Raw genomic sequence first — 70864 nt, forward strand, 5'->3', positions numbered from 1 at the left:
CTCAGGGATCGGATTATACGAATTCTTGTTTCTCGAAATCTTGGGCAGAATCATGCCCAAAAAAACCTGCGTGACAGAAAAAGAATAACAGAATTAAATATTTGATTCGAAAAAAATAAAAAACAAAATCTAAAGTTGACTGAAATTGTGATTACAAAAATAATAAAAAGAGTTGAAGGAAAAGAAATTCTTATTGGTAGATTCCAGCCTTCAGTTGTCTCATTCCGCCTTGGGTTCGATCCTCGGCTTTTAAATGATCCTTCTCAACTCAAGTAAGCCAGTTATAGTGAAAGAGGACGCCTACGACCACCAGGTCCAAAGATTAGACTTACGATTTTTAAGGAACCTGACTCTAGCGAGTAATCTATGCTAGATCAACGCTTCTCAATGGCGAATCCCATGCCATTTCGTCTCTTTGGCTCGCCAACCTCTAACGCAGTAAGTTAACGAACCGACTATGCAATCTTTCCAAAACATACAAAGCGGCCGCCTTTGCATATGCTGAAAAGCTTACTTCTTAAGGGTCATGGACAGAAGCATCAGCCTATAGTGCGGAGAAACGACGAATACTTGGCGAGAAGGCTAAGTACAGATTCTAGGCCTCAAGAACCCCTTTTTGGGGAATATTGACAACTTTCGGCTAAATAGGTTTTAGTGACTCATGATAATGGTGGAAAAGAAAATAAATATAAAAATGAAAAAAGGAATTTTATTGAAAGAAAATATGAAAAAACAAAAGCCTAGACTTTCAGGGGGAGAGTGTTTGCAGAAAAAGATAACACCAAATAGAGTCACTTCACCCCTTATTTATAGTGTTAAGGAGATAGTTTAATTTAACTTAAATTCTAAAAAGATAAATACATTTAATTAAAGATAAATAAAGATAATTAAAATAAAATCCTAAAATTAAATAATCCTAATAATTATCTTAATATTAATGATCCTAATATAAATAAAATAGAGTGTTATAAAATAAAATCTCTTCTTTTTGCGTTTTTAGTCCTTGTATCTTTCATACTCGCACTTTTGGTACAATCTTTTTCCTGTGTCGCATATCAGCCTATTGTGTCTCTAAATTCGCACTTTTGTCCCTTAATTTTACTTTTGCCTCCAAACCAGTCCCTAATCGATAAAAAGACATAAATAACTCAAATTAGTAGGATCAAGCTCAGAATAAATACATGATTAATATATAAAAATACGTTATTCTAGAGCATTATCACTTATAAAATACCAAAAATATGAGATCTATTTTCTACATTAGTAGGATCAATAAATATCCTTTTCACTCTGATGTTGTTGAAGTTAAAGTGATTCCCATTTTATCTGATACATGTTCACTTTGATGTTACTTGATTCTGTCATAATCCTCTTTTACCTATTATCAGTTCACTCTTGATTCTGTCATGGTCTCAGTGCCAGAAGTTGCTTTGATCATAAATCCTTGAAACGTTCTTATTAATTTCCCCAGTTTAAAGTTCAAATTTAATTGATGAGTTTCACCTCGGCAGATAGCAACGAGTTACTATTACGAATAACATGATTCATGTCTATTATTATTTTGGTGTTTGTCAATCACAAAGGTTGCCCTGATATCCACCTTCTAAACATTGCAAAATATTCTGCAGGCTTCTTGTCAGGAGCCGTATGCCCTCCTCCCTACAAATTCAACCAGACTATTTAGAGCGTATAAATAAATAAAGATGATGAAAAAACAACAAAGCTGTCCATTAATTTCCATTCAAGGACTATGAACGAAGAAACATAAGCAGAAGAACAACTTCCGTGCCTTGACAGTAGCAAATGTCATCCTGTTAGAATAAGTCCTTGTATATCTACACATTTTGGCCATCCCAAGAACCTCAATCAGCTTCTTCTTTACATCCAAATTTCAAATTAATTAATTAATTAAAATAATTCAGACTGACCCTGCAATTTGGCCTTGCACCTTCCATGGTCGCCAGTCATCAATAATTGGATAGTTCAAAAATCTTATCCATGCTTGAGTTGCCAAGTATGGCACCACCGTGTCATGGTCGCCACTGCATAGAGATGAAAAACACAACTATACTTCAACTTTAACAAATATAATTATCTATAATAAAAATATGAATTTGGGTAAACTTTTGAACTGACCTATATAGCTTTTGTTTTATAAGTTTTATCGTATTTGTAAGTAAAAATTTTAATTTGGGTTCTATCCAATGCTAGTAGAGTAAAAATTTTCACAAGCGGATCTAAAATGATATCAAATATCTTTTTAGTTATTTAATTATTATTTTATTATACCCTAATAACAAATGACATCATTCTAGACCCGCTTGTAGAGTTTTTTTTTTTACTTTAATAAGAAATAGTCCTTTTAATTTTAATAAAATATTTTTAATTAAATTTTCTTCTTAATAAAATTTATCTTACTTATACATAATAATTTTGATTCAATTAAAAGACTTTCATTAAATGAAAAATAAATTAAAAAATTATTTATATTATTATGTTTCTATTAACCAAAAACTAAAAGGAAAAAAAATATATTGTTTTAGTTTTAAAATAGAAAACTATATATTTCAACTTTGATTCTCGTTCTAAATTAATCTTCACACTTTATAACATTTTAATTATATTATTAAAATATCAATTTTATATTAATAAGGTCCTTCTACTACTAAAATTATTAATTTAACCATTAAATGAGAGTCAAGATCTTATATAATATAAATTAAAATGAAAAACTTAAAAGAAAATTGTAAAAATAGATATTGTAAAAATATTGATTTTAAAGTTTCGAACCTTTTATCAAAATAATACTCAAACTTTCATTATGTTAATTCTTTTGACCCAATCGTTAGTTCTATTAAAAAAAAACCATTATCCAATCAAAGTTCTCTTTCCGCGCTAATTCCATCCTTGCTTTAGCTTCCCACAAGAACAAGTAATTAGCTCCAAAGTGATTATCTCATAATATTGAAAGAAATGAAAAACTCTCCCTTGATATCTAAGGGAAAGATTAATTTTGAAACATATCATAATTTGATTGAGTAAGAAACTTTTTTAAATGGAATCAAACAATTGGAGCAAAAATAATAATGGAACCAAAATTTAAGTACCACTTACTATAAAATTGAAGGGCTAATTTTTCATTTAAGCCCATTGAAACACTCATTTGGCATGAGTTCAAATCGTGTTAACTCCATCTCTTATCGTCAATATTGTATAAATAATAATATTTGAATTGTTATATAAATTAATATATTTTAATTATATTTAATCATATAAATAATAATATATTATTTAAAAAATAAAATCACAAACTAGTAAAATTAAATACCCACCTGTATATTAAAGCGCGGTAGCCTTTGGCGCTGAGGATGGCATGATATGGAAAGCTAGTTGGAACATCAGAGTCATAAGGGAATTCAAGATTGCACCGCAGCCATTTTGCTATGCTTCCCTAAATCAAATCACAACAGTTGCTTCTTTTAATTGTACAAAAACACGCAACTGCTTAGAAGTATTGTTGAGACATATCAATTGAACCAACGACGTAATACCTTCCTAATATGGAGAGTGTTTCGGACATCAGCATCGATAGCCCAATAAAGACAAAGGTATAATTCGTAAGTCTGCGGGCAAAGAAGTTAAAAATCAATCAAATTTAAGTGCAGGAATGGAGAGCCTAAAATAGTGGGCATTTTCAAAAAACATGTGTTGTAGTTCATCTTTAAAGAGTTGGTGTCCATCAAGATAAAGCCTTCGACTGGTTTTTCTTTATTTTACGACATTCCAACCACAATTAGGTCTTAAAATATGAACTTTGTTGATTCCCGATGTAGACTGAAAATTGCAAGATTATCAAACAAATTCCTTTTAAATTTATTAAGGAAAGACACTTTTATGTATATACTTCATCCAAGTATCGAACATCTGCCAAACACGCTTTGTTATCGGGATCTATATTTTGATATTCTCCCTTACAATTTTTTTTCTAATGACTGGAAAAAAATAAAGTCAATAACTTAATGCTTGGTAACAATCTTGTTTTCTTGGGCGGTGGAAAAATGTGGATTAGATAAAGATAATTTCACCTCATAAAGTTCGTCAGAAATTATTCCCATTCTATGAACATATGAAATCATGAAGTTTTCTTCAAGATTACGTCTTGTTATGGGATTTCTCAGCATGTATCCCTAAAAAGCAATTAGGAAATTAATATTGTCAAGTGAATTCCAACAATATAAGCCTGTTCATGTTAAATATCAGTACTATCTACGAGAAGACATTATTTCAATGCTAGTATATAGACACTGTGCAACCTCAACTCATGAACCGAATGTATCAAATTGGATAAATGAACAGACACATAAAATTTCATAAAATATTTATATACTTTTTTAAATATGAATTAGTGTGGATTGCAATGTAAATCTTTTTTTTTTCTTGGTTCAAGGGATAAACTTAGGAAAAATAGTAATAAAACCCTTTTACGAAAAGACAAAAAATATTAGTAAAAGAGTTTAATTAATATAATTTGAAATCAGTTTTTTTATGGAAAGACTGAATTGATTTTTTCTCCAAATTTCGGTGATTACATTCTCATCTATCCTTCCAATTAAAGATATTAATATCCAAGGATTCTTAATTGTTATTTGTTTCCTCAAGACTTAATAGCCAATAAATTTATCTTAAAATAGTTTAGAAAATGGGAATGCGTTTAATCTACAAATTTTAAGCATCAATGATCGCATTTATTTTCAAAAACGAAAGAAGCAGAGTATCGCAGCAGATATCAAACCTGTAGATGGATTATGGGTTTGATACCTTCGTTTCGTGCATGATGAAGGGGGAAAATGAAAGTGCTAACTTCATCTCTACAAGATGTTAAGGTCAGGGTTTTACCATTTGAGATCTCTTGAGCAAGGACTGGGACTGGAATCCCAGAATACGAGTCCCCACTAACATAGACTGGAATCGAAATGAAGTCTGGATGAGCCATCAGCCACTGTATTCAAATTTGAAACCTTCTGTTTCAGATAAATGATTACATTTACATACACATGTAACACTGATTATCTACTTTAAATTAAAGGTCGCTGAACTGAAGAAAGCTGACCTTACGAAGAAATTGATGGAGATGGTGAACTTGTTTCAAGTCACTGGTTTGTGCAGCACGATTGTTTCTAGCATAGGAGAAACCTGTGCCTACTGGTGAATCTATAAATATGATGTTTGACACCTGAAAATATATCATCATTGTTCAAGCTTCGTTATTAGTAATCTTAAAACAAAAACCACAACAAAAATGATCTGGTTGAGTGGATGATATGATTTGATCACCTTTGTCCATGCGTATGGGTTGTATACCAACGTAGGCAAGCTTCCATTGTACACGTCGACCTTGAATTTCAATGGACCTGCAACGCTCATTTCAATTTGATGATCCTATTTGGATATCAACTTATCCTACAAATAATCAAGAACCATAGATATATTTTGAGAGTGTCACATATTTTGATGGTGTCTATTTTTATTTCTTCTTCTTTTTTTCCTTTTTTTTTTTTTTGGACATGACACTTGAAATATTTTGACAGTGTCACATATCTTACTATTCCGATCTTTATTAGACTTAGATCCGACACTTGAACATTGGTTGTGGTTCATAGTTAGATGGATAGTCAAATAAAATTCCATTAATTCTTGGGGTTCTTAATATGAAGCATCAGCTGATTAGAGACACAACCTTCTTGTTTAAGCAAGTAACATGTGATTAAGTAATGTAAATTACCAATTTCGAGAGCAAGAGCAGAGAAGGCGGAGCATCCAGGGCCACCAGTCAACCAAAGCAGAAGAGGGTCGTCTTTAGGTTTCCCCTCCGACTTTACTAAGTAGTAAAAGAATTGAGCTTCTTCTGAATCACCCACACCAACATACCTGACAGAAAGCAACATATACACCCATCAAACAACTATATATCTCCACAACCAAAGAGAGTGTAAAATTTCGTTAGGTTACCCGGTTTCAAGTTCAAAAGGAAGAGGTCCTTCAAATCCTGGAAGAAACTTGACAGCAGAACCATGAGCCAAAGCGAGCTGAGAAAGATAGAAGAAAAACAATAGGAGGGCCATCTTATGATGTGTTAATGCTGCCACTAACAACTTAGCTCTTCAACCATGGTATCTTATATTAGTTTCACATTCAGAACGTACGTGGGATGGGCTCTTTTGAATCGTCACAAAACGAGAGTGGCTACACGTTTTGTTTGTGTTTGTATTTTATTTATGTGAATAAAGTCAGTGGCTATGGTTTATTGGTTTGGCTTTCGTCCAACATCTTCAATGGACATTCTGACAAAATTGAAGTGAAACACTCGGGCGGTCATTCGGCTCTTTAAGGTTAGAAACTGTTGGGCGATCATTGTCTATCGCCAATGTTCATATTTTGTATATGTATTTGTATTTTAATGAAATCTAGAATTCAATCCATAGTTGAATTTAAATGTGTTTGTTTTTTCCATTTAAGATTTTAATCCAGTCTTTGAACCTATCCAATCATTTTAACTTGACAATAACTTTAATGTAAGCTTAATAAGATAGTAAATTTTTTTTTTATAGAAAATGTACCAATAGTGTCCATGATTGTATTAAAATTTTTAAATGAAAAAATAATAGTATTAATTTTTTAATCTTTTAAATAGATAAATTCAATTTCAAATTTTATCATTGCACAAAAAATTAGTGACATATTTTAACTCTTTTTGGGTTTAATTTGAAACCTTATTAAATTGTTTTATTTTATATTATATTATTTTTAGGGTAAATTATGCTCAAGGTTATTAAATTATTAGTAAGTTTATGTTTTGGTTGCTCAATTTAAAAATTACAAAATTGTCATTGAACTTATAAAAAGTTTTCATTTAAGTTACTGAACCATTTGAAAGTTTTTATTTAAGTCATTAGGATGTTAAGTTTTTTATTTTAAAAAGTCTGGCTAGTGAGCTCTAAACGAGCATTTGATGTTCTATACGGAGGATCAATATACATAGACAAGTAGAAGAGCATACTTTAATTCAAGTTTATCTAATGATCAATTTCAGAGATCAAAGAAGAAAATTGTTTGGATTCTAATTCACAGATTCGTAATATTCAAAGTTGTATCATGAAAAAGAATTAAATTGTAGAAGAAAAGGGGAAGAGAGCTTACGATCGGTAAAAAGGTGTTGGGAACAAAGAATACCATACAACAACAATTTTAACAACTCAATGACTTAAATAAAAACTTTCGAATAGAATGACTATTTTGTAACTTTTTAAAATTTAGTGAACAAAATATAAACTTACTAATAATTCGAATCTAATTAAATCCGACGTTAATTAAAATAATCAATTAAACTTTTCTATTAGTGATTTTGGTCATTGATCACATTGACCATTAAAATAAATTGATAGATCAACCATATTATGATATATGGCGACTTCGGTTTAATTTAATATTTTCCCATAAAATTTATTTAAAAATCATAAATAATTATAAAAAATATAAATACTATTAAATATTTAAAAATATAAAATTGATATGAAATTATAAAAATAAATAAAATATAATTTTTTATAAAATAATAAAACATATTTAAAATATTTAAACCTTTATAAAATGTATTAAAATCTATAAAAATCATAAAAATTATAAAAAAGAACTTATTAAAGTTGATATAAGCTTATAAAAATTATAAAAAAAAATTATAAAAACTTGAAGTGGATTGAATCAGTTGGTTGGATCAATTAGACCGAAATCGACAAGGATATTGATTCGAAGAAAGTCATTAGACCAATTGACTTGGAACCAAATGGTTGAACCAATTTTTTTTAAAATTTTTTTAAAATTTTTATTTTTTGATTTATTATGTTTTATTTAATTGAACTGGACGGATCAGTCGAACTGGTAAACCGATGGCCTATTCTATTTGACCATTAATCCAGTTCTGAAAATCTTAATTAGAATATTTCATTATGGCATATGCTAATAGTTGGATAATAAAATTTTGGTTTGATAAAATATCAAAAAAAATTTGATTCAATTGTCCGGTTTCCTAGTCAACCGGTCTAATATGGCTTTCTCTGAATCAATACTCTTGTCAATTTCGAGCTAACCAGTTCATTTCAAGTTTTTATGTTTTTTATATATTTTTACAAGTTTATATCAATTTTAATATTTTATAATGTTACAATTTTTTAAGAATTACAATATGTTTTTTTAAATTTTAAATAAGTTTTATGAATTTTATATTTTTATAATTTCTTAGAATTTTTAAAATTTTATGTTTTTAAATACTTTTATATTTTTAAAATTTTTGATGATATTTTTATTTTTAAATATTTTTATGAAAAACATTAGATTAAATCAAAAAGCGCTACGTGTTATCATCTAATTGGTCCATCAAATTATTGTAATGGTCAACATGATTAATGACAAAAATTATTAACGAAAGGGCATAACTGATTATTTTAATTAATAAGAAGAGCTTAATTGGGGTCTTAATTGTTTTTTTGCATTTTCTTAAAAGGTTTTTTGACATATAAGTCAAATTAATTTAATTTTAAATTTGAATAACTTTATATTAAGGTACCTCACTTCAGGTTGAATAGTTTGGATAATTATGGATTTTAATTTATCATTTATAAAAAATATCTCGTACATAAACTAGATTTTAAATTGTTATTCAAAAATGAAATTATTTCACAAGCAGATAGTAAATTGTAAGTTTAAATCGTGTGGGATACAAAATTTCTGGTTATGCAAAATTTTCAAATCTAAATCACAACTGATAAAAGTTTAGACGTCTCATCTGCTCTAAAAATTGTCGGTAGGAACTGATTTTATGTTCATGGAGTAACCATACATACGGTTTAATGGTCAAAATCCAAGAGTCCTACATTCCAAATCAACATAGTGAAACGAGTGAGGCAGACAGAGGAGTGCTCTGTTAATGAAGAACAATCAACCCACCTGTGTTCAACTACAAACAACAGAAACACATACAATGTGCAAGATTTTGGTTAAGGTTCAATGTTTATGAATAAATATGAAATATTAGAACATCTTAATCGCCTCTTCATATCGGGATCATCATTTCTTTCATCCCTTCTTTCAGTTTATAGGAATTAACATTTTAACACTGGGTTCGGTTATACTAATTTTCTCCTCTCTTTCCTGCTAAAACTTACAGGCGAGCAAGGCTGAGGGAGAAGTGCTGGTTTTTGAACATTAGACCTTTTTAACCTTTTGTTAGATAGATAACAAGTGACAAATGGAATTTCTCAACTCTGATCAACTGCCATTCTATCTTCAGAAGGTGTTGAAGGTTCAGCCACGCATTCCTTTTCAGTTGCTGCGGCCTCTTCACTCTTCTCAGGCTCTGCTATCTCAACCTTCAATTTCTGCCATAAAAATATTCAAATAGATTCATCTCAATCATCATTAACAAAACAACACGTAGCTCGTCACCTATACAAGTTATGGAGTTGATACAGAAGAGTTTCCTTCAATATGAATTGTTGTACATTCACCACATATAAAACATTGTTGGAACACCACTCACCTTAACGGGCATTGATGATCCCTTCGACATTTGTGCAAACATGTTTGTAAAGAGTTTAGCATCCCTCTTGTTGCTTTCAACTTGGAGTTGTCTCAGGGTCTTCTGAAGTAGCTTCACCTCCCTTGCAAATGTAAGGAACATGATTATTGACAACTTGGCCATTACAAAGAACTTGCAGATTGAATAAGTTCCGTCTTTACCTGTTTTGGGGGTCAGCCTCAAGAGCTTTCTTGATGTCCATTTCAGCTGATATTAGATCTGAAGTTTTCATATAGGCTTGTGCCCGCCTATATAGAGCTTTCACATTGTAGGACTCGAAATCTAGTACCTAGAGAAAGATCAAGCTTTAGAATGAAGTAAGACGCATGTTTTCCAGCTAATCAACCAGAGCAAAATTTATATGTGATCTTCAGTGCTAGATATAGTACTTAAAAATGCCAGCCTTTGTCTTTAAATTTTGAAACTAATGCATATACCTTCAAGAAGCTAGTGATGACATGAGATATGCCCTCATTGAGAGCTCTTTCACTATTACGTATGCCAAACAATAAACGGCACAAAAGTGAATATATAATAGTGAAACAAAAGTAAATTCCCAATTTCAATGGAAACAGAGGTTGAACATAAAAGAGGTTTAATTTTGCAAGTTCATCCAGTCATGCACTAATGGCCAATTTCCAAGACATCATTATTACCATACTAACTGGGGGAATCATCTACCATTTCCATCATACAGATTTGTGTTGGTAGCTTGGCAACTCACCTTGGAACATAACTGGATCGCCCCCCAGAAATCACTTAGTTTGAGGCTACATGCTGCACCATTCAACCAGCAAGAAATCCTCAATGCTTTTATTTGCTTTTGCTCATCATCCTGAAAGAGTCCATCTTCACTGACATAATCCACAGCCTAATGGTACAAAACAGATAGCAGAAATTAATTATTTCAAATATACAATCTAGGCTTTGTATTTTAATCAGACAAAATCAATGCTTTGTGATTACCTTATCATACTTTTTTCCTGCTCGTTGATAGTTCCCATCTTTAAAGAGAATATTCCCTTCTTCTTTCTTTTTCCCAGCAGCCTCAATTTTCTCTTGATTATTCAGTTCCCACGGGGCTTTTTCCTATTAAATTCATTAAGCAGATATAAAACACAGCAAATAATAACATGACCATCTAACCTCAGGAACAGACTGACTGGAAAAGAAGAGGGGGGGGGGATGGGGGATGAGGAAAGAATCCCAAATAGACCAGGATGGTAGATAAAGATTTAGAAGAGAATTTGGACCCAACATACCAGAACTAGAGATCAATGCCTAAGGAAATACCTACTACAAATTAGTAAGGGACTAAAGGAGCTGTCATGTTTAACAAGTCTATAGGGCTACAGTTGTCACCTTAACAAAATCCAACATTTCAACTTCATAGACTAGGTTTGAAGAAGGTGGGACTACAGCAAGATCACGCTCTGCTACAACACTACCAAAACCATACTCAGGACAAATTGTCAACAATGCTTGTTCCCCCTTCTTCATCGTTGCTGCTGCTCGGTCCAAACCCGGAATCACTTGTTCTATTTGTCAAATCGGTAAATAGTTAGATATGGTCCAAAGCTTTTACTGATCATCTAGCAAAATTGCAATATAAGGGTACACCAACCTTCATCTGTTATAAATTCCAATGGCTGCCCTCCATCAACTCCTTTTCTCTCAAATACAGTACCATCTTCTAACCAAGCAATATAGCTAACTGCAAATAAGGAGTAAAGCGTTTATAGAAGAAGCACTGGTAAAGATATTTAGAGCATAGGAATTATGCAAGGCCATGGGATCATCATATAATATATTGGTCGAGTCACCTCAATGAAACAATCCATAATCCCCAACATTTCCCAAACCAGTTGGAAACAAATTTTTCATGTCCAATTTCTTTATTGCTAAAAGAGCAAGCATAAACATACACCTAAACCTTAAATACCATAATTTTTTAAGCAAATTTACTGTTGACATATCTTACACCTTTAAGATATAATCCAGTACTAATCCCATTCCAAACCTAAATGGAAAGTGGAACAGTATCCACTACCTCTGAATCTAGCTTGATTTGGAAGAACACAGATAAGATATCATAATGGGTGAATATACTCACTAGTTACTGCAGCACCTTCATTTGCTACAAGAGCACCTTCTCCCTCTTTCAGAATTTTTTTGAATACCTTAGAATCTCCTGTAACATCAATAACAGGCTTGAAAGAGACCAATTCCAGTTCAACGTTCAAAACTGAATTTGGTGGGATACTTGGGAACCCATCAGTAGCCTCCTTCCCCTTATCTCCAAAAGCATCTGGCATTGAACTCAATAGACTGTAAAACTTGCAATATTGGTCTCTTGGAATAAAAGTCAATCAAGATTTGAATTGCAGTAATCCAATTATCATATGACAACATACACTTAGGTTGAACAATTAGCTTGACCTTCTCTCCCCTTTTCATTGTTATAATTGCTTTTGTCAATGCTGGAAAAAGATGACCTGCAAAAAAAGAAAACATGTTGAGAACTTCTGTTTATAAAAAGTTTAATATCTCTTCCCAACTACCATAAAATTTCAACATTCAATTAAAGTTACCATCTTTCACATAAAACTCATATCCTTCTTCAGGGGTTTTTGCTACGATAGTCCCACCGGCAAGCGTCACTTGATACTTGACTGCATAAAGAGGATTTAAAATGAAAGCAATCACTATAAACCTCCTATTAATCAATTTAAAAACAAAGCAAATGATGAAAAATTTTGCAGTACTTAAGAATTCAGAGTACCAAGAACTTCATCTAAATCACTAGGCCGTTCATTCCTCTCTCCCTTCTCCATAATCTTCTTAATGATACCACCATCTTTGCATATGTCCACAACAGTGATCCACGAAAGAAGTTCAACCTCAAATTGTACAATTGAATCAGGTGGGACACCATCACGCCCTTCAGCTCCATAACCGAAATCCGGAGGCAATGTGAACAATACACGTTCCCCCTTCTTCATAGTTGTAATCCCATTATCCAAACCCTTAGCCACTTTACCTATCAAACCCATTAAAACATAAATTAAGCTGAATAAAACAGTTGATCAGGCAGCACCATCAAGATTAAACCTCCAAAAACTCACCTTCACCAAGCTTAAAAGTTATCGGTTCACCATTATCCCTTGTGGAACAAAACTTTATCCCGTTAAGCAAAGTACCCACGAAATGAACTGCATAGTTTCGATCACTGTTTACTCAAAAACTAAAAATAAACCCAAAACAAGGATATTTTTTTTAAAAGAAATTGAAGTCTTGAAATAAATATAATGGAAATCACCCGTGACTTCGTCGCCGAACTCGGGCGTTTCCCAATGGATACCATTGTTGAGGAGTTTTTTCTTGATACCGGAATTACCCAACTCTCTCTCCTCACCAACCTTAAGAGGCGGAGCTGATTCAATTTCCTCCCCAGGTTCCTCGTCGAGGTCATCTTCGCCCTGTACGTCTGAAACGTCGGTTCCTTTCCCTTTCTCTACTTCCATCGAAGTGGGTAGACCACGAAGATTTTGGGCGACGGTAATGTAATGAGTAGATGAGTTATTTGTGAAGTGAAATTAGGAGAATAATGGATGACCAGACAAAATACTGATTATGTGAAGATGGTTGAAGTTAAACGATGTGTTGGCAAGTGTTTTATGTTTCTGTGTGTCGCCTGTGAGTGCATGATTTGTTATTTTTGTTGAGGTTATAGGGGGTGCTTTATCAATTTGCTTTCAAGTTTCTAGACTTATCATTTTACCAGTTGATAAATGCTGTTTCTATCTAGCCGATTTACAGTTTCAAACAGAATAGGCCATTCAATTGGAAAGGCCCAAACTAAACAGTGGTGGAATTTTGGAATTTGCTTATGGCCTAATGTCCAATTTAACCCTTAACTTTTACATATTTTATCAATTTGGCCCTCAATCTTTCAAAAAGAGTCAAATTTGACCATCAACTTTTTGAAAAAGAGTCGAATGATGTTTTTTTAACGAGAATACTAACTAAAATATTAATTTTTTTAACATGACAATACACATGTACTCCATGCTAATATTGTTTGAAATTTTTATATTTTTTAATTTTGATTTTAATCTTTATAATTTTAAATTATTTATTGACGTGACATATAAGACTATTGGTATTATGTTAGCACAATGTGTACATAGATTTCTATGCAAGTTGCCACGCCAATAATGTAAAAGATTTGTGTTTTATTCATTATTTCCATAAAAAGGGTAATTTGATTCTTTTTGAAAGATTAAGGGTAAAATTTAGCTTAAAAAAATTATAGGTAAAATTGATAAAAAATATAAACGTTAGGGACTAAATTTAACAATATGCCTTAGTTTATTATGTTGAACAATGCTTTCGTTAGGTGAATTTTAGCCAAAAATTCATTGGTTCACATTATTAAAGTGAGATACAATAGAGATCCAACAAGCTAGAAGCAAGTAAAATACAAAAATACAAGTCGGACAAGAAGCAAACAAAAAAGATAAAAGCAGAGGTTGCACTTAATAAAGCCTTCATCAATGTATCTTAATTACTATAACTCGCCTAATGATATGATTTGTTCTTAAAATGAGAAAGATCAACAGATACCTCAACTCTTTACACTGTAAAAGCACAAAAACAATCAAACAAATAAATAAGAGCTATTAAAACACATAAAGCTACAAATAAACAAGAAAGTAGCCTCATTTCCAAAACATCATATTTGCCCCCCAATCCCATACTCATCACCATCACAATCAATGCCTAAAATGGTCTCTGGTTTCTTCAACCCAACTAAAGGTTAATAGAAAAAAAAAATCTTGAAAAATGATTGATCAGAAAATGCAGAAATAAAACCTCAAACATAAAAATTAGTATCAAAGAATAAAGAAAACAAAAGAGCAAGAAGCGCTCGGCTTCCACACAGAAAAATGAGTGAAGAAATGAGGCATATAAAATTACAAATCTCTCAGGAAAAATGTTTTCTTTCTGATTCATTCTTCATTTAATTTTCAAATTAATAGATTGTTAAATACCTAATTTATTTATAAGGTTTGTTTTAATGTGTAATTTTATAAATAATTATCATTGTCTAAACTTTGTTATATAATTAAATAAAAAAATTATATGCATAATCGCATCGAAGTATTTCAAATAACCTTGAGTACCCATTTCCTGCTAATGCTACATGTAGAGTAGAAGAGAAATGGAAATGTCTTGATTCTATGTTTCTAGTTTCTACATATGCCTTGACGATTTTCTATGTGCTAAGGGCCAAGGCCATCTTTGGCAACGCAAATGCAATGGGTTTAGTGCAGGCTTATTACCGTTAGGCCTTTCAGATCCCATAGTCTCCATTTCTAAAACTAGACACAATTCTGTGCTTCTTCCCCATTGCAATTATGTGGAGACTCATGAAAGAAATTTCCCACTAAGAGATGTAATTCACGGCCGCAATGCATAGAGCCAGGAACTGTAAATTTATTTCCTGCAATGCCTTGAAATTGATTTATTATCTTTTTTGGCTATCATTGCTGTTGTAGACTTTCAACAACTGAGGTTAAATTACACTAGTCTTGGATTCTTCTTTGGGAATAGTTTTCCCAATTTCTATAATATCTGGAAACAACCTTCTAGAAAACATCTCACAACAACAAAAAGAAACTAAGTGGAGGGTTCTTTTTTACGTCCCCTTTACATGATCAATAGGAATCAAAAGAAGTTGTTTTAGTGACAGCATAGCTTCTGCTCCTCGGATACTTGTTCTTATTCACAACAGCAGCAGCAGAAGCATCATTTTCTTCAAATTCACAAGGCTTTTCTTCATCAATTCTTCCCATCACAGTACTGCAACTCTTGGGCAAGGCTTTCGATCCCATCTGCACCCTCAACTGCTGTTTCAAGAGCATCTCCATTTCCTTCCTATGACCCAAGCTCGTCGCGGATGCAGCCCTAATGAGCTCTCTAAGATCTTCATTGTCATTACACGTTGCCGACATTGCACTACTAAAGCTCCTCGGCAACCCTGAGTATTGCGCTGAGCACCCGCCCGAACCATGCCCGTAGCTCACTTTTGAAGCACAACTTGTCAAGCTTCTAACATATAGATCCCTGGCCTTGACTAACGCTTTAAAAGGAACCGTAATGAACCGCATGAACTTGTTATGGCTATGTCTTTTGCTCCTCATTCTGCAATTTTTTCAGGTAGAATATCTGGAAACTTAACGGATGAAAAGTGAAAAGAAAAATGGGGGTTTTGATCTAAAAAACAAGAAGCTTGAATAAAGAAATTCGAGGATAAGAATTAGGTTGAAGAGGTGGGGTTTATTGAGGAAACTAGTAGTGAACCTTTATAAGGTGGTTGAGTAGCAGCTATCAAAGGGAAGAACACATGTTGCTGGATTTGGAATTTTTATCTTTCAAAGGCACGCAGAATTGGAAAAAAACCCCTTTGATAACAACATTATAAAACCAGCAGCCGTAGATTGTAAAGATCATGCTTCAAGTTGACTGCCGCTGCTCTCGATTATCTGCTATGGTACCAAAAAAATCAAATTAGGTCCACACGGTCTAGAGTTATTTTATATATTAAATTTACAATTGAGAGAAATAGTACCAAATCCCAAAGTTGTCTGAGATGGTATACTGTTAAAATTAAAAATCGCACTAATTTTAACGAAGAAAAGGAAATGAGTATTTTATTTTTTGAAAGTTTTAGAAAATGGTCTATAAGAAAAATAAGGCCGATTATATTTTATTTGAGGTCACGTATCTGTTTATTACATCACTTAATGGTTATATTTTAAAAAAGTTGATTTGATTTTAAAAAGTTTTATCTCAATTCTCCAACGATTGAGTCGTTTGGAAAATTAGGTTCCAAGAAAAGCCTACCCGAAGATAAATTTCCAAAGAAAGATCTAGCAACCCATGTGTAATACAATTATTTGTGAAAACAAGAAAAGTAAAAGGAAAATTCAAACTTAGTTTTCGAATGGTGACTCACCTTGGCCTGCAAAGTTTCATATTGATTGTTTCGTGGATCCCCAACACAATCTGAGACTGTGGAAGGAGTGACAACTTTTCTGCCTTTTATTTATTTTATTTTATTTTATTTTTATATTGTCTACTATCTAATACTTACATCCATTTTTCATTAAACTTGCAATAAATTGATTTCAACTTTCGTACGAGAGTAAAATTTTGTTCGCATTCTTTCTTTTATCTATAATATCTTAATCCAATATTTTATTTAAAATTATTAAAATTTTATAATTCGATTTTTATTTTGAGTACGAAACAATTTTAAAATTCGTAATTAAACTCGTACAATAATTTTATATCATCCTCTATTAAATAAAACAGATGTTATAACTTAAGTCCATCATTTAGATTTTCAATATTTATTTTTTCGACACTTATTTTCAACATTTAATTTTTAATTTTTCAAACTTAAACTAAATTTATGATAATTTAAGAAAACCAATTATTATTCTTTACAATGTGAGTAGTGTTAGCAAAAATGACGTTGCTAAGAGCAAAAACAACACAATCAAATTGGTGTCTAACTTGATGGGCACTTCTCTAGGCACTAAAAAATAAAATAGTAAACACATAAGACACAATAAGATAATTGCGCAATTCAATTTCTCTATGTCTGCAAAGTCTTAATCAGTGAAAATTTTACACTCTCTTCAACAATTACAAAGTGAACCTACTCAATCATACATATTGTGATTGTTTTTCTCACTCTTGCAATTCAAAGATACAATACTTTCACCACTATGACCACCTCTTATGATCACAACAAGTAAAACCACAACAAATGGTTTTACTATAAAAATAGCACTCTTACAAAAGTATTCTCTCAAGGATAGATAAAGTGCCTAACATTCAATATTTTTTTCCTAGGCAAGCTTCTCGAATATATAGACATTAATTTCGAGACTTGCTTATAATAGAAGATCTAATACAATCCCTATATTTTATTCAGGCTAAATTTTAGAATATAGAGAACTTCTATTTCTTCATACTAATTCATCTTAAAATTCTACATGAATTCTTCATATCTTAAAACTTCTATTTGCATAAAGCCTACGGGAGAGGAGCATAGGATATAGGCAGAGAAATGGGCATTCCCTCTAGCACCAAATTACCAATTTCATATTTTTCAACAATCTCTCATTTTGGCAATTTGTTGAACAAAAAAAATAAGGCAAGAAACATAATTCATCTATCAACATAAGGTCCCCTTCATCACATACTTATTAACAATAATTAAACAATCAATTATCAATGCTAGGATAAGTTTGCATCGATAACTAACCAACAATAATTATAATTAAGCAAGTTAATAAAACAACCATTAAAGAAACTAAAATCTATATCATAACGAAAAGAAATTGAAGTTCATCTCTAGCAGCAACAAAATAAAGTAGCAGCAAAATCAACTTGCAGTTGTCCAAAAATTGTAAACAAAACAAAAGCTCATAAAAAAATCCAGTCCAGATTATCTTCCTCTCAAAATGAGCATCCAACAACAAAAAAAGCAATAACATTTTCACTCCTCCTATCTCATTTCTCCCTTTTTTTGTTCTACACAATTTCCAAATTAGCCAACATCGGCCATAACTTGAATATTTGCTATCAAGACTGTAACACCCCTAACCCGTATCCGTCGTTGGAATAAGGTTACGAGGTATTACCGGACATATCAGAACATTCACATATACTTAAGCATAACATAATCAAAACATATAATAATCATTCACAATTGTCCCTTATATAGGTCTACGAGACCTTAAACATGCTTCAGAAAGGGGTCGGAACTAAACACTGCTCACACAAAATTTTTCAGAACTTAAACATTTTTCAAAGTTATAAAGGTCACACACCCGTGTGAACAGGCCGTGTGTCTCACACGGCATTAGACACGCCCATGTATCTAAATCGTGGCAAAACAGGGCATACATATTGACTTGTCCACACGGCCACATGACACGCCCGTGTGCCAGGCCGTGTGAAAATTAGAGAGGCTATTGACTTGGGTCACACGGCCAACCACACGCCTATGTGCCAGCCCGTGTGGTACACACGACCGATAGACACGCCCATGTGTTTAGGCCGTGTCAAAACTATAGGGTATACTGACTTTAAAACTGTAGGGTACCCCAAGGGACACACGGCCGTGTAACATAACTGTGTGTCACACACGGCTGAGACACACGCCCGTGTAGACAAAAATAGGCCATTTGCAAGACCAATTTGCCACCCTAATTTTGGGTCCTCCTTACATGATCAAAACCAAACATTTTATACCAAATTCTCAACCAAATTCACAACTAAAACATACATTATTCATGCCATTTCACTAACAACAAATTTCATCCTTTTTAACCAAATCAAAACATACCAAAAATTACGTAGCAAACTCATTCATTCTAACATATCCTTATCTCAATATTTCACAACCAATCTCATGCCAAAACCATAACATTTCCACAACTATATCACATTACCAACTTACCAAATTGGCCATTTCTCACTAGGTCATTCATGAACACATCATATGAACATTATTGAATCACATACTTCATACCAAAAACTCATTCATGTACATAACTAAAACCAAGCCAAATCACATGGCTGGATATACACATTACCAAACATATTCACAAACTTCTAGCCTATACATGCCATCTTCAATATATACATGCCAAAATATAGTTCGATAGTGTGGTGATGATCATCGATGATCCCCGAGCTCCCGGTAGCTTCAATATCTATAATACAGTTAAAAACACACACAAAGTAAGCTTTCAAAAGCTTAGTAAGCCATATACAAATATACTCATCACATAACATATTTATAAACCATTTCATTCATGTAGTTTATAACAAAACATAACCACATATTCACAATTCTCATATAACTCAATTGTTCATAAATCACTTACACATAATACATTTTATACTCATATAATTCATACATTTTTCATATGTCCACATATAAACACATACTTACCTTTCATCCTTAATCATAATATACATTTCAAACGTACCTGAATTTGGATACACATTCTCATATTCATTCATTTCTCAAAATACCCTTGAATCGTTCGGAATTAAATAGGATACTCGGAAAGATCGTACAATGCCAACGTCCCGGACGTGGTCTTACATGTAATCAAATATCGATGTCATTGTCCCAAATAGGGCCTTACATGAAATTAAATACGATGTCGATGTCTTAGACATGGTCTTACATGTAAATCATAAGTCGATGCCAAAATCCCAAATGTGGTCTTACACGAAAACACATGTCGTATCCTATGTCATGACATTTGTATCCTAACTATTCCTATGGTTCGTACGGGGCTTGTCGAATGTCGTTACATTATCGGAACTTTCTCGGATATCATATATTGAGCTCTTATATAACCATTCATCACAATTTAATGTCATATAAACATAAAAAAATCAATTCAAATATGTTTATTTGTATATTGACTTACCTCGTACAGTTTCGAACGAACGGAATCGACTACTCGACAATTTTCGACTTCCCTCGATCTAATTCTGTTTTGTTTTGTTCTTGATCTATATAAATTCAAATTTAATTTATTCAAACTCACATTCATTCAAATCAATCCAAAAACACATATTTAGGGCATTTTTCAAATTAGCCCTCACATTTTCACATTTTGACATTTTAGTCCCTAATTCATAAAATCACAAAATACACAAAAAAAAATTCACATGCTTAGCCGAATCTTCATAGAGTTCATATAAGTCCATATATTTCATTTATTTCACATTTTAGTCCTTCAAAATCTCATTTTTATAATTTAGCCTAAATTACTCAAATTCATCAAAAATTCAAAGATAAAACATATTCATATAACACATATATTTCATTTTCTACCATCTAACTTCATAAAGCTCACAATTTCATTAATGGCATACTTCAAAATCATCATCAAAATCATAAATATAGGCATGGGCTTGATAGAGCACAAAGTAATGATCACAAAAACGTAGAAATTATCAAAAATCGAATCAAAACCATACCTTAATCAAAGATTAGAAGTGCCGAACCCTAAACAACTCTTTTTCTTTTCTTTTATTTGTATTTTCGACAAGAAGATGAGCATAATAACAAATTTCATGTTTTTCTTTTATTTAATATATCATTTATACTTAATTTACTAATATGCCCTTAATGAAATAACATTTAAATCCTATTAACTTAGGCATTTTTGTCCATTCATAAATTCAATGGTATAATTGCATCATAAGGACCCCACATATATAAAGACATAGCAAGTTGGTACTTTAGCAAATAGAATACATCTTTTGCATTTTACGCGATTAGGTCATTTTATCAAATTAAGCACACAAATGATAAAATTAACACACGGAACTTTCACACATGCTTAAAAACATACTGTAAACACGAAAAATATTATTAAAATATTTTTTTGACTCGGATCTATGGTGTCGAAATCATTATTCGGACTAGGGTCTAAATCGGGCTGTTACAAAGACCTTTTGTTTATTAATAATCTTCTTAATGGCCTTTACTTTTGCCTTGAGTTTATCATAATGCTTTTGAAGAAAATCAATAGACGCTTGGAGATCTGCAACATTCCTAGCCTTCATACCTTTCAAGACAGGAATGGTGCTCGCAGGAGTAGGCATTTCCTAACTTCCTTCTTCCTCCAAAAAAATTCATCCTCTGAAGCTTGAACTCTTCCTATCTCGTTCGACACATGTTCCTTCTAGCCACTTATGAGAAAATTTAAATTTAGGCACAGTTTTCTCATAAGTTTGTTTTAATCTAACAAGCTTTAAGTCTTGTGAGAAAGGAGTTTGAAGATGAGAGACAGAAAAGGCAGTAAAAACTTCTCATAGTAGACACTATCAAATTTAGTAATTTCATCAAAAATCAACTGGCCTAAATCAAATTCAACCATTTCTACCACTTTTTTTAGAAGAACAACCACTCTTTTTGTAATAGAGTCTTTTTGGCTATTAGGGAGCCAGTTCCTAATTGCAATAGCATAAAAAGCAACATACATAGGATCGAGTGAAGCCTTAGGTGAGAATGAGGCATTTTTATCCTTTATGGATGGGTTGAAGCCTTGGATGAAGTAAGAGTTACAACATCTAGGAGTCAAATAACTTACCAAAGCACAATTGTAGCGAAGTCTTTAATTGAGCTGGTTTAAAGGAAATACAAGTTCGAGTCCTTCAAGCCTGAAGCGAAAGGCAATGGTAGGGAAGATGAAGAAGGACAAATTAAAAATAACAATGGTAGAAGCGGTGGTAACGAGAAACCACATAATGAAAAGTGAGAGCCCAATAACAAATCAAATGAGTTAGTGAAGTGTTTCTGTAATATCCTAAATTAGGGCTTAATCGGAATAGTGGTTTCGTGACCACAAATCCGAGATAGAAATAATTATTTTATAATTATTTTGATGAATATGATATGATTTCATGATTGTGTGAAAATTTCGTGATGAAATTCTATGCCTAAAGTGCTTAAATTGAAAGTAGGGACTAAATCGAATAAGTTGCAAAATTTGCATTCTAGAAGTTTTTAGTATGAAATTGCATTGAAATATTAATTAGGAGGTCTTAAATAACAATTTGACCAATTTCTAAGTCTATGGACAAAAATTGGACATGGATGGAATTTTTGGAAAGTTTAGTAGTAAGGGCATTTTGGTCATTTAGTTATTAAAATGAATTAAAAACAAAATTAAAAGCCAATTTTTGTCCATCTTCTTCGTTAGGCCGAAATTTCAAGGGTTCTCGATAGTTAGGGTTTGTTTCAAGCTTCCAAGCTCCATAGTAAGTGATCCCAAGCCTCGTTTTTAATGTTCTTTACGTTTTTAGAATCCCGGTAGCTCGATTAAACTTATGTTAGCAATAATTCAACCTAGGGTTTATATTTGGAAAAATACCATAGGTGAAATTTGTGTATTTTGATGTTTTATGATAGAATATGGGGTTTTAAATTATGTTAGACAACTTGTGCTACTCGGTTTTGAGTGAAAACGAGTAAAAGGGCTTAATCGGCAAAAATACCTAATAGTCACAAGTATATGTTAGAGTAAGAATTTCATGTTGCCATAGAAGGGAAAAATGATCAGCATGTTATAATACATAAGAATAAGGAATAAAGTTTAATTCCCGAGCCTAGGGGAAATAGTGTAATTATGCAAAAGTTTAGGGGCAAAAGTGTAATTTTTCCAAAGTTCGTATTAAATGCTATTTTGATGAATGTATGTATTAAATAAGATTAATTTGGCATTATAGATCAAGAGAAACGAGATTTAAGTCGCGATCGAGGAAAAGAAAAGATTGTGGACTAAATTGCAAAATCTTTATATTTTGGTACCAAGGTAAGTTCATGTGTAAATAATGTAGCATAATTGTTATTTTTAAGTTATTGATGTTAATTATATGATATGCTAATTTTTATTATGAAATATATGCTTTGTGGTTATTTTCGAATAAAATGCAAATTATGTGTATTAATTGTTAAATATAAAGTACTACCGAGTATTGGTTTTGGTATTTTACTAAGATGGCAAGGATATGTGTTCGAGGAAAATCCCGCTTGAACCTCGTGAATAGATTAGGATACAAGTGACATGTCACTAGGATGGTTGAGCATCCGAACTCGTTGAGTTGAGTCCGAGTTCACTTATGGATGCGAATGTCCGAACTCGTTGAGTTGAGTCCGAGTTCACTTAGGGGCGAGTTACATGATTTCTTGATTTCATATGAGGCACTTATGTGCAAATTATTCGTGTATCCGAGTTGTATTCCGATGTGTTCAACGGGTGAAATTTCTAGTGAAATGGAAGAACACTTAAGATGCAAGCGACGTTTTGGTAAGTGTTGTGAAATGGACACTTTGGACAGGTATGTTCTTAACCCTCGGGTTGAAAATAGATACAACAACGATAAGGTGGTAAGATGATGAATGATGTTTAGAAATGTGATATATGTTTTGGTGAGACCATGCTAAAGTTGTTTGGTATATTTGTATTGTTATGTTACTTGTTATTTACATATGAACTTACTAAGCATTTATGCTTACTCCCTCCTCTTTATTTAATGTAGTTTTGAACAAGCCAGCTCGGAATCGGGACGGGTCAAGGTTCGATCACACTATCCAAAGGACTTTCATCCGGGTAAATGGCTTGTAAAACTTAAGTATGGCATGTATAGCAATATACTTATTTTGTGTAAATAATTTTATGATATGGCCATGATTGGTTGAGAAAATGTTTGATATTGATAAGTCATGGTGATGGTTAAATTTAGATCATGTTTGATATCATGGAAGTTTAATAGGTTATCTAGTTCATAACAACTCATGAAAAGATGAAATTTGCCTTAAAACAGAATATTGCTGCAGCAATGACATGAATTTGAAAAATCACTAAAAATAGTATAAATAAATGATGAGCAAGTTATGAAATTGAAGCTTAATGAGTCTATTTTCATATGGATAAAAAAAAATAGGCATATAAATTATACTTTATGAGATATTTGAAACCTTGTGAAACAGGGCCAAAGTGATTTCTGGATCCTCTATTCTGACTTTAAAAATTCATAATAAATTGTACAAAAATAATTAGAAGTCATTCTTTATATGTACAGATTCCTTATTGAGTCTAGTTGTAATAGAAACAAACCTCGTAGTCATTGAAATTCTGTATAGAGAGATATCTGATTTGTAATACACAGATGTCAGAGCAGTCGAACCCTGAAACAGGGAAGACTTTAACTAATAAACTGTACTAATTGGCCCAACCAAAAATTCTAGAAAAAAATTAGTAAATAGATATATGAGTCTAGATTTAGGTAAAATTTACGGATCTTGATTTCGAGTTTCGTAAATCGAGATATGATTTTTCTTGTAACTGTGACGCGGGTAGCTAGAAAGCTGTGAATGTAGAAACAAATGATTTGAAGTTCTTAATTTGATAAATTATGTTTGGTAACCCCTCAAGCTCGACTCCGGTGACGGTTTCGGGCGTGGGGGCGTTACAGTTTCTTATGTAGTGGTCCGCATAAGGTGCAAGATTGCCAACAATAATCCATGTTGTTCACGATCAGTAAGAAGATGAAGCAGAGCTTGATGAGAAAAATGTATTAAAGCATGGGTTGATGATACTCAATTTTGCTAAAATGAAGAGGGATCACAATCTAAAAAGGTTGATGTTTGTGGACATCAACATCGTAGGCCAAAGAAGGAGTGCTATTATAAATACGGGGGCATCTGATTTATTTATATTGAATAAAGTCATGGGTGAACTTGGTTTTTCAATTAGCAAATTGACTAAGAGGATCAAGATGGTAAGTTCCAAAGAGGTCTCAACTATGAGAGTAGTATAAGGAGTTGAGCTATAGATCAGTGAGTAGAAATGAGGACTTTGAGGTAATACATTTAGATGATTACGACTTTGTGTTTGGTTTAAATTCCTTTGACCAAATTAATTCTCTTTTGGTTCCTTTTGCCAATTGTATATGTATCTTGGATACTCATAAATGATAATGCATTGTGTGATGAAAAAGGTGGAATTAATGTATTGTTGGCAATCTAGCTAGGTGAGGATGTCCATTGTGGTAAAAGCACCGAGTTGGTAGATCGGAGTTCAATTACATTCATTAGAGACCCTCTATTTTCTATTTATACCAAAATTTTATAATCATTTTACATTTTATTCACTTTAGTCCTTATCTACAAAACTAACAATTAAACATTATAATCTAGTTCTTTTTCATAATCTAGGCTTAAAATCTATCAACTTAACACCAAAGTTTTCAAGAAATCAAAAATGGCAACTTTCAAAAACTTTAATAGTTTTACGATTGGTACATGGGCTAGTTAAATCAAGCTCTCATGACCTCAAAAACATAAAAATTGTAATTAAAAAAAAAAAGAGTTGAAATTGCTCACCAATCAAGGGTCGAATGCTTTGAGCTTCAAAAATGGTTTTTCCTTAGGTTTTTAAGCTTAAATAATGGAAAAGAAGAAAGAAAGATAACAACTTTGCACTAATTCACCTTTTTATACTTGGATTAAATCTTAATTAACCTAAATAATTAATTAAGCCTTAATCATTCTTAATAAAAAATAGTGGAAGTTAACATCTTCACCCACTATTTGATGTAACAAAATGTTTTATTTACCATTTTGAACATTTGGCTAATTAAAAACCTATACCAATTAGACTTTTACAATTTAGCCCTTACACCCAAATTAAGTAAATAATTGACAAAATTGATGGACCAAACAGTAATATACTTTTATAGCAACTCCGTAAAGGTTCATATTTAATATCTATGGACTCAGTTTACGAAAATGGGCTTTCGAAGCCACTTTTTTCAGCACCACTGAAAACATAATTGTTATAGAACTACTCGATAGAGGGACTAGTTGGGAATCAATCGTGGCATTGAGACATTTCTAAGACAAGTCAGACCAATGTCATTCTGAGGACATGACGAGGGCGTCGCAAGGTCATGGATCAAAGACCGTGGCGAATGCACACAACCATTGATATAATTTAATTTGTACCATTAGATCTGGGAGAGCCTTTACTTAAACCCTTGGTGTGTTTAGCTTTCTTATAGCTTTTCTGTTTGCTTCTTGCATTTTCGTCTTTAGAGTTTGCTTCTAATTTATTTTGGTGCCTTGGAGAATTTCCTTCGAGAATTATTACTTTTAAGAGATAGGCTGATTCAGAGGGATTTAAAGCAAAAAAACATCTAATATCAGACTAAAGTTCTAGACTCATAACACTAAGATCATATTTCAATAGATAATTTTTTTACCTTAAAATGTGAAGGTACTGGATTTTTGGTAGCAGAAAAAAAGCTAGAACGTGGCAACAATAGAAGGAACAATTTCTAAAATGACATGTATTCTCTTTTCTTATATTGGTATAGATGTTCAATTTTTTGATTGAGCGTATATATTACAATTTTAACTTACTAATTGCAAATGATTAAAAAAATCAATATGGTGTGTTCAAAATGTCAAATATAAATCTATTAGAAAACAACTTGACTAGTAGCATTGTGAAATAGATTTATCACACGGTACTGTTATTTATCACATTTTGAATAGAATTGAGCCCAAAAAGCCACCTATTTGATTGGTTTTAATAGGTAATAAATAGTGAGTTGGTTTATATATACTTGTAGAATTTTTAAATTTCACAAATAAAATATTATTATATATTTGCTTATATTATTTATCTTTTAAATAAAACCATATGATAGATTATTTTAATATTATAAAAGAAAAAAATCTAAACTCATGGGCTTTTTTGGGTACAAATTAAAAATGTTTAGTGTAATAGTTATGAAAGAAATCTAGACGTTTAAAGTGTGAATACATAACTTTAGTCATTTGGGTTTGCAATTTTGATATCAATTTTCAAGTTTAGAAAACTTATTTGTTTTCATTCATTTAATCTCACAAGTTAAAAAGTGTTTGTATTCATATTTGGTGACAGTTGGCTTAAGAAATTAAATGTTGGGTAGAAGCAAATTGTTGCGAAATTCAAATACCCGATAGACGAGCTGTGATTTCTAAGGAAACAAAAATGAATGGCAAAGATTCATCTATTCATCTGTTCATTGATGTATGCAAGTGTAGGAGAGAAAGGCATGTTTATAGCAAGAGTGTACATACTAGAAGATGAGGAGACGAGAAAGATGGAGAAGTTAAATAGGAACAGGAATGAAATAACCTGACAGAAAAAGGGAAGCCAAGCATTGGATTTTGTTATAAGTGTGTATACATTCAACTTTGTTCCAATTCGTGCTTGTATTAACATTGACGTGGATGCATTCTCCACCTCTTATTCCATCTGGGGATGTTCAAATGCCACGACAGTAAATGTTATCCCATATATTATATGCCCCTCCTTATTCTGCTCAGCTCGATTTCTAGGATTGTAAATAGATAAACCGATAAGGAAACAAAGAAAAAGTAAGACAAAATGCGTGGACTAGGCCTCAAGCTAGCTCTACTCCGCATTGCCATGATGCTGTGCGTATGTAAAGCCACCTCCACCCTTCACCCTCTAATTTTGGTACCAGGGAGCGGCGGGAACCAACTTGAAGCGCGGCTAACAACTGGTTACAAGCCCTCGGGCCTGTTTTGTGGCCGTTTCTACCCAATTTCCAAGGATAAAGAAGGTTGGTTCAGACTGTGGTTCGACCCCAGTGTGCTACTGGCTCCATTTACCAAGTGTTTTAATCAACGCATGATGCTTTATTATGACCCTGATTTAGATGATTATTGCAATGCTCCTGGGGTTGAAACCAGGGTCCCTGAATTTGGTTCTACCAACTCCCTTCTCTACCTTAACCCTAATCTCAAGTAAGCTTGTTGTAGCAATTACTTTCATTCCTGCAGGATACGACTTGACTTGGATTTGGATCTTTTCACTGTAAATCAATGCTTGCTATGTGCAGGCGTCTCACGGCATACATGGCACCGTTGGTGAAGTTCCTGGAAGGGATTGGTTATGTGAGTGGTGAAACCATGTTTGGAGCTCCGTACGACTTTCGATATGGCTTAGCAGCTGAAGGCCACCCATCCCATGTGGGATCCAAGTTCCTGCAAGACCTAAAAGATTTGATAGAAAAATCAAGCGCTTCCAATGGAGGGAAACCGGTGATTCTCCTCTCCCACAGCTTGGGAGGCCTTTACGTACTCCAGCTTCTCAACCGAAACCCACCCTCTTGGCGCCGAAGATTTATCAGACACTTCATTGCACTTTCAGCTCCTTGGGGCGGCACGGTTCAAGAAATGCTCACATTTGCTTCTGGGAGTTCATTCGGGGTGCCTCTGGTTGACCCATTGCTGGTGAGGGGAGAACAAAGGAGCTCCGAGAGTAATCTCTGGCTCATGCCTTCTCCTAAGCTTTTCGGCCCTGGAAAAGCTCTTGTAATTACTCCAAACAAGGCTTATTCAGCTCATGATATACCAGAATTTTTGAAGGACATTGGATATCCGGAAGGGGTGATTCCTTATATATCACGAATCCTCCCCATGACTGAAGCATTAGCAGCTCCCAGTGTTGGTTTGACGTGCATATTTGGGACAGGGGTGAATACCCCAGAGACTTTGTTATATGGGAAAGCAGGGTTCAATAAGCAGCCAGAGGCAGTTTATGGGGATGGGGATGGGACTGTGAACTTGGAGAGTCTATCGGCACTCGAGTCACTGTGGGCTTTTGAGAAAAACCAACCACTTAAGGTGATAAGACTGAGTGGGATTTCTCATACTTCAATACTTGAAGTGCGTGCAGCACTTGATGCGATAATAGCGGAAATTTCTTCCATCAATTCCAAGGCCCAGGCCGAGGTCTCTTTCGAGTAAAGCCGTCGAATTTGGACAGCAATACAAACTTTTCAGATATTCCATTGTAACTAAGAAACAAATTTCTGTGTTTCGTTGCCACACAGCTTATAGTTGGAGCATGTAAGCTTCGGACTTTGGGTATAATTGTCTCGTCAAGGCAAAGGCCGAAAATGAGAAAAATATACTTCATCCAAGCTGAGACCGTTGGATTCGAGTTAGAGGCAAGTTAAATTAGGTTAAAATCAAGTTAATCAATCGAATAGATGTTTTAGGTGAATTGAGATTAACACATATTAACTCGATTAATCGTTTTTTGAAATGATAATCAAATTAATTGAATTTATATAAATATACTAAAATCATATCCATTATAATATTTTTCAAATCCAAATAAATATACTCATAGTTGTATAACAAAACCCAACCAAAATTCATTTAACATTCAACAAAAATTTTAAATATACAATTCTCAAGTCTCAGCCAAAGTGCCAAACCCTTCTAGAATCTGGTCAAATGCAGTGTTCCCCCTTTGGAAGCACTGAACTGGGATGGTTAAAAACCAATACAGATGAGTTGGGGGGCTTCTGCAGGAAAATTGGTGGATGCTTGGTGATACATGTCGAGCTATGGGCGGTGCTTGATGGGTAAAACGGTTGCCTGGGACATTGGAGCCAAGAAAGTTATAGTCGAAAGTGATGATTAATTTGATCAATGACAGTCAAGCTACTGATAGTGGAATGGCACTGGTGAGACGTATATAAACAACTTTGTTTGAGGCAATGGAGCATTATGTTCATACATACATGTTTACAGAGAAGAGAACCTTGCCGCTGATTTCATGGCCAAGTTCTGATTCAGATATAATTCTGGGCTGAAACGAATCAACCAACCTCCGGCGGGAGTGCAGAGAACTCTTACCGGGGATTACTTAGGGAAAAATCTACTGAGAAATGTTTGTTTGAAATGTCTTAGTGTAGGTTGCTTTGTTGTACCAGTAAAAGAAGATTTTGGTTCAATAATGTTGTGTGTTGGGTCTAACTCCTCTTTACTCTAGATATAATTATTCAACTCATAATATATACTCTAAATTTCAGGAAATTTAGAATATAAATATCAATTTAAAAATTATATATAATAAATAATAAAACATATTATGTAACACCCCTAACCCTAAACTGTCGCCAAAATAGGGTTACGAGGTATTACCGAATAATCAGATAATTTACGATTAATATTCAAATAATTATCGAACATATTATAATATAATCATAAGTTCATATAAAACTTTTTTTTTAGAAAAAAAATCAATAACCCCTTTATAAATATTTAACCTTTCCTGCAAATTCAAATCGCAACCAATTCAAAACCAATATCGCAACTAAGTTAGGGTTTAGGTTTTAGGGTTTAAAGTTTTATATGGTTGAGGGTTTAGTATTTTATAGGGTTTAGGGTTTATGTCTTTATGAGGTTTAGGATTTAGGGTTTATGGTTTATAGTTTTATGAGGTTTAAGGTTTTTTAGGGTTTAGGGTTTAGGGTTTAGGGTTTGTGGTTTATGATAATGGTTTAAGGTTTTAGGGTTTATGGTTTAAGGTTTAGTGTTTTTAGGTTTTATGGTTTAGTGTTTTGGGGTTTAAGGTTTAGAGTTTAGGGTTTATGTTTTATGGTTTAAGGTTATGGTTTAGGGTTTAGGGTTTAGTGTTTATGATTTAAGGTTTATGGTTTCATGGTTTAAGTTTAGGGTTTAAAGTTTATGGGTTTGGGGTTTGGGGTTTATGCTTTTAGAGTTTATGGTTTATGGTTTTTGGTTTTAGGATTTAGGTTTTAGTGTTTTATGGTTTAAGGTCTAGGGTCTAGGGTCTAGGGTTTATGGTTTAGGGTTTAAGGTTTTATAAGATTTATTTAATTAAACCCTAAACCCTAAAACCCTAAACTTACTGTAACACCCCTAACCCGTATCCGCTGCAAGAACAGAGTTTCAGAGCATTACTACCTTTTGCAGATCTCTTAAAAAAATTAAAATACTTACCGATTCAATGCATCATATAAAATAAATATATTACCATTCAATCAACAGTTTGGCACTTGTATAAGCATCAAACAACAACATTGTTAATATTCTTGCACATATCTCATATAAATTCAACATTGGTATATCTATTTTCTCGACATGTCGCACTTGAGTTTAATAATAGTCTCAATTACATAATTTCCTTGTATCAACATATCAAAGGTAATCATATATGTACATGTCATGAAACATATCATGCTCTTACCGTTTCTTCACAAGCATATATCATTCATTTCATTATATCAATATTTTATGCTTCATCATTTCCATATATTTTATGTATATTTATTCTGGTAATAGCTTATATCAAACTTAACATAAATTATATTTCATGTACTTATACTTATTTCGTTTATCCATTTTCATAATTATTTCATACAACGCTTTTGTACATATATTTCCATATGACCAGTTCTTGTAAACATTTCACACAACCATTTCATGTAACCATTCGTCATCTGATACATTTTACCTGAATATCAATTGTTCAACAGTTGTTATAGCGTCTCCCATCCACGGTCTTATTTATCTTTGACGTGATGCCATAGTGTCTTTCAACTATGGTCTTACTCATTTTCCGTCATGTTGCCATGGTATCTTTCAACCATGGTCTTATTCTTTTCATGTCACGTTGCCATGGTATCTTTCAACCATGGTCTTACACATCTCATATCAGGTTGCCATGGTTATCAACCATGGTCTGACACATTTCATATCAGAGAGCACACTCTCGCGAACCTCATCCTTACAGTGGGATTACTAGTCCAGGTTAAATCCCCTGTAATATAAACTCATAGAGTATTATCGGGATTACCAGTCCAGGCTAAATCCCCTACAACGACAATTACTCTAATGAGTTTGGATCTGAATTACTAGTCCAGGCTAAATTCAGACCCTAATTCGGATTACCCGTCCGGCTAAATCTGTTTTACACATATTCTTCGGAGGGATATATCAGATAGGATCACCCGTCCTGCTAGATCCTTTTACCGCAATTCCTTTTCGAGATCCATCGAATTTTCCTTTCATTCAACCGGGATTTCTTCTCCTTTTATCAAATTTATCAATGTTTCATAAATTTTCATACAATGAACATTCAAATCACATTCACATAAATAACATACAATCTCAAGCATTTAAGAATATAATTCAAGTTACACGCACTTACCTTATTGCTTGTTTGTGTTTATAATTTCATTAATCTGATATCTTTTCTTTTCCACGATCAAGTCTCATATTTGAGTTGTCCGGATCTTTATAAATAAATTTGATCGTCATTTTCATTCATTTCATATTCTAATGCATTTAATTAATGCTCTAGGAAAAATTACCATTTTACCCCTAAACTTTTAATTAATGACGATTTCATCCTTAGGGTCAGGAAAATAAAATTCTTGCAATTTAATCCTTATTTCCAGCTATTATTCTCATATATATTTATAACAATCCATGAATTCTATAAAATATCAGAATTTTTCATAATTTCAACACTTTTTAATTTAATCCCTAAAACATGTTTTCCCCCGATCTTGAACTAAATTAATAATTTCATTCAATTTTGTAATTTAAATAATAAAATAATCCATTTAATGCAATTTGGTCATTTCTGACATGTTTACAAAATTGCCCATAAAGTTTTACTTTTATTCAATTTAGTCCCTGAGCCTAAAATATGCAAATTAGCCATGCTAGATGAATATTCATACATATTTTTCCTTCTTCTCCTCTCCATTCCACATCCTTAATGTAGATAACACACTTGTAAGTAACATTATCCATAATTTTTATTATTTACTTTTATGAATATTCAAGCTGTTTATCTGCATCATAGTCACTAAATTATTTATATCTGGATATATATAACTCCAAATTAATATCTGATAATTTTCCCTGAATCTAGACTCATATATATTCTTACCATAAAAATTTCAGAATTTTTCGTTTAGCCAATAAGTACAGTTTATTCTTTAAAATTACCCCTGTTCTGCTATTTGACAGTTCTGACCCCTCTTCACCAAAAATTAATTATCTCCTAATACAGGATTCAAATGATGTTATTGTTTGTTTATATTAAAAATAGACTCATTCAGGATTTTATAAATATAAATTTAATCCCATAATTATTTTTATTCAATTTTTTTATGATTTTTCAAAGTCAGAACAGGGGAACCCGAATTCATTCTGACCTTGTCTCACAAAATTCATTATACATCAAAATTTACAAATCCATCGCTTACACTATTTCTTCTATGAGAAACTATACTCAATAATATTTAATTCCATCTTTTTTTCATCTTCTAATTCGATTTCTACAATTTATGGTGATTTTTCAAAGTTAGTCTACTACTGCTATCCAAACTATTTTTGTGCAAGCTATTAATTACCATGTTATAACACCCTTATTTTCTTTTTCTACACCATTTCTCATCACTTTCTCTTATTTTCTCTTCACTAACATATCAAAAACATAGGACCTTATGTAAGAAAACTCTACTATAACATTATTTCCATGCTTTGTCAATAATAACAAACTTAAAACATATTGAAATCTTGATATACTTACCTTGTTCTATTGATACTAATCTTTAACTTGATTTTCTCTCCTCCAGCTTCTATTTCTTGAATCCAACTTGATATTCTAACTCCTCATGCTCTCCTTAACATTTTTGTCTCTTGGTAGCTATGGAAATTCATTTGATTTTTGGGTGAAAATGGTGAATTTTTGGTAAAGGACCAAATTGTAAAGAAAGCAAAACTTTCTTTCTTCCTCTCTTTCTCTCACGTTAGTGCATGGGAAAATATGGATGAGAATTTATCATCTTTCTTTCTTTATATACTAATAAAATAATAATAAAATATCTTATTAAAGTATTAATAAAATAATATTTATCTAATTAAATAATTATAAAATATCAAAATATCTCTAGCATCATTATTACTTTCTAGATTTCTCTCTTCCAATTGACCATTTTGCCCTTCATTATCTTTTAAAATTTCATCCTTGAGTCATCATTTAATTTGGTAAAATTGTAATTTAGTCTCTCATAGTTCTTCATCTATTCAATTTGGTCCTAATTCATCCATTTTCCTTAGTTTCTAGATCATTCCACTCTTAAATTATTTACACTATTGGTCCTTCAAATTTTTCATATTTACACTTTAACCCCTCAAATTATGAATATTTACTCTTGTGCAACAAAACTTTTCTCACTTTTACAATTTAGTCCTTTCTTGAATTAATATATCATAATATACTTCTCAATATTGACATAACTCAAAATTTCCCTTTTTGTCACTTTATTTCCTTATTTTACTATATCAAGGATAATATATTACTGTAAAAATTTTTAGGGTATTACTCTTACCAATTAAACTTCAAGTTCAAATCTTTAGTTTTCCCTTTTTATTTTTTTTTCCTATTATTTCTTACCCTAAACCCTAAACCATAAAATCCTAAAAAACCTTAAACCTAAAACCTTAAACTTACCAATTAAACTTCAAGTTCAAATTTTTAATTTTCCCTTTTTATTTTTCTTTCCTATTGTTTCTTCGCTTGTTCGAACAGCCTCTGTTCTTTTCCCTCATTTGTTTCCTTTCTATATTTTCATATCTATTTACTTTATTTTGATTTGTTTTCTATTTAATTAATTAATAAGTAAATATAATAAACAATTCAAATGTACTTATAATAATTAATTAATTAATACATCTGTCTTTTATTTTTATCTTACATTTATCTTTTCTTAATTTATTTCATAATATAATAATTAATATAATTTATAGCTTAATAATAAGAATAATAATTAATATGAATTATTAATATGAATTATAGACTTGAATTTACAAAACTAGAATTTTTCTAATTTTTAATGCCATACTTAATATAAACTTAATACTTAATATAAATATATAAATATAACATATTTAATATAATAATGGTAGATTCAATCTAATATTCAAGCTAATGTTGATAGAATCTAATAATTATAATAATTGATTTAAATTAAAATTTTATATATATTTATTATTTATCTATATATTTAATATCTTTTTTATATCTTAGTTATCCACAATTCCATGAGCTTGGGCTTCATTGCGACATAAAAATACCTCTTTCCATGTCTTCGGATACAACCCATAGAGGCTTGCCTGTTCTTTGTACATAAACCCTACATTTGTCACACAACTAGATTTATTTATTTATTTATCTATAATTCATATTATAGTAAATGACATATTTTCCATTTTGGCCCTTTTAATTTATTTTAATCTATAATTTAATTTTACCCTTTATTCAATTTAGTCATTCTTACTATTTTCTCTAAATTGAGCTAATTTCACTTAATTAAAGCCTAATTAAACACATTACTAGACTCAGAATTATTCCTAATAATTATTTACGAACTCGATTTACTAAGACAGAGGCCCGATATTGTACTTTTCCGATGCCCGTGAATTTTGGGTCATTACACATTATTTAAAATTAATTAATAATAACACATGAAATACACATGTTATTAAAACGAAAAATTAAATTAAATTATTTATCATGATGTTGTCATTGATCTTGAGTCGGCACCAACTTAACTTATGACATCAACTCGATCAAATACATTGTTAATATATACAATTGGTTAATGTAATAAAGTATGCATAATAAACTTAAAATGTATAATATATATATATATATAAATATAAATTTTAGTTGAATGGTAAATTAAAAGTTTTATTAATGTAACCGAGGTGGGTTTAATATATACAATTTCAAATGCATATTTTTATTGTTTTTTAAGTGAAAAGACCGAAATACCCTCAAATAATATTACTTACTTTAATTACGAAAGGGCATTCCCGTAACTTTTTAACCGAGTTGGTGACCTGATTGAGGGTAACACCATTCAATCAAGAGCTTAAATAATAGTATAGATATACAATTAATTGAGATAATAAAATGTGCACAATAAAATTAAAATGTATAAAAATATTTTAATAAAATTTTAATTTGGTGGTAAATTGAAGGTTTTATTAATGCAATTGGTGTGAGTTCAAATCTATTATATGCATAATTTTATTTTTTATTTTAAAGTGAAAAGATTAAAATACCATCGAATCAAATTATGTATTATAATTACAAAAGACCATTCTCATAACTTCTTAACCGAATTGGTGAACTAGTTGAGGATGATACCAACTCAATTAGAAGTTTAAATAATTGAGAACGATACTCTCTCGATCAGAAACCTAAATGATAGTATGAATGTAATAGAAGGAAAAGCTGAGACTGATATTTAAAAAATATGTCCAAAATATGGGTTGATATTGAATGAGACCAGAGTGTTGTGGCATTGATTGCTTTTAGACCCAATGAGCCTTTGGAAAAATAATAAGATAATGAAGCAGTCAGAAAAGCCCAAAACATGGGGTTAAAGCCCAGTCAATTTCCTGAGTAAAATAAAAACAAATTTGATTTTGGAAGTTTTTTTTGTTTGAAAATCAAAAGGGGAAGTAACCAAACCAACAGTTAACAAACAACCAAAAACAGGAAAAAGGACTGTATTTCACTGAGTCAGAACAGATCCAAGACAGCAGTGAACAAATACAGTGGCAAAGCCAGAGCATAACATTCAGGACATAAATCCAGACCGCAACTGTGCTTATGGTGGTCCAATGACCATATGATTGCCCCACTCTTATATTTAATTAATTAATTAATTAATTAATTAAAGCGAGCCTTTTTAATCCAATAAGCCAAGCTTTCAAGTTTCGATCAATCACTTTCTCACCCTCTCCCGTTAAAATCCAAAAGGCAAAACAAGTGAAAAAGAACAAAAGGAGAAGAAGAATGTCATGGTTGGCTCGATCCCTAGCGAATTCCCTCAGTCTCGACGACGATGGCAATGAATCAGCTTCTTCAAGGGATGAGGAAAACGACGACGTAAGCCATGACTCCCGATCATCGGCTCCTCCGCTGCACCTGATTCATAACGAGGAAACCGAGGCCAAGGGGGAACACCGATCGCTGGCCCCCGAACAAGTAGCCGAACTCCAATCCCATGGCATCAAAGAAGATCTATCGGAGCTCAAACAAACCCTGACGCGACAACTCTTCGGTGTCGCTTCCTTTCTCGCTCCGCCACCGCCTCCTCCTCCTCCTCTTTCTTCAACGCAATTCAATGGCCAATCGAATGGTCGATCATTCTCTAATTTGAATCAATCTGAGCCGTCGGATCAATCTATCTCACGGGACGAGGAGGATCCGTCTGATCCTGCCGCGGTCGCGGGGGTTAGAGACGATTTAGCTGAGATCGGGGGAACGTTGTCTAAGATGGAATCCGACTATTTTCCGTTTGGACAGGGGGAAAATGGCGAAGAAAACGAATGCGAGGAGGAGGAGGAGGATTTCGACGTGGTTGGGATCACGGATGAGGTGTTGGCGTTTGCGAGGAATATCGCCCATCACCCAGAAACGTGGTTGGATTTCCCTCTTGATCCCGATGAAGACTTGGACGGTAATATTGTTGTCTTCATCAATCATCATTAATTTTGATCTCATTGTATAGTAATATACTCTTGGTTGTTTTTCCATATTCTCTGCCCTGGGATTCTTGCTTTTCAGCTCAGTTGTTTAGAGCTCAACTGATCAAAATGTTAATTTTATTTCGATTTTAGTTGAAAACTAGATAGTTTGAATAAAAAATACGAAATTCATACTACCATTATTTTCCATGTTGACTTTATGCTTCATTGATTCTGTTGTTGGAATCTTTGCAATATTGGATCATAAAATAAAGGAGTTAATTATGATTAACAGTAAATGTAGTGATCTGTGGTTCCTGCCCGTGACTTTATTATTGAATTGGTTTGCAGTTTGAACCATTGCTTTAGTCTGTGCTTCTCTTGTCAAATGATTGGACTGAAAACCTATTTTTCTGTTTGCAATTTCGATCAACATCCCCCATCTATGCTTGAATTTTAGATACATAAAAACGGTTATGTTATCCTTGCTCCATCTAACACATTCTTCATGTTTGGCTAGCTATTTTTGGTTGTAATTTTTGCGGTTTTATTTTTATTACTTTTATAATTATTATGTATAGGTTTATAACATGACAATCAGAGTTTGTGCTTTTGTTTTTCTTGTTTTAGATTTTGACATGTCAATTGCCCAACGAGACCATGCTATGGCTATCGAATATCTTGCTCCGAGACTGGCAGCTCTGAGAATTGAACTCTGTCCATGCCATATGAGTGACAGTTACTTTTGGAAAGTTTATTTTGTTCTCCTGCATTCAAGACTTAACAAGGCTGATGCAGAGATTCTGTCTACACCTCAGGTAAGTGACTTCTTGTAGATGTAATATCAAAAGAGAGTTTATATAATATTGAGCCCTAATTGAGCATTCAATTAATTTCTGTTTCTGTTTCCTTGTTTTGTTTTCCTGGCTGAGGTTACAATTTTACATTTTTAACTTTTAAATCTCAAATCCATATGGGAATATAAGATATTGCAAAGTCTGATAATTGATATGAATTCCTTTGAGTTTTCTTGAAATTCACCCTTACACATTGGCTTTGCATGACATCCACATTTTACACTTCCACCTACTACCTAGCTAGTTTTCTCCATGGATTCACTATTATCATTTCCATAACTGTAATAGTTTTTTTTTATAAACATCTCTGCAAGTTTACTTAGCCTCTTCAAAGTCTGGCATGCATGCTCTTGTCCTGGATTAATCAACCCTTTCATGGCTTGGTTTCCATGGTTCCTGAGTCATATCTGATGTACAAAGATGTGAGAAAATTGTTCCATTCTTTCGCTTAAGAGATTTATTCTCTCCATTTTGTCAAGAAGACTTCTTACAAATTTGTCAGCCAAATTGATTTTGGATTCTTCATAACTTCTTGATCTTTAGCTGAACTTCTTATATGCTCAGTACAGAAGCATTTCATATCATATAGTTTCATGGAAATTTTCTTATGATTTATTTGAATTACCAACAGGGATTTGTTTGCCTTAAGTGTAGTTTTTCAAGAGATAATTTATGTACCTATTTCACACTATATTAGTATGGTTGGTACAATAACATTTCATGTACTTCATGTTCGGCAGTTATTAAGCTTACAAGCAGAATGTTGATCAATTCTCAATTCTCTTTGGTGGTTAATTTATTGCTAGCAGGTAATGGAAGCTAGAGCATTGTGGATGAAGGAGCTGCAAGAGCAAACAAAGCCTGAAACTGATTGGTACGGGGGAAGCACTTCCCACTTAGGAGACAGCCATAATATAATGCAAAATGATCTTACTCCTTCCTCTTCCAATTATTTTGCCTTTGAGACCATGTCTCCTCGGACCTATGCTTCTGAACCCACCTCTAGCATCCGAACAGACTACGTGACTGAGACGCATCCAGTTGAAAGCACTGAGATGCCATTTGTGGACAAGCCTGTTATTGAGGAAAAACAGGTGTCTAACACCGAGGAAAAGGGTAATGTGGCTGGTCCATCCTCAAAAATATGGATTCCAGATTTTGATGATGAAGAGATTGATTGGCCAGAAGATGATGGTCCTGATGTTGGTGGTTATAGTGGGGCTGCAATTTGTGCGGAGGATGTAGAAGATATTTCTTTCAGTGATCTTGAGGATTTCGATGATAGTAGCACCCTTACAAATTCTAAGTTAGTTTCAAAAGGATTTGAAACTTCTAAAACATAAACCTGGGATTCGATTTAGCTTGGCATAAGCTTTGCTTGTTGGATCAAAGATGGAACCAGACGGCCATTTAGTTTAATGTAGAACCTTGGATGTTGGACGCCAACAGCATCATCGATGCAGGGGAAATGGTTGCAGGTGGTGAAGGTGTCTCGGAACTTGGGAGCTTGTTTGTATATGATGAGTGATCAATCAAGTGTTAATAGAGTGTTTTTCCGTTGATTGTTGGAAGGATTCTAGGATGGAAAAAGGGGCAATGTCAAAGGACAATTGCTTATGTTCATAGACAGAAATGTGGAAGGAGTTAGAAGCATTGAGAACAATTTTTTTTTCTTAGTTTTCTTTGATTGGGATACAAGATTTGTACAGAAAAATCTGTAAGTTAAAGTTCCATTCTTAGAACTTGAGATCACGATTCATGTAATTTTTTAAATCTTTCTGCTAAAGATTATGTAATAAAAGAAGAGATCATTGTTCATGAGAGTCAATAAATGGTAACAAAATGGTTGTAAGGTCATCTGATTGACCAATGCAAAGCATCAAAATAAAGTGAGAGACATTATGGTTTCTGTCTGTAGTGCTGTTGCAACGCAAGCGAAAACGTCACATCAATAGAAATGAAGTGAATAACTGAGGTTCGAACGTCCTTTTTGTTGTTACTGGTCTTATCTTTAGGAAATACTTTCCTTCAAATTATTAGCATCAGTACAAATACTGCCGTATACCTCAATGTGAGGGTATTTGTTTTGTTGCACTAAATTAGCTTAAGCCATCTATACAAATCATTCCAATTTATTTATGGTTTACAATTGAACCAATATCACTTCATGGCTTATGGTTCTGAGTATAAATATAATCCAAATGAGGAGCAAGGGTTCTTCGCATCAAGCTCTCCTCTTTCCCAACTCCTTCACAGTTGTCATCAACATCAACTCTCTGCATGAACCAAAACCCATAGCCTTATTATTAATCAAAGAAATAATATAAGAACAAAAAAAAAGAAGAAGAAGAAGAAACATGGAAATGATTGGGTTTGGTAAGAAGAATAGAAATGAAAGAAACAATGCCTGGTGCTTGGTTAAGAGGAAAGCAGGGTCGGGACGAGCAGCATAACATAGCATAAAATTGAGGAGAAGGGCAGCAATGAAAAGGGTGAAGAGCTTAGACATGTTTTTCATTTGGAATTCAAGAGAGCATCATTGGAGGTACTTGTTAAAGGTACAAAAACGTTCAATTTATAAAGGAGACGCTATGAGATTAGGTCAATCCAAACCCAACCACTTAATTTATCACATGTGTGTGGATATGCTTCGGCTAGAGATTGGTACGAATCAGTAAAGTATTATTCATTTTAATATTAAAGCCATTCCCCATTCAAGACTCAAATCAGCCATAGCAAAATAGTAATTGAATGGAATTATTGATGGAAATAAAAAAAAGTCCCATTAGAGCTTCGATTGGTAAGATATTAACAAGGAGAACTTTCTTTTGCCTAATCAAAACTGAAGAAATCTCTGGCGATTTTGCAGTCTAGTAGTGCTGGTATTGAGAGGTTTGATTACGGAAGTTATTAACAAGGAGAAGTCTTGAATAATTATTAAAAAAAGAGGCAAGGAAATTAAGGTGTCTAATAGTAACAGGGTCTCCTGCGAATCAAAACCCATTGAAGAAAGAGGCAAATGGAGCACATAGTGAACCCCACCCTCGGGAGCTGCTCTATTGCAGATTGAATTACAGACCCAATATCAAATCCACCTAGTCCATTCAAATGGGCCCAATTGTTGTGCTTTCAAAAAAACACATGTTTGGAATCAAGAGTAAGCTTATAATCATATCATAAGCAATGTTAAATTAATTATTTAAAGGTGTTTTATAATTTATATTTAAAATTCGTAATTTTATTTTTAATAATATTATTTTTAAATAATAAAGTTTAAATTTATGTTTTTTTATATTTAATTACTTGATTCATTCAAACTCAAAATAATATTTTGTAGTTTTTTTTGAAAATTTAATTTTTGAGTCAAGTTTTAATCCTCATTTATAATCTAATATATATTTTTAATATTTATCTTGAGTGTATAATTATTTTATTTTTAATTTTATTTCAAATAATGGTTATATTTTACTATTCGTTTATATATTCAAATTAAAATTCAAAAATAATTTTTATTAATTATTTAAAATATTTAAAATTTATATTTTATGTATCAAAATATTAATATAGAATTATAATAAATTAGTTTTTATATTTTTATTATAATTTAATTTGGTATTTCATGTATTATAATATTAATAATTTAAATAAGACATACTTGTAATTCCACAATGGATGAAGGGCATGTGTAGGAATTAGACTTATCTAGTAATAATTAAAACAACCAACATATTTCAAAGTCTCTTTTAATAGCTCATGGGGGATACTTTCAATTCCACCCCAAACCCTCTCTCTTTTCTGTGGTTTACTTTCAATTTCAGGGCTTTCACAGCCAAATTCATGGCAGCCACTACTACTTCCAGTACTACTACTACCACCAGTAGTAACAGCTCTGGTTTTTTCAACCTTCGATCCAACAACGTCAGGCCCTCATCATCCGCCACCCGTGGCTCACCGCCAGCTGCATGCGGAAAGCTCGATGGTGTGGGTGTATGGTTCGTCAATGGCGTGGCGGCCGCTTTCTTTGCATCGCTAGAACGATGTTCTTGCATCCGTATAGCCACCGAGGACGATGGCGAGGATGCAAACGATGTGCCCTTGATTCAAAGTGATGGGAATGTGAGGCATCTTGCTGGAACTACCAGCAGGAAGAGAACAAGGAAAGGGAACAACAAACAAGGCTAAAGTGCTGCTCCTTATATATATATATATATATATATATATATATGTTCATTTTCTAATTTGGTAAGTCAAAATATATGATGGCCTTTCTTGGATTTGTGAATGTTTTAATGGAGTTTACGGGTTTACAGTTCATGGAATTTATGGGTTTTCAGCCATTGTTTACAGTTCAGATTGTTTATATAACTAACTACGTTAATGGATAGAAAAATGAATCGAAAAATTCGTAGTCTAGATTTTTTTTTTTAAAACGAAATTAAATATTATATATTTATGAATTAATTAAAATAAAATTAGATTTTGAAACTCATTTACTGGTTCAGAAGTTTATAATTTTGGTTCTAGTGTGTAGGAAATTGGGCAGTGTTTATGTTTGAAAATTAAGCACAACTTGATTGAATACTAAATATGGAGATTGGAGAACATGCTCATCCCACATTTATTAATTTTTGCAAAGAATAAGAGTGGAATTAAAGAATTCAAAATCCACTTTCCTTTTGTTGCTCCATCATTTTGAATGATGTTTTATAATGTTGTTTGCTGGACAAAAGTTCCTTTTGCTTTTGCTTTTCTCCTAACCCAAAGCACGCAATCCAAATTTTTAGATTTTTTTTTTATTTAACCGCAAAATACCCATTTTTTTCTTCCTGCCTCCTATTCCTTCGTTGACAAAAAACATGCAAAGAAAAAAAAAACACTTAAAAAGAGAGAATGCACAAGTCCAAGGAAAAAAAAAATAAACATGAGGAACTGTTTTAAGACCAAACAACACGTTTCTGTTCTCTTTTATTGAAAAAAAACAAGAGTTAATTACGAATTTATAAAGTTATAAAATGCTGTCGAAATATGAATCGGATAATTCTATTAAGATTTTGTTTTAATTTTTATTTGATTTATTTAATTCAGGATCATATTAAAAAGCAAGCTATTAATGACAAATGTGAAATCAGCCCCACTAAAAACATGTTCATAATGGTTATTATCCTTTATTTTAGCTTTTAACTTTTTTTATTTTGTTTGATTAGCAATAATTTTAGTTATGAGTGTTTTTTTATCTGACAGCTAGCTTAAATAATAAAATATATTTATACAAATATTGAATTCTTAATCTAATCTAATTAATATAAAATTAGTACTACACAATTACTATACGGGTGAGATTTTAAATAAAAACCGAGTGAAAATTTTAAATAACATTAATATTTTTTAGAAAATAAAATGTATGGTTTCACACGAGACATATATATGCATTTTTTTAGTGTAATATAAAATTTATTATGAAAATAAATTTATGTGATAAATATAAAATATATATTTTTATATGTTAATTTTTTATACAATATAAAAAATATAAAAAACGTACAATGTATATTTTATTTATTATTAAAAATACATTTAAACGTTTCCAAACTATATATTTTATTATTATAAATTAAGATGCAATAGGTTAATTCTCATTTCTTAAATAGAAGAAGTAGTAAAGTTTTATTGGGAGGAGGGATAAATTAAAGGTTTCTGTTGTTCTTTTTTTTTTTAGTGAAATGTGGACCACGGAAAATGAGCCCAAGCTCAATATTAGATTTAGTATTTCAAATAGGCTATGGGTCTAGTAGCTCAAATAAAAAGGGCCCAGAAAACCTCCGCTATGCAGAAAACGAGGTCGTTTAGTTGTTCACGGCTGGCCTGGCAATGACACCAAGCTTTCTAAACTGGAAGTTAGAATGAAAGTTGCATCTTTCTATTCTCTCTCAGCACGTAACTCGCCAACTAAATAACTGCTCAGCAACATCCGATCAATGTCGCGCCACTTTCAATTTTGCCCTAAACTTTTCCCATCCCTCTCCTAAATCTTCAAAATAAATTTAAAAAAATCATTTAACGGTACAGTAAACTGTAATAATTTGATCGAAAAAACCGCATCTCGTCAACCGCCAAAAAAAAAGCCATGCTCGGTGTTGGAGAAGAAACGCCTTCCAGGTAAACGCATTCAAAATTGATGGTTTTTTTCTTTTACAATTTTAATTGTTAATTTTTCCTAGTGTTTGGTGTAGGTTTGATTTACTTAGCATGGTTAAAAAGCACTCGAATTTGTTGGGGAAAACGGTGGTGGAAGAAGAAGATGCTTCCGACGTTGAAATGGACGGTCAATTTTGGCACGACGTCTTCGATCTGTATTTCGTTCGGGGAAAGGAATCAAAACGACGCCAAGACGACGATCTCTTATTTTTCGTGAGAAAATGGGTATAAAATCTCTCACTTTTTTAAAAAAAAAATAGGGGGAGAATTAAGCTAATTGTTTCAACTTATGTTGCTGTAGAGGGAACATGGTTTTAATGATAAGAACGGCGTTGCTCCTTACTTTGTACGCAGGTGGGCACTTGAGGTAAAACGAAGTAAAAAAAGAAAAAAACCAACTTCAATCTGAATTGAGTTTCTTGTTTAATTTGATTGATTCCTTTTTGCTTTAGTAGTTTACTTAGCTTCTTTTTATAATGTCGTTGGTGAAAATTGTATGTTAGATATTATGTTCTTTCTTTTGTGAACCAGTTGGATAAGTTGGTTGGTGAGAGTTTCTCAGAGGTGGATTGGAGGCGCTCGTTTTACTTGAACATGATTGCCCATATTTCGTACTCTGTAACAGTAGCTATTTGCAGGTGACTTGTTCACTTCCTTGTGTCGTGTCTTATCTATGCTATGCTTTTATCATCGTAATGGTTGATAGTTTCCTATAGTTAGATGGTACATTTTGTTTCTTAGATGGTACATTTTGTTTCTTACTACTTTAACAATATCTAATTGTTTCCTCCTCTCTTCCCCCTCGGTGAACTAACTTTTCTCTCTCCATATCTGTAATTTGAAGTTTAAGAAATAAAAGAGATACTTATCTGCAGGTTAAGGGGACACCCCCCCCCCCCGGCGCATTGGTAGCTTCACTGTGTTAGATATGATTAAATTTTAACTATGTGTTTTTTTTCTCCTTTTGCCAGTCAGCAAGTCCTTAGAAATCGTCAAGTGGGGCAAGATACACCATTGTCTTCTATATACAAGGTAACCCCTGCTTTAATGTGGCTACTGTAGGAGGCATATTTATATCTCTTAACTTTTTGACTTGTTTATATTGTTGAAGTAAAATCTGTCATCTTGGAGGAAATCTGACTAATTTTTTTCTGAGAAGTGTTTGATTCTACTTGCTGTGCCAATTGTTGAGTTCATCTTTGTTATAAGCCATAGATTGCTAAAACTTTTTGCGATTTGAATCCAGGAAATTGAATTATTCTTAGGATAAATCAGATACTGTCTCTTGCAAAGATTTCAAAATTTTCATGCAACGTTTGCATTCTGCACAATCTAATCCTTTAGCTCTGCTGTCCTGCAGATTGTGAAGACTGTTTATGCATCTCCCAGCCGAGTAAATTCTCATTTGGACTCAAAAAAGGCAAGCTTATCATTTTAGCAATCTTGGTGATATTGAGCTTTTCTTCAATTTCATGACATTCTCATTAATTTGGATCTAGGAAGTAGAGACAACACCTGCCTATCCAGACATCTGTTTCGCCATAGATGATTTTGACTCCACTTTTGATGCAGTGGTAAATGCTTTCTTTTCCTTTATAAATTCTCTCATCTGTGTGTTTATGATAGTGTATTGCACTAATGCACATAATATATTAATTTTCTTCAATTTATTTGATTTATAATGAAACTTCCAATGAAGTAAAGTACTGCTCTTTGTTTGCCTTAAAGTAAGTTTAGATGTGGTAAACGGGGTTTCAACTTGGCTAGTATTACTGCATTCCTCTCACAACCTGTGATAAAAGCACTGAGCTAATAAGAAGTTGGATTTTGCTATTTCTGTAGCATATATAAGGACCAAAGTCGCTTCTTTATTTGAAGCTTTGCATTGCATTCTTCTTGGTTATACAGTTATCCTTTTGTTATGACATAGTAGGATTTCATGGAAAGCAGAAGCTTTTTGTTAGATGTAGGACCTCCAGAATGTAGCCATGACATATTTTCTCATCCAGGTCTTGACAGATACAGATCTTTGCTACTGCGTGCTGCTTAATGCACTTGATGGCGCAGGATTTCCTAGTGAAACAGATAAAAATGATAGCTGTTCCAGTAACAAATTACCATTGGGAGTAGATACTAATTCTACGAGGACAAAAAATTGTAAGGTTTGGGTCCTCTGTCAGGTCCTTTGTAATAATTTATTTGTATTAGCCCATGATCAACCAGGGTCTTCACATCTGAAATAGTTACATAGAACTGCTAGGTTTTTTATGTCACTTTATGATGGTCAAATTATTTGTTGTTCCTTAGAACAATGAATTGATCAAGCATTCAGCAAGGAGCAAGTGAGGTGGCATTGCTGACTAGGACTTAAAATGGGCTGCTTTGGTGTTTTAACAATTGTCCATTTTGGTGCAGAATGAATGTTGCTTTATGTTGTCCTGTAAGCATTCAAATTAAATTAACATTGACCATGAAAGGGGGAGATATGCATGAGAAGAAAATGATTTTCTCTACACCAACTATGAATATTTTATTATCATGAATTAGTTTTGAAGTTTAAGTTATAAATAACATTGTGGTTAGCATCAAATAGACCGATGCTTGAGTTTTCAAAATTAATATGGATTTATTCTGTGAAAAGCTGCTTAGGAATTCTTTATATGCTACAAAGCTCAGTTTGTGTACAACTTGACATGCTGCTAATTATTATGGCAGCTAACACTTTTTTCTGGATTTGTCAGCTATCAAATGGTTCGGGATGCATATGATGGTATACCTTTTTACTCTTTCAAAGAATTGGCTTCTGTTCTTATTCTTTCGAAATTCTACAAAGTTTGGTGCTTCAACTGATGAAATACTTTCTGCTTTGTTTTTTTTGTGTAGAGTGTTGACAATGAAATTGATTTTTATATGTAAAACATACTACCATGGCTTATTTAACTTTGAATTTGGTTCTTTTGTTTAAGCAATAACTGATGTACCTTTCACTGCAGTCTTGTAATGGGTTGGCATCCCTATGGTGCCTTTTAGTGCAACATTTTCTTCTTTATAAAAAGTAATAATGATAATGTGCCTGTAGAAGAACAGACACAACAAGTCTATAAACTACCAGTTGATTTAATGTTCTCCTAGCTTGATCTAGTATAAAGGATGCAAAACATGTAGATTGCTTATCTGATGTGTTAGAGAATTTATTCTTAGCTTTTCATGTGTTCTTATACTACGTTTGGTAGGAGTATTATCTTTTCACCGTGTTTAGCATATCGGTTAGCAATAAACTAATTTAAATTGGTAATTTTTTGCCACTCACATAACTTGTTTTGGAAAAAAGAATAAAGCCTTTTTGCTTATTTTGAAGAAGTGTTATTTTTTACAAGAGTTTATACTCACCTTTCTAATTTCAAGTTTAGATTTCTACTAACTATTTTTTATTTTATGTATAACTATTGTAATACATACGTAATAAATAAGCTTTTTTCTCATATTATTACGCTAGTAACCAAACGAGACATTAATTTCCTCTTCATGCTTATTTAGCCCTCGCCCTATATCATTTATCTTTCTTTCTCAGATGGGCATTCTCGATTTGGAAGTTTTCTGTCAGTTGGTCATTCCTCTGGGAAAACAGACAGACTTTACATGAAAGGTCCTGGAGGACGTGGGGAAGTTGAAGTTGCTGTTTCAGGTGTTGCAGGTCAGTAAGAATTTCTATCTAAAACTTATATTGTAAAGTTCACGTTCTTTTGTGTTTCCTCGCCTTTCAAAGCTTGTGTAGTTTAGATGTTGCAACAGAGTTTAAGCTGATCATAACCTTTTGTTTCTCAAGGCTTAATGTGTGCCAAAGCCCAAAGTGCCTTATGTCTTATTGATCAATCGATCATAATGTCTCACTTCAAAGTGATAATGGATTTGAGTGTATTGATTATTGATGATTATGTTAAACTGTGATTAGTATCTGTAGTTAATGATGATTTGTCAATAAAGTTTGTGTAAGCGGTTGACAAGTGAAAAATTGCAATGCATCACTTTTAGAATTATTATGAGTACTTTGCTTCCTTTTTTTCCCCCCAATGTTCTATATTTCTCCTTTTATGAACATCTGGTCCATTTAATGCATAAAACTAGTTGATTGATCATGATAAGTGAATGTTGCATGTAGAGTTGAGTAAAATACTGAATTTATGTTTCTCTGTCAGACCAAAGCAAGCAATATTCTGGCCCTTTTTCACCAATTAAGTCAAAAAGGGGTTTAAGACTTGGCTCAATGTTTCGTAAAGCAGCTTCTGTTGTATCTTTGGCAGCAAAGCATGTTTATGCGGCTGCTGCAGCTACTTCAACTTCTGATGAAGAGATGATACCTCTTAAATGCTGCTTAATGTCTATAACATTGCCCTGGGAACACATTGCTCATGATCTTTTGTTCAAGGTATGATCTTTATATTCTAATTTCATAAGCTTCCATCAGCTGGTTTTTCCCTGCATCCGGATGAGTGTCTAACTACTACTTATATCCAAACTCAGAGAAGTCCTCCGGTGAACTTGTAAATGTCTTGTTGCCAAAACTTGTGAAATATACGAGGCATACAAGTATACGCAACCTGCAGAAGGGGAAAAAAGCATTAGAGAAGTGCACATGCAAAAGAAGTCTGAAAATTTCCACCCTCTGGAGCATGAACAGTGTTCATCTCTTCCCCACATAAATTGGTGTGGGGTTGAGTGTTCTAAGGCTGTATTATGACAATTGTACATTATTAATAGTTCTTTATGTTTCTTCATTGTATAAGATTCTTAAACATTCCTAATGAATTCTAATGTTCTACGTGTGCTTCCTAATCTCTTCTATGGCAAGGAATGTCACTTAGAAGTACTAATTCTATTTGCACAAGAATTGTTTCTTTGCAAGCCCTAAAGTTTTAGAAGACTCGAGAATGTCAGCTTCAAAGTGTTTCCTGTCCTTTCTTAATGGTTCTTTTCCTCATTGGCCAACCTTTCTTCTTTATTTTCTTTTACATATAAGTGCGTAGCTTAGTATTAAATGGGGATGCTATGATTAGATTTGAAACTAAACCGGTTGGATGTTATCTTTTCAAAGTAGTTATATGAACAAATTGAGTTAAATCTTGAGCTAAATTTGTGCTCCGTGGGTTTACTTTCGCCAAAACTAGCTAAATTAAGCAATCCATAACTAGAAGAAAAAACTGCTTGGAATAACTTAGGAGTGTGCAACTGTGTATTACTTTAGATGTTTGTGGACTGTATGGTTACTTTTCTCTTTAGCCACACATTATATTCGGGGCCCTGGTGTTTGGCCTCTGAAAATACGTAAAGGGCATTGGGGGATATGATCAAGATTTTGAGCTTTAGGGTACGCTGTCCTGGGATATCCTCACAGTCACACACTGCCTTTAGTGTGAACATGGGGCAAACAGTGGGTGGCTCCACCTGGTTTGCCTGCGCCCGAAGTAATACTCAAAGATGGCAAAGGGGCTTCCTCTTCTTCTAGTGTTGGGACGCCTGGCCATAGTATATTGGCCAACCAACCTCTTTTTGCTGTTACGGGAAATATTGACGCTTCAAGTGTGCCAAATATATGCACTATTTTTGGACTTGGTTAGCCTCACTACCTATACCTATATAGCCTGATTCAAAGTTGAATCAATCATATCCTTAGAAAATCCTGGTCGAGCCCTTTATTACTTTATTATCATCTACATTATTGCGAGGGAAAAAAAAAACTTAATCCCAGTTTCTAATAGTAGTTATTACTAATTCCTTACAAAGAATATTTTGAGTTTGAAAGTTTTGGTAGGGTCCTCAAGCTTTGAATAATTAGAAGGAAAAAGAAATAGTGTCTAAATCAATTAAGAAGGGGATTTCGTCCACAAAACCTAAGGGGCAAAAAATAACGTGAAGTGTCATATATTGCTACCGTAATGAGTAAGTAGAGAAACTAAGGCAGCACTTTAATCTCCGCAACGAAGGGTAAATGACATTAGGATAAAGGAGCTAGGCATGTTATCATATTAAAGCATTCTGATTCAACGTTTTTTAAGGAAAATCAGTTCCAGCAGCACATGAAGCCCACTTGTATGTATATATTAATTAAAGCAGCAAAATTATACCATAAATATATAAATAAAAGGATGGGTATAGCTAATGGTTGAGCTGAATTTCATAAAATAAAAAAGTTAATTAAATTACCTGCAACTGCAAGCAGCATGAGTAGCAGAATCGATCGTATGCATGCATGTTCGCCTCCACTATATAGTCTGTAGTATTATATATATATATGCTAGCTACCCTCCTTTATATAATAAAACCGAACAGCCAAATAAAAGAAAACTTCCAAAGATCCCTCGTTAAAGTTATAAATATTAAGCAGAAAACAACTATGTTTCAACTTCCAATAACACATACCAACTAAGAAAACTACCATGGAATCTGCAGTATTATGCTGCAAACAACTTTTAAGTCAATATTATATATAAATATTTATATATATATATGTAGAGGAAAAGGAAATGATCAGTATGATTTTCGATGTGGTAAAAGGTCACGACCCACGAATAACTTGAACCAAAAGGTAAACTCTAGCTCCACCATAAAACCTCTTTCTTTCTTTTTTTTTTTTTTTTTTTCAGATTGCTTTTGCATGCTCAACAGGAAAAAGTACCTTAAAATTGATGTTATTTGATTCTTACAATAAGGGACCATATGGTTTTCTGTTCTTATGTATATATTATATAATTAGTTTGATAAATAAATATTTTCTTAAATCAAACTATCCAAAAGCAGTAAAAAATGGACACAAGAATTGGAGATGGGTTACTGCTAAACTTTTCCCAGTAAATAATATTGTTTAAGAAAAAAGGAAAACCCTAATGTGTAACGCATATACGTTTGCAATTGTCTTTTCCCCCACATGCAATGTCCCATCGTAATCAAATATACATACATACAAACTTCTTCTCCTTCTATAACTCTTTAAATCCACATTTTCCACTTATTATTTAAAATAATAAACATTTTAAAACAAGTTTTTAACCATTTGAAATTTACTCAACCAATGATAAGCTAAAATCTGTGTAGCAACAACTTGTATTATTTTATATTTGAAAAAGACTTTGATTTTGGTTTCACTCCGACGTATTGCACATGACTTCTGCTCTTTGTCTCTCTAATAAATATATATATATATGTGTGTATCACTTTTCTAGCAAAATTTCTTTTTTATCTGTTTTTGTTTGATTCTTCGTGATTAAGGTAAACCTAATATTTCTCCATGGCCCATCAATTCTTCTCTCTTAAACCCCCCCCCCATAAAATTATAAAGTAGGAGAACCAAAAAATGACCCCCACTAGTTAAGGATAATTAAAATAAACTTTCTTGGGAGGTTTGCCTTTTTGATTTTGAAAAAGTTATCTCCCATCCAAAATCTTTTGTTATGAAGGACCCTACATGTCCCTTACCCCTCCCCTTTAAATACCCTTTCCCCCCTCTTCTTACCTTCCCTTTTCCCCTCTTCTCTTACTTCCTACTATCATTTTAAAAAAACCCGGTCTATTTTTGTGTTCTTTCTTCTCTTTTTTTTTTTTTTAAACTTAAACCCCTTCTTGTTCTTTGGGTTGGTTTAATTGACCCAATGTTCTTGTCCCAAGAAGCGGATCAGTTTCAATTACCGGTTAACGAAACCGGCTTCACACGCGAAGAGCTCGAAGAGTTATTGTCTTTTCTCGAATCGAATGAACCGGTAAGTCCAAACTCCGGTTCAGAAGGTTCGACTCGGGCGGTTTATTCACCGGACGAGAGGAAGAAGAGACGCATGAAATCGAACCGGGAATCAGCGAGGCGGTCCCGTTGGCGAAAAAGGATGCACTTGGAGAACATCACGGACGAAGTGAACCGGTTGAGCGTAGAGAACCAGCAGCTTAAGAACCGACTGAGTGCAGTCATTAATCAGTATCACATTGTATGGCGAGAAAATGAACAGTTGAGATCCAAATCCGAAGCTCTTTGGGCCAAACTCTTGGATCTTTACTGGACTTTAGCCACCATGCAATCACGATAGCCTTCATCTTTTATCAAAGCTTTTAACTTAAAAAAAAAAAAAAACTTAACCATATGAAATTAAGCTCTATAATTAAATCAACTAAAAATTATTGAAAAATTTGAAGCGTAAATGAAGGAATTTTAGAGCTTAATTTCACCTCTCTTTTCTCTCTCTCTTTCTACATCGTAATAATTATAATAATAATTAGTAGCCAATCACTTATATGGTCAAGAAAAGGTGGTGGTTTTCATAAACCCCACGTTTGATATATTGTAAAAAAAATATTTTGTGTCTTTTACTTTTTTTGTTTTCGGGTCCTTTTTAATAAGGACTTTTCTTTGTTTACTATATAATGTAGTAGCTTTTTGCACGTATCTTGAGGCTGTATATAATTCATGGGTCAATATATTAGTGAAATCAGTGCATTGCTTTACTCGTCTTTTTATGAAGAATTTACCGTTAATTTGGATGGGATTGGCGAATAAAAATGTTGACAAGTTTCTTCACAGTATTAATATAAAGAGCAACCCACAAAACAACAGTGAAGAGCACTAGGGATCTATACTTGTGGTTCCATTTTAATTTTCATGGTCGGTTGTTAACTTCAAACTTCACAACAATCATATATATATATATATATACACGCTTACTTCCCAGGTGGAAATTAATGATTGTTCAAATAAGTTTTAAAACATGACCTTTCGGAAAAAAATTAAAGACAAAAAGGGGATTTAGATATGGATAGCTTGTTTAAGAGGAAGTTTCTTTTTTTAAAAAATCCTATAAATGTAATATATCAAAGGTTAAATTTGATAAAAATATAGATTTTAAAAATTATTTAGGGTTTTAAGTATTTTTTTTATATTTAGGTCTCTCTCTCTAAAATTGTTTTTTTTTTATGTTGGGTGTTGGAAATTTGGGGAAAAAATTTATTTGTGTTTGTATTTGAGGTAGACATTGTGATAATTTTAAGGTATATTTGAGTTCACGATGATAAAATAGTGCTCGGAAACCCACACATTTCATTTTTCGTGTCGAGATGGAATCATCACCTTAGAAGCCTATCGCATTGCAACTTAGGCTCTTAGTTTACGGTGGTTATACGATCACGGGTTGAAGTATAACTAGGGCTTCTAGTTGACATGTTATATGGTCACGAGTTGGAGCATAACTCAGGAGCCTAGTTGAAAGTGGTTATATGATCACGGATTTAAGTTTCATGATACCGAAAGAGAATGCTTTATAAACCCCATACATAAGTTTGAGACCATAATCATTGGGAAAAACAAAATGGTTTTCCAGTATAATTAACTTGTTGTTTTTCTCCATCTCCACCAAAGTAGTATTTTTAACCAAATTGTCTGAAACATGTGATAAAGTTAGGGGCAAGAGGCTTTTGGGGGGGAGTGACTGTGGCGGTGGAGAGAAAGCTAAAACTTGAGTCGGGGCTACAACGATTGTAGTTGTTAATGAGTTCTTTAATCACAGCAATCGCTATCGCCCCAAATGGACTTTTAGATTTTCTCTAGTGCCACAGTCACTCCTCCCCCTGAAAGTCCTCTTGCCTCCAACTCTGTCACAGGTTTCAAACAATGAGATTAAGAATATTGTTTTGGTGGAGATGGCATTAAACTTTTTCCTATAATTATGGTCTCAAACTTATGTATGAGTTTATAAAGCATCCTCTTTCGGTGGCATTAAATTTGAATCTGTGATCGCATAACTATAGTCAACTAGGGGCTTGAGTTATACTTGAACCCAAAACGGCATAACAACCATCAACCGGGAGCCTTAGTTATACTTCAATTAGTTATCGTATAACCATTGTGAACTTGGATCCCGAGTTGCAATCCAATAGGCTTCTAAGGTGATGGTTCGATCCCCACATGACAGATGAAATGTGGGGGTCTTTAAATGCCACCGCATCATCGTTAACTAAAACACACCTTAAAACTATCAAATTGTCTCCCTCAAACACAAATAAATCTTTTCATCCAAAAATTTCAACACTTAGCCAAAAAAAAAAAAACAATTTAGAAGAGAAATTTTTATTTTGTAAGGGACGATGGCTAAGAGAGTTGGAGTAGGGGAGCAAAACCCCCCCGCAACTGGGGGAATTTAAAAAAAAAAAACAATGTGGGAGCCCATGATTAGGATTCCTAGGATAATATGTCTAAAATTATACCAAGAATCTCAGAATGTTTGAAAATTATCTCAAAATTCCCGAGTTCTAAATTTTTTCACAGGCTAGGGTTAGGGTTGAAAATGAGAGGGAAGAAAATGTCTCTTGCATAAGGAGTTTTCAACGAAGGTGGCAGAAGGGACTTTGAAAGTGCGCCCTATAGGACAAATTTTTAATTCGTAAATAAGTATATACTATTGAAATGAAAAATACAATATAATACAATAGCCCATATTTTTAATTTTTTCTTAAATTATAAATAAGTATATTGTTGGTGTAAAATACAGTAGAACAATTTTTCTGTATAATTGAAATAAGTACATTACAAATGGAAAAAATGTAACACAATACAAATTAAAAGTTAACCAAGTAAACGATGATTTACGTGAACTTTTTTTTTTAAAAAATCATCGACGTCGTTGGGCAAAATGTGTGCCACAACTTAGCGGGTGTAGACTGTGAGGAGTATCTCTCCGTAGCTGGGGTTCAGGCTCCTCATCTTATTCATCTTCATCTCGAGCTCCATCTTCATCTTCATCTCATTCTTTTGTGTTTAAGTGTCATGTTGTCCTAAGTTGTCATAGTATATCATTGATTCTAGTAACAAGTGGTTGCAAATATGAGCCACCTCGGAAGAACAATGATGCTAGGAGTGTTTGCGACACTATCCGCGAATAAGTGTATGATGTCACATAACTCAATTGAGGATAAAATATTGGAATTGTCGGAGATGGTGGATATGTCGGTGATGTTGTTGGCATTAGCGCTCTATATGGTGTTGGGGATAGAGGTGGTGCAAAAAATACACTTGGAGATAAGGGTGAGCAAAATTCGATTCAATTTGAAAAACTCAATAAAAATTTTAAATTTTTTAGTAAAATAGTTCGAGTTATTCGAGTTATTTGGATCAACTCAAATAAAAAATCAAAAGTTTTTGTTTAACTCGAAAATGAATTACACAATTCAAGTTATCCGAAAATCCGAATAAGAAAAGGAAAAACTACGTCATGTTGATAAATGTTTAACTTTTCTAAAGTTAAAAGTCAAAACCATTAAGTTAAAAGGAAAAACTGTTTTGTTTTGATAAATGTTTAAAGTTAAAAGGCAAAACCATTATATTATTTATGTAGTTAAATAATCTTGTATTTCGTCTACTAGTTAAATAATCGGTTTATGTAAACGTAACATTGAGTATAAATAATAGGATTCGTTAACTCAACTCGAAATTTTTTGACTCGATTCGATTCTAAAAAAATTCAAATTGAGTGGGAGGTACACTTTCGAGTATTGTACTATCAACTTGTTTATTATATTAATTATCATATTATCTAGCTAAAATGATTATTTTGAGTTCTCAACAAATTTAAGAGTTAATTAATTAGCGAAACAATCACTTTTCTTGAATTATCATGATTACATTTATAAATCTTTTAATATAATCTATTTACTTATTAATATATAAATTATGATAAAAATAAAATAATCATATCTTAATAACATTATATGAAAATAAAATTAAAAGCATTAAATTAAATAAACTTATATAGAATCAAATTCTAAAACAATAATATGATTTTAGATTAGATTGAAATGATTATACCTTTTAAAGGATGAAAATGCACCAAGTTTAAAATCATAAGAAATCGAGTTAAAGTAGTTTGCTTTGATTTAATTCTCTTCATAAACCGCGTTCGTGCAAGCTAGAATATTTGAATTAAGGCGAAAAGCAAAAGGCAGTACAAGTCAAATCATGCCCTTCACCTCACCGTCTCCTTTCCAAAACGAATCATGTGCTGTTTTTCTTCCTCCTTTCCATGGCGGAAATTTTTTTAAAAAAAAGTCGACATGTCTAAATCTTTAACTGAATTTATGTCTTCGCATCATCCAATTTTTCTTTTATGTTATATATTCTCACAAATTTATTGCTTATATGATTGTTATCTCGAATATTCCGCTTGTTAAAAAGTTTGAACTCATCAATGTTTATAGCTTAATTAATAGTAATATAATTTTTGTTCTCTAAAATTTAGTATTTGAGTTAGATAATTAGATTTATTTTGGTCTTTAAATTTGGATTTAATCAAAATTTGATTATGTAACTAGTGTTCTTGAAACATGACTGATTAGATTGAGAACCGATTGATATATTGGCCCAAACAAAGGGGTTGAATCGATTAAATGAAAAAACTCGTCGAAACATGTAAAAACGAAAGACGGAGACAAAAACCAATAGTTAAACAGGTTGAACCGATTTAATAAATTTTTTTATATTTTAAAAATTTTATGAATTATAAATTTTTTTATTTAATTATTATTGATCTAGCAGTTGAACCAATAAAATCAATTGAATCGAGAACCAATGGTCTAACCACTAGTGTAATTATTAGAACACCATATGTGAAACTTTAAGATTGTACCATGTCATCACTTGAAAATTTATATAAAATTTTAATTTTCAAGTGATGATGTAGTATAATTTCATAATACCGTATCATCAAACCTTTTATATATTTCAAGTTTAAATACCTAAATAAATCTAGTTATCAAAATCATGTACTAAAATAGATAATAAAAAAATACAAATACAGAAATAGAGCTATTGCTAGATTTATAGACCAAAAATTATATTCATCCCTTAATGGTAATAACCTCCCTCCCAAAAAAAAAAAAGCACTTTCTAGAATATATTTGTGTGAGAGAATCGAATTATTCCCTTCAATGGTTTGAATTTAATGAGACTGGGAATATGGTTTTAATAAAATTGAATAATTGAATTTTGATTATGGACATCAATCTCTACTTTAAATGAACCAACCTAATAGATGCAGGTCAAAAGAGTAAAGAAAGGCATGTCTTTTTCTTTTTTGTCTTTTGTTTTTGTTAGTGAAATTTTGTATGGAACATGCATGATGTAAAGACCATAGTCATTCACAAGCAATAAATGTGCAAATGCTTTTTTGTTTTTTCACTTGAAAGAAGAATGATTAATTTACGTGCGCTCAAAGCATGCATGTCCCTACAATTATTGATTAAATAATGAAAGTAAAGCGCATGGACTGTTTGATGAATTTTCCAAAGAGATGGGGCCTCTTTTATATATATAATGCAGGTGCAGGGAATGTTTGTGGATAATTTGGATCTGTAGCCCCCATGAAATCAAACAAAAACTAAAGAAAAACACACGAAAAAAGAAAAAAAAAAGATGGAAAGATTTGATAACTCAACCACCAAAATAAAGAAGAAAATAAATTTGACTATTAAGATCAGCCAGTCTTCTTTGGCCTTGAGTTCAGTATACCAAATACAACATGATTTCATTTTCCATTATCTTTTCTCTAAATTGGTTTAAATGTTGCCAAATGTTAGGTTCATGATTAAATACATTTAATCTGGTGTTTATCATCAATACCCAAAGTTTTTTCTGCATATTTTAAATTAAATTGTGTCTTCTTTCTTGATTTGCAAGTTCCCAGAAACTAGCCAAAAAGGAAATATACATACATACATACATGTCATTATTTTTTAGTTTTTAAAAAGATATTTATGTTTTATACGCGGAATATTAGTTTTTAAAAATATATAATACGATTTGAAAAATTAAATATACTCGTATTAAGATAAAAATTATTTTTACGAGAATCATAATTACTGGTTACATATATTTGGTAAAGGCGAGAGTATCTGATATCATCGTACTGCGTTCATTCGTATATGTCTTCTCTTCCTTTAAAAGGCATCATTAAAGGCCCTACAACGCGTGCGCTTTATTCTTCTCTTTTTTTTTTTGTTGGTTTTTCTTTAATAGTCTTTTTAATATGGTGCAATTAAGTATAATGCGATAGTGGTGAAATTGGGCATTATAACGATGAGTGGGGGTGAGTGTTAGGTCGAATTGAGTTGAATTAAGTAAAAAATTTTAAATTGACGAGTCCTATTTTATTATCCTAATTTAATTAGAAATTTTTAAAATTGATTAGAATGAAATGAAATTCAAGTTGAGTCGAATTGAGTGGAAATTATTCGAGTTAAATTAAAAATTAAACATATCAAATTAAAATATTGTTACTGTATAACTAATAAGCACATAAATTCAAACTATATATATTTCAACTTTTTCAAAACAAAATAATAAGAAAATAAGATACTTCAATATGATAAACTTGAGTATTTAATTAATTTATTTAGGTCCAAAATTATTGTTTTAGAAAATTTAAAATTTTAACTTTCTTTATATATTTTTAGATTTTTATAATTTTTTTAAAAATAAGGTTTTGAAATTTTTATAAATATTTTGAAATTTAAAATTATTTTGAATTTTTAAAATTATTTTAATTTTTTGTAATTTTTTTGGAAGAGAGACCAATTTGCTCATTTTAAAATTGATAGGGATCAAAAGAGTATTTACACCAATCATTATTCAAATTATTCGAGTTATTCAAATTGTAAAATTTAACTTGACTCGAAACTCAAATTATTTATTCAAGTTGACTCGAATAAATCAAATAACTTGATTCAATTAACTAGAAATACAAATTCTCTTCAATTTTTTCGAATCGAATCGAGTTTTGCTCACACCTAGTAACGAGGATGAAATTTGTGATAAGATTCACGTTTTGCTTCAAACACAAGTGAGGTAATATTAGAATAGAATTTTATCATTAAAAATATTAATTTACAACACATTTATAATAGGGATAAATCTTAAAATTACATAAACTTTTGTTTAATGTGCAATGTTATACATGAACTTTGATTATGCACGGTTTTACACATGAAATATTAATTTAATTCAATTTTCTCAAATTACTAGCATAATTATCAATATAGCATCATTTTAAGTATACATATTGCAATACAAATAATGATATATATCTAATATAAAAATAAATTTATGTATTTATTCATTTAAATATATAATTGAATCAAAACTAAAGTTTTATGTATACGTTTGAACCACAATCAAAGTTTCATGTATAAAATTGCACTAAATCAAAGTTCATATATATATCAAATTGCACACTGAATCAATGCTCATGTGTAGTTTTAAGATTTATCCTTAATAAATAAAGTTATGTTCACAACAAAATGAAATTTAAATTATATATTTATTAAAATTATATTTATTGTATTTGACAAAATATTTATTATATGTACTAAACTATTTTCAAATTATTTTACAACTTTTAACCCCTAATCCAATTTATACCCCTATTGTATAATATTTTACTCTCATTTTTTTTTCTTAATTAAAACGAGCTCATAATTTTTTTAAACTTTTATTAATTTATTACAACATATTCAATTATATCAAGTGGGGCAATAACATGTATAATTTAATTAAATTCATCTCCAGTTTTAAAGAATAGTACAAGTTTATATTTGCGTTTCAAAAGTTTTAATATTAAATGCGGAGGGTATAATTCCAAGGAAGATCCTTCGTGTTTCTTCTTCTGTAAGAAAAGTGCTTTGCATGAAATAATTGCATATTGACGTACACCTTACCGAAATAATTTAAAAAAGTACAAAGTATTGCTTACAATTGAAATGTGAAGCGCATAATACTCTGCGCGTAGAGGTGTTAACGTTCAGACTCAACTAAAAATTTAGAGCTACCTGTTAGGTTTAGGCTCGACTCAGTCCTAAAAAATGGACTTAAAATTTTATCTAAATTTGACTTAGATAAAAATGTTAAAATTCGAGCCCGACTTGACCTGTCCATATTAATTTTATATTATTTTTATATAATTTAAAAATATATACAATACATCAAAATATTAAAAATATCAAAATAAATATTTCTCAACAAATTGAATACAAATTTTTAAAAAAATGTATACTTAAATAACACTAAAATAGATGTAACTTAACAAACAAATACCTCTAAAATAATAACAAAATTAACAAATGTCTTTAAAATAATAATAAAATAAGTTTTATACAATATCCAAATAATAGCAAAATAGGGAGAAAACAATAAGAAAATAATATTTTAAAAAAAGATTTTTTTGTTCTTTAGTGAATTCGGATTAGGTCGGACTGGGCCCAGGCCAAAAATGCTTTACCCGAGGCCCGACCTATTTTTTAAACGAACCTATTTTTTTATCTAGGCCCATTTTTCGGGCCTATATTTTTGCCCAAACTCTCCAACATTTGGGGCGGGCCTTTGAGCCGAGCCGAGTAGCCCGACCCATGAACAGGTGTAGTTCCACATAGAGGTGTGCATGGGCAGGGCCAGGCTCAGGTCGGGCCCAATTAAAAAATTAGGCCCATTTGCTAGGCCCAGGCACGGCCTGAAAAATGGGCCTAAAATTTTTTCCAAGCATAAAATGTTAAAACCCGAGCCCGACCCGGCCCGCCCATATTAATTTTTATATAATTTTAAAATATATATAAACCATAAAAAATACTAAAAATATTAAAATAAATATTTCTCAACAAATTGAAAATAAAATTTAAAAATATGTATACTTAAATAACACTAAAATAGATACAATTTAACAAGCAAATTGATGCGGTCGTTGAGAGCACCAAAAATATCCTATTCCCTGTAAAATAATAAAAAAGAAATAGTAAAGGGGAAGTAGGGTCGAATCCTCAGGGACCGGATTATACGAATGCTTGTCTCTAGAAATCTCAAGAATCGTGCCCAAGAAAACTGCGTTCCTGGAAAAAAATAAAAAACTGAATTTAAGAATTGATTTAAGAAGCGAAAATAAAATAAAAATAGAATTTAAAGTTTATTGAAATTATGATTACGAAAATAATAAAAATAATAAAGAGAGTTTTAAGAGAAAAGAAATTCTTATGGGAAAGTTCCAGCCTCCGGTTGTCTCATTCCGCCTTGGGCTCAATCCTTGGCTTTTGGATGATCCTTCTCGACTCAAGTAAGCCAGTTATAGTGGAAGAGGACGCCTACGACCACCAGCTCCAAAGATTAGATTTACGGTTTTAGGAACCCGACTCTAGCCAAGAATCTATGCTAGATCAACGCTTCTCAATGGCGAATCCCACGCCATTTTGTCTCTTTGGCTCGCCAACCTCTGACGCAGTAAGTTAACGAACCGACTATGCAGTCCTTCCAAAACATACAAAGCGGCCGCCTTTGCATATGCTGAAAAGCTTACTTCTTAAGGGCCATGGACGGAAGCGTCACCAGAAAGTCTTGAGAAACGATGAATACTTGGCGAGAAGGCTAAGTACGGATTCTAGGCCTCAATAACCCTTTTTGGGGAAATATTGACAACTTTTGGCTAGAAGGGTTTTTTAGTGGCTCATGATAATGGAGGGAAAGTAAATAAATAAAAATATGGAAAAAGAAATTTTATTGAAAAGAAATATGAAAGAACAAAAACTTTTGGGGAGAGTGTTTACGAAAAAGATCCTCCAAATAGAGTCCCTTCACCCCCTATTTATAGTGCTAGGGAGATAGTCTAATTGAACTTAAATTCTAAAAGATAAATACATTTAATTAAAGATAAACAAAGATAATTAAAATAAAATCCTAAATTTGAATAATCCTAATAATTATCTTAATATTAATTATCCTAATAGAATAAAAGAAAATAGAGTCTTCCAAAATAAAATCTCTTCTATTTGCTTTTAAGTCCTTGTGCCTTCCATGTTCGCACTTTTGGCACCATATTTGTCCCACGTTGCATATTGGCCCATTTAATCTCCAAATTGACGCTTTTTTCCCTTGAATTTACTTTTCGCCTCAAATTTAGTCCCTAAAAGATAAAAAGACATAAATAGCTCAAATTAGTAGGCTCAAGCTCAAAATAAACACATGATTAATATATAAAAACACGTCATTTTAGAGTATTATCAAATTCCCCCCTACTTAGCCCATGCTTGCCCTCAAGTATGGTTCCTATCGACCGTGAAAGCTAGATTCGCCATAAAAGAAATACCACTCCAAAGTTTCATAAAATTAGTTAAAACGCATATGAAAAATAAAGAGACCTCTAAACTTGCTTTAAGTAAAATGAAAAAGTATTCCAATTATTTCACACAAAATTAAGATCGACTTGAGTTATGCCATTTAGGTAAATTACCAAACCTACTAAGACACCTTAATTATTTCCTCCTTTAGTCCCCAAGTGCAACTTTATTAGTACTTATTTTTTCTTTTTTTTTTTTTTTTTTGATTTTTGATTTTATTTTTTAAATTTTATTATTATTTATTTACTTAGGAATATATTAAACCTTTTGACGCCAAGAGAGATGACAACCCAAGCACCCCACCCCGTTACTCATTAACATACTCCTAAAATTATTTATTTCCGTTAGCGGAGTTTTACCCAACACGTCACACAACCTTTTGACGCCAAGTAGAATGACAACCAAGCACCCTACCCGGTTACTCGGTCACCACGATTTGAGCCATACTCATAACCTCGGCTAGCGGAGTTTTACTTGTCACGTCACACAACCTTTTGACGCAAGTAGAATGACAACCCAAGCACCCTACCCCAGCTACTCGATCACCACGATCTAAGTCAGTACTCATAACCATGGAAAACATTTATTAAAAATTAAACGATATTTAAAATTCTTGAGAACTCAGAAAGAAAAAAATTAAGTGTCAAAATAAGTTTCAATAATCACCTAATAGCCATGAACATTAATTAAGCATGCAATCATTTTAAGTGTTCACTTTATATTAAACTTGACCAATTTTACGAAAAGTAAGATAGAATTAACCCTATTAATCACAATTATTTTTAGCCTAATAAAATAAAACAGTGGAGATGGAATCAATTATGGGAAAAATCATAACTTCCTTAGAAGGTAAGAATCATGCATGAAAGTCAAACAATATGACAAAAAAATAGCAGATAATAACAAGAATAACGAAGAATGCCTCCCCACTTAAAACACATAGTCTTCGATGTGAAAGTAAAATGAAAACAAATAGGTGGAGAAAAAAGTTTAGAAAAACTCCCATGTAGTTACTGTCGGTTGAGCATTACGGTGGAGAAGAAGATGGCGGCGGCAAGAGGTGGAGACGGGGTGAGTGATGTGTGCAATGTTGGTTTGGCTTCGGGTTCTCACCATGGTGGCTAAGAAATCGGCGGTGGGTGGTGGAGGAGAAAGGAGTCGGCGATTATGGAGAAATTTGGGGAAAAAAAATGTAAGGTTTGGGGGTTTTATTTGCTGAAAAGGGGTGTTTGGCTACAGGTTTTGGGGATTCTAAGGCTGGAATAGGACTGTTTGGCTGCAGGGATGTGGTATTCTGGGCTGGAATAGAACTGTTTGACAGCATGGATAGGGTTGTTTTGGCGCACACTTTCTGTCTTTTTTTTTCTTCGTATTTTCGCTTCATTTCACCTAGATAGAAGAAGAGAAATATAAAATAAAAAAAAATAATAAATAATAAAAGAAAAAATAAATAAATAAAAATAAAAAGAAAGACTGGGTTGCCTCCCAACAAGCGCTTGTTTAACGTCGTTAGCTCGACGCCTTGAACGGTTTTATGGTGGTTCTAATTGAATTTTCTCAACCGTGTGGGCCTGGAAATTCTCGTAAAATGGCTTCAGCCGTTGACCATTGACTGTGAACCGCTTTCCTGATTCTTCACTCTCTGGGAATAGCTTTAATACGTAGTTATAAAGCAAAACTCTTTGTCCTCTCGAGAAATGCTTCAACTATATTTTGTCATGAAACATCTTTGTTTTGTCCTTATAAATTCGAGCATTCTCGTAGGCATCATTGCAATTTCCTCCAATTCTTGAATGTCCAATTTCCTTGCCTTCCCATGGCTCTAACTCCATGTTACATTGTCAAATAGCCCAATAAGCTTTATGCTCCAACTCTCTTGGTAGATGACATGCTTTGCCAAAACAAGTCGACACGGGTCATGCCAATTGGTCCCTTATACGCCGTCCGATAGGCCCAAAGCGCGTCATTGAGTCAAGACTCAATCCTTACGGTTAGGTCGAACCGCTTTTTCCAAAATTGACTTGATCTCCTGTTTGAAACCTCTGCTAGGCCATTCGTTTGGGGATGGTAGGCTGTTCTTGTCGCACGATGATGAACCCCATATTTTGATAATAGTGCCTCCATGACCTTGTTGCAAAAGTGGGTACCACGATCATCGATCAAAGCTCGAGGTGTTCCAAACCTAGAAAAAATAGTTCGTTTAGAAACTCCACAACAAGATTAGCATTATCATTGCGAGTAGGCTTTGCTTCTATCCACTTAGAAACATAGTCTCTCGCAAGAAGTATATATACGCTTCCAAACGAAGAAATAAAGGGCCCATGAAATCAATGCCCCATACATCAAAAATCTCACATACATGAATCGGGATAGGGCATTTGATTTCGTCTAGTGATATTACCAGTATGTCGACATTTATCGTAAGACTTACGAAGTTAAACGCGTCGAAAGATTGTAGGCCAATATAGCCCACACTCCAATACCTTGTGAGCTGTCCGCTTAGGGCCAAAGTGACCTCCACAAGCTTCTGTGTGACAAAAAGTAAGGATAGAGGTTACCTCGGTTTCTGGAATACATCGTCGTATTATCTGATCTGAGCAATGTTTCCATAAGTATGGATCGTCCCATATGTAATACCGAGCTTCGCCTAAGCTTGTTTTTACGGATTGAGCTAACTCGAAGGCAGCGATCCCGTGGTTAAGAGATTAACTATGTCTGCATACCACGGATAGTAAGCCTCGGTTGAGAATAAGCTTTCATCGGGGAAATCATCCTTTATGGGATCATCATCAAATGGAGTTTTTATCCTACTCAAGTGGTCGGCCACCAGGTTTTCACACCCTTTTTTGTCACGAATCTCGATGTCAAATTCTTGAAGCAGTAAAATCCACCTAATGAGCCTTGGCTTTGCTTCCTTCTTTGCGATTAAGTACCTAAGAGCTGCATGGTCAGAAAAAATAATCACCTTAGATCCCAAAGAATATGATCGAAATTTATCTAAAGCAAACACAATAGCTAAAAGTTCTTTTCCGTGGTTGTGTAGTTGCTTTGCAAAGATCTAGGGTCTTTGAGGCGTAATGATGACATGAGGCTCTTTCGCTATCTTTTGTCCCAATACGGCTCCCACGCCACGCTCGCTTGCATCGCACATAATTTCAAAGGGATAGTTCCAGTCTGGTGCTTGTACTATAGGGGCGGTTACCAACTTTTGCTTAAGTGTATCAAAAGCCTCATTGCATTTTGAGTCAAACTCAAATTTTTTATCTTTCTGCAACAGCTCGCACAATGGTTCAGCTATTTTTGAGAAGTTTTTTATAAGATGCCTGTAAAATCCTGCATGGCCAAGAAAAGAACGTATCTCTCTAACAGTAGAGGGATATGGCAAAGAATTTATAATGTCAATTTTGGCCTTATCAACCTCAATTCCCTTAGATGGGACTATATGACCTAGAATAAAACCTTTGTCTACCATAAAATGACACTTTTCATAGTTCAAGACAAGATTAAATTCTATGCACTGCTCAAAATTATCGTAAGGTTTTCAAGGCATTCAAGAAATGATTCCATACACGGTAAAATCATCCATAAAACTTCAATAATTTTTCTACATATTCGTAAAATATACTCATCATGCATCTCCTGAAGGTAGTGGTGCGTTGCAAAGTCCAAATGGCATCCTCCTATATGCAAACGCGTCGAACGGGCATGTAAAGTGGTCTTTTCCGGTCTTCGCGCAAGCAGGATCCGAAGAAACCCGAATATCCATCAAGACAACAAAAGTGAGTTTTACCACTAAACGCTCAAGCATTTGATCTATAAAAGGAAGAGGAAATGATCTTTTCTAGTATAAGCGTTCAACTTCTTGTAATCGATACAGACACGCCACCCGTTCTGCACTTTCGGACCGGTACTAAGTCGCCTCAAGATTTTTCTTTCTTCATCACGCCTGCTTTTCTTGGGCACGACTTGTACCTACCTTACCCATCTACCGTCGAAATGGGGAAAATGATGTCAAGATCCAATGACTTAATTATTTCTTTTTTCACCACCTCCATCATATTCGGGTTTAAGCGTCTTTGTGCCTCTCTCCTTGGTTTCGTGTTCTCCTCCAAGTAAATCTTGTGGGTGCATGTCAAAGGGCTTATCCCCTTCAAGTCAGCAATGATCCAGCCAATCGCCTACTTATGACTCTTTAGTACCTGGATCAAACTTTCTTCCTCGGGTTTAGAGAGTTTATTTGAGATTATAATGGGTAAGGTATTACCTTTTCCTAAAAATGCATATTTGAGATGCGCGGGAAGTGGTTTCAATTCCAAATCTGGAGCCTGCACAACAAAAGGTAGAAGTTTAGTTTCTGATGGTGATAATAATGTCTTAACAAATTCATAATCATCATATCTATATTCAGATTCGTCTTCATAAGTTGACTCAAAAGTCTCGTCCACTAATGAGTTAATCAGGTCGACGCGGTTTATGCTCAAGATTTCGCTTGGATGGCTAATGGCATCGTAAACATTGAATTTCACGATCTCCCCATCAAATTCCATTGTAAGAGTGCCGCTTCGGACATCGATCTTGGTGCTAGCAGTACTAAGGAAGGGTCGGCCTAACAGGAGGTCTGAAGATCCAGCAGTGTTGTCCTCCTCCATCTTAATTACGTAGAAATCTGCAGGGAAAATAAGTTCATTAACTTTTACCAAGACGTCCTCGAGGACTCCTTCGGGATGCACAATAGACCTGTCTGCCAATTGAATAATAACACCTGTCTTTGTCAAAAAACCCGCGTTAAGTGATTCATAAATAGAATAAGGCATTACATTTATTGAGGCCCCTAGATCACACATAGCCTTCTTAATTCCCAAATGGCCAATTTTGCATGGAATAGCGAACATACCCCTATCTTTGCATTTAACCGGCATTTTTCGCTGTAGAACTGCGGAAACATTCTCACCAACACTTACCTTTTCATTACCTGTTAGTTTTCGTTTGTTGGTGCAAAGTTCTTTGAGGAACTTGGCATACCGCGAATCTGCCTAATGGCATCTAACAGTTGGTAAGTTGATCTCAACATTCTGAATGTTTCGAGGATCTCTTTGTCTTCCTTACTTTTTCGACACTGATTTAATCGTCCTGGGAATGGAGATTGGATTTTTGGCAGTGGGGGTTTCGCTCGGATCTGTTCGTCGTTTCCTGGAGTTTCTTGGGTGATTTCTTGACCAAGATTCTTGCCAGGAACTGGTTCCAGGATCTTTCCGCTTCGTAACGTTACTGCATTCGCATTCTGCCTCGGGTTTGGTTCTGTTTGTGATGGCAGTTTCCCTTGAGAGTTTAATTTCTCAATTGATGTGGTCAACTCCCTTATGGATGCTTCAGTTTTCTGCTGAAAACCCTTCATTTCTCTTTGGAAATTGAGAGTTTACTGTTGAAAATCAAGGACATTAGTTGCTAATTTATTGACCAAAGTTTCTAAAGAATTACCTGAATCTTGCGACTGTTGTGGGGCTCGATTTTGGTATGGCTGGTTATATCGTGGATTAGCCCCATAACTAAAATTAGGTGGTCCTCCATCCCGGGTTGTAGGTATTGGCGTAAGGTCGATGTCGCCTTTGTGGTGGCCGGAAAATTTCCCACAAAGATCTAAATGGGCCATAGAATCGTCACATAGACTAGGGCACGATCGGTCGTATGTTCGTGTGTAGCACATATTCCACATACTCGGCTGGTTTCGATTTTTCGTAACAAGGAATTCACAATATTAGTAAGCCTATCAAGTCTATCTTCAATGGTAGAATTATTTAGTGGTGAACCCTTCTAAGGGGTTCGGATTGGCTCGAAATTGCTGGGAATTCGCACCATTGTGGAGATTAAGTCTCTTGCTTGTTGTGGAGTCATGTTGACTAACGCCCTCCACTCATGATCTACCATATTCATCTCCATGGGTTTTAAACCTTCATAAAAGTATCGAGTAAAGACTGCCGTTATACCGTGTTGTGGGCAACTTGCGACAACTTCTTAAATCGCTCCCAATAGTCGATAGAGTCTCTGCGTCTTTTTGCCTTATGCCCACGATTTCTCTTCTTAACTCACCGCCGTGATGCGAGGAAAAACTCATTAAGAATAAACGAGATAGATCACCCAAGTTGTAATGGATCAAGGAGGTAAATAAAATAACCATTCCTGGTCAATCGCTAGGGAAAAAGGAAAGCGCAAATTTAATTTGATCCTCGCCACCCCTCAAGTTTCATACTCAAACAAACCATATGGAATTCTTTTAAATGCTTGTGGGGTTTTCATTTTGTAACCCACGGAAAGTTGGCGATGAATCGAATCAAGCCCGACTTTAATTCAAAATCGTATCCATAGTAGGATACGCAATGCATAGTGGCGGTTGTTCTGTTTGCGCTTGACCGATTGTCAATTGTCCGAGCCATAAGTTGAGGTGTTAAATTAGGGTTTTCGTCAACCCTAGTGTTCAGCACTTCTTCGGGGAATCGACTTCTTCTTCTTTACTTTCTAACGCTTGAGTAGGGTTTTCGTTAACCCTAGATTCTACTGTCGTCGATTCTAATTTCTCGGTGGATTGCTTTGAGTTCCAACCACCATTGACCGCTTTTCCTTAGTTTTGTTTCTTTCGATTAGCTTTCGCAGATCTTTTCAATTTCGAAGTCGAACGCAAGAGTACCGGAGCAGATCTGGTCATAGAAAACAAAGAAAAACAAGATTAGTATGTTGCCGATCCCCGGCAACGACGCCAAAATTTGATGCGGTCGTTGAGAGCACCAAAAATATCCTATTCCATGTAAAATAATAAAAAAGAAATAGTAAAGGGGAAGTAGGGTCGAATCCTCAGGGATCGGATTATACGAATGCTTGTCTCTAGAAATCCTGGGCAGAATCGTGCCCAAGAAAACCTCGTTCTGAAAAAAAATAAAAAATAGAATTTAAGAATTGATTTAAGAAGCGAAAATAAAATAAAAACAGAATTTAAAGTTTATCAAATTATGATTACGAAAATAATAAAAATAATAAAGAGAGTTTTAAGAGAAAAGAAATTTTTATGGAAAGTTCCACCTCCGGTTGTCTCATTCCGCATTGGGCTCAATCCTTGGCTTTTGGATGATCCTTCTCGACTCAAGTAAGCCAGTTATAGTGGAAGAGGACGCCTACGACCACCAGCTCCAAAGATTAGATTTACGGTTTTTAGGGAACCTGACTCTAGCCAATAATCTATGCTAGATCAACGCTTCTCAATGGCGAATCCCACGCCATTTTGTCTCTTTGGCTCGCCAACCTCTGACGCAGTAAGTTAACGAACCGACTATGCAGTCCTTCCAAAACATACAAAGCGGCCGCCTTTGCATATGCTGAAAAGCTTACTTAAGGGCCATGGACGGAAGCGTCACCAGAAAAGTGAGAAACGATGAATACTTGGCGAGAAGGCTAAGTCACGGATTCTAGGCCTCAATAACCCTTTTGGGGAAATATTGACAACTTTTGGCTAGAAGGGTTTTTAGTGGCTCATGATAATGGAGGAAAGTAAATAAATAAAAATATGGAAAAGAAATTTTATTGAAAAGAAATATGAAAGAACAAAAGACTTTTGGGGAGAGTGTTTACGTAAAAAGATCCTCCAAATAGAGTCACTTCACCCCTATTTATAGTGCTAGGAAATAGTCTAATTGAACTTAAATTCTAAAAAGATAAATACATTTAATTAAAGATAAACAAAGATAATTAAAATAAAATCCTAAATTTGAATAATCTTAATAATTATCTTAATATTAATTATCCTAATAGAATAAAAGAAAATAGAGTCTTCCAAAATAAAATCTCTTCTATTTGCTTTTAAGTCCTTGTGCCTTCCATGTTCGCACTTTTGGCACCATATTTGTCCCACGTTGCATATTGGCCCATTTAATCTCTAAATTGACGCTTTTTTCCCTTGAATTTACTTTTCGCCTCCAATTTAGTCCCTAAAAGATAAAAAGACATAAATAG

At 33.1% G+C, this 70864-nt stretch overlaps 8 protein-coding genes across 9 annotated transcripts; 5 read left to right on the forward strand and 3 right to left on the reverse strand.

Moving 5' to 3' along the window:
* Nucleotides 1-1575: 1575 nt before the first annotated feature.
* LOC128292623 (serine carboxypeptidase-like 2) lies at nt 1576-6239 on the reverse strand. The gene is made up of 12 exons (XM_053027491.1): nt 6010-6239; nt 5783-5928; nt 5335-5411; nt 5111-5233; nt 4793-4999; nt 4086-4187; nt 3905-3985; nt 3552-3623; nt 3333-3451; nt 1929-2042; nt 1790-1835; nt 1576-1659 (listed from the first exon to the last, which is right to left on the reverse strand). Exons 1-12 carry the CDS (start codon nt 6120-6122, stop codon nt 1576-1578), a joined length of 1284 nt encoding a protein of 427 aa, XP_052883451.1. The 5' UTR covers nt 6123-6239.
* Nucleotides 6240-8840: 2601 nt separating this feature from the next.
* On the reverse strand, nt 8841-13406 carry LOC108452772 (peptidyl-prolyl cis-trans isomerase FKBP62-like). Of its 2 annotated transcripts, XM_017750565.2 has the most exons (13): nt 12951-13406; nt 12757-12843; nt 12414-12671; nt 12223-12303; nt 12046-12126; nt 11745-11939; nt 11256-11345; nt 10994-11169; nt 10598-10720; nt 10356-10502; nt 9793-9920; nt 9593-9713; nt 8841-9431 (listed from the first exon to the last, which is right to left on the reverse strand). In XM_017750565.2, exons 1-13 carry the CDS (start codon nt 13153-13155, stop codon nt 9312-9314), a joined length of 1812 nt encoding a protein of 603 aa, XP_017606054.1. In that variant the 5' UTR covers nt 13156-13406; the 3' UTR covers nt 8841-9311. The 2 variants fall into 2 exon arrangements, with proteins under 2 accessions (XP_017606054.1, XP_052884113.1); XM_053028153.1 differs by lacking the exons at nt 12757-12843; nt 12951-13406 and having other exon boundaries at nt 12397-12425.
* A 1824-nt stretch (nt 13407-15230) lies between these two features.
* On the reverse strand, nt 15231-16174 carry LOC108452470 (uncharacterized). Its single transcript, XM_017750263.2, has one exon. The coding sequence runs from the start codon at nt 15835-15837 to the stop codon at nt 15352-15354; it is 486 nt and encodes a 161-aa protein (XP_017605752.1). The 5' UTR covers nt 15838-16174; the 3' UTR covers nt 15231-15351.
* An 11419-nt stretch (nt 16175-27593) lies between these two features.
* On the forward strand, nt 27594-29331 carry LOC108450709 (lecithin-cholesterol acyltransferase-like 1). Its single transcript, XM_017748446.2, has 2 exons — nt 27594-28067; nt 28163-29331. Exons 1-2 carry the CDS (start codon nt 27685-27687, stop codon nt 29070-29072), a joined length of 1293 nt encoding a protein of 430 aa, XP_017603935.1. The 5' UTR covers nt 27594-27684; the 3' UTR covers nt 29073-29331.
* A 7379-nt stretch (nt 29332-36710) lies between these two features.
* Nucleotides 36711-40329, forward strand: LOC108450266 (uncharacterized). The gene is made up of 3 exons (XM_017747810.2): nt 36711-37633; nt 38271-38458; nt 39307-40329. Exons 1-3 carry the CDS (start codon nt 36967-36969, stop codon nt 39838-39840), a joined length of 1389 nt encoding a protein of 462 aa, XP_017603299.1. The 5' UTR covers nt 36711-36966; the 3' UTR covers nt 39841-40329.
* Nucleotides 40330-42217: 1888 nt separating this feature from the next.
* LOC108452588 (uncharacterized) lies at nt 42218-42887 on the forward strand. The gene has a single exon (XM_017750386.2). The coding sequence runs from the start codon at nt 42251-42253 to the stop codon at nt 42677-42679; it is 429 nt and encodes a 142-aa protein (XP_017605875.2). The 5' UTR covers nt 42218-42250; the 3' UTR covers nt 42680-42887.
* Nucleotides 42888-44323: 1436 nt separating this feature from the next.
* Nucleotides 44324-49678, forward strand: LOC108450412 (uncharacterized). Its single transcript, XM_017748022.2, has 12 exons — nt 44324-44653; nt 44728-44917; nt 44994-45059; nt 45224-45330; nt 45664-45724; nt 46053-46112; nt 46192-46266; nt 46702-46854; nt 47408-47462; nt 48264-48386; nt 48889-49118; nt 49214-49678. Exons 1-12 carry the CDS (start codon nt 44622-44624, stop codon nt 49235-49237), a joined length of 1176 nt encoding a protein of 391 aa, XP_017603511.1. The 5' UTR covers nt 44324-44621; the 3' UTR covers nt 49238-49678.
* Nucleotides 49679-52181: 2503 nt separating this feature from the next.
* Nucleotides 52182-53214, forward strand: LOC108452646 (basic leucine zipper 4-like). Its single transcript, XM_017750449.2, has one exon. The coding sequence runs from the start codon at nt 52336-52338 to the stop codon at nt 52759-52761; it is 426 nt and encodes a 141-aa protein (XP_017605938.1). The 5' UTR covers nt 52182-52335; the 3' UTR covers nt 52762-53214.
* Nucleotides 53215-70864: the final 17650 nt, after the last annotated feature.

This window comes from Gossypium arboreum, chromosome 5 (genome assembly GCF_025698485.1).
Source record: "Gossypium arboreum isolate Shixiya-1 chromosome 5, ASM2569848v2, whole genome shotgun sequence".
NCBI lineage: Eukaryota > Viridiplantae > Streptophyta > Magnoliopsida > Malvales > Malvaceae > Gossypium > Gossypium arboreum.

What these genes read in the sequence shown, in the direction of transcription:
- LOC108450412 (XM_017748022.2), top strand. Translation starts at nt 44,622, where the DNA reads ATGCTCGGTGTTGGAGAAGAAACGCCTTCCAG. An exon ending in ACTCCACTTTTGATGCAGTG is followed by an intron (nt 46,267 to 46,701) that starts GTAAATGCTTTC and finishes TTTCTCATCCAG; the next exon opens with GTCTTGACAGATACAGATCT. An exon ending in CTCATGATCTTTTGTTCAAG is followed by an intron (nt 49,119 to 49,213) that starts GTATGATCTTTA and finishes ATCCAAACTCAG; the next exon opens with AGAAGTCCTCCGGTGAACTT.
- LOC108452772 (XM_017750565.2), bottom strand. Translation starts at nt 13,155, where the DNA reads ATGGAAGTAGAGAAAGGGAAAGGAACCGACGTTTCAGACGTACAGGGC. An exon ending in AACTTTTAAGCTTGGTGAAG is followed by an intron (nt 12,672 to 12,756) that starts GTGAGTTTTTGG and finishes TGGGTTTGATAG; the next exon opens with GTAAAGTGGCTAAGGGTTTG. An exon ending in GAGGCTGACCCCCAAAACAG is followed by an intron (nt 9,714 to 9,792) that starts GTAAAGACGGAA and finishes TACATTTGCAAG; the next exon opens with GGAGGTGAAGCTACTTCAGA.
- LOC108452646 (XM_017750449.2), top strand. Translation starts at nt 52,336, where the DNA reads ATGTTCTTGTCCCAAGAAGCGGATCAGTTTCAATTACCGGTTAACGAA.
- LOC108450709 (XM_017748446.2), top strand. Translation starts at nt 27,685, where the DNA reads ATGCGTGGACTAGGCCTCAAGCTAGCTCTACTCCGCATTGCCATGATG. An exon ending in TACCTTAACCCTAATCTCAA is followed by an intron (nt 28,068 to 28,162) that starts GTAAGCTTGTTG and finishes TGCTATGTGCAG; the next exon opens with GCGTCTCACGGCATACATGG.
- LOC108452588 (XM_017750386.2), top strand. Translation starts at nt 42,251, where the DNA reads ATGGGGGATACTTTCAATTCCACCCCAAACCCTCTCTCTTTTCTGTGG.
- LOC128292623 (XM_053027491.1), bottom strand. Translation starts at nt 6,122, where the DNA reads ATGGCCCTCCTATTGTTTTTCTTCTATCTTTCTCAGCTCGCTTTGGCT. An exon ending in TGCTCTTGCTCTCGAAATTG is followed by an intron (nt 5,412 to 5,782) that starts GTAATTTACATT and finishes TGAGCGTTGCAG; the next exon opens with GTCCATTGAAATTCAAGGTC. An exon ending in ACCCATACGCATGGACAAAG is followed by an intron (nt 5,234 to 5,334) that starts GTGATCAAATCA and finishes ATATATTTTCAG; the next exon opens with GTGTCAAACATCATATTTAT.
- LOC108450266 (XM_017747810.2), top strand. Translation starts at nt 36,967, where the DNA reads ATGTCATGGTTGGCTCGATCCCTAGCGAATTCCCTCAGTCTCGACGAC. An exon ending in TCCCGATGAAGACTTGGACG is followed by an intron (nt 37,634 to 38,270) that starts GTAATATTGTTG and finishes TTCTTGTTTTAG; the next exon opens with ATTTTGACATGTCAATTGCC. An exon ending in AGATTCTGTCTACACCTCAG is followed by an intron (nt 38,459 to 39,306) that starts GTAAGTGACTTC and finishes TATTGCTAGCAG; the next exon opens with GTAATGGAAGCTAGAGCATT.
- LOC108452470 (XM_017750263.2), bottom strand. Translation starts at nt 15,837, where the DNA reads ATGAGGAGCAAAAGACATAGCCATAACAAGTTCATGCGGTTCATTACG.